Source organism: Catharus ustulatus, chromosome 29, assembly GCF_009819885.2.
Source record: "Catharus ustulatus isolate bCatUst1 chromosome 29, bCatUst1.pri.v2, whole genome shotgun sequence".
In the NCBI taxonomy this organism is placed as follows: Eukaryota; Metazoa; Chordata; class Aves; order Passeriformes; family Turdidae; genus Catharus; species Catharus ustulatus.
In genome coordinates, this window is record NC_046249.1 from 2,070,799 (window position 1) to 2,139,443 (window position 68,645).

General features: G+C 57.1%; 5 protein-coding genes across 7 annotated transcripts in view; 3 read left to right on the forward strand and 2 right to left on the reverse strand.

Moving 5' to 3' along the window:
- Nucleotides 1-11,134: 11,134 nt before the first annotated feature.
- TMEM221 (transmembrane protein 221) lies at nucleotides 11,135-15,881 on the forward strand. The gene is made up of 3 exons (XM_033082164.1): nucleotides 11,135-11,528; nucleotides 12,982-13,067; nucleotides 15,426-15,881. The coding sequence occupies exons 1-3, from the start codon at nucleotides 11,227-11,229 to the stop codon at nucleotides 15,749-15,751; spliced, it is 714 nt and encodes a 237-aa protein (XP_032938055.1). The 5' UTR covers nucleotides 11,135-11,226; the 3' UTR covers nucleotides 15,752-15,881.
- Nucleotides 15,882-18,455: 2,574 nt separating this feature from the next.
- BORCS8 (BLOC-1 related complex subunit 8) lies at nucleotides 18,456-25,111 on the reverse strand. The gene is made up of 5 exons (XM_033082171.2): nucleotides 25,037-25,111; nucleotides 23,974-24,086; nucleotides 22,141-22,205; nucleotides 19,723-19,830; nucleotides 18,456-18,535 (listed from the first exon to the last, which is right to left on the reverse strand). The coding sequence occupies exons 1-5, from the start codon at nucleotides 25,071-25,073 to the stop codon at nucleotides 18,493-18,495; spliced, it is 366 nt and encodes a 121-aa protein (XP_032938062.1). The 5' UTR covers nucleotides 25,074-25,111; the 3' UTR covers nucleotides 18,456-18,492.
- Nucleotides 25,112-25,416: 305 nt separating this feature from the next.
- On the forward strand, nucleotides 25,417-34,300 carry RFXANK (regulatory factor X associated ankyrin containing protein). 2 transcript variants are annotated; one of them, XM_033082168.2, is made up of 10 exons: nucleotides 25,417-25,607; nucleotides 26,825-26,987; nucleotides 27,113-27,172; nucleotides 28,360-28,440; nucleotides 30,254-30,319; nucleotides 30,573-30,673; nucleotides 31,702-31,827; nucleotides 32,536-32,602; nucleotides 33,422-33,502; nucleotides 34,117-34,300. In XM_033082168.2, exons 2-10 carry the CDS (start codon nucleotides 26,972-26,974, stop codon nucleotides 34,179-34,181), a joined length of 663 nt encoding a protein of 220 aa, XP_032938059.1. In that variant the 5' UTR covers nucleotides 25,417-25,607; nucleotides 26,825-26,971; the 3' UTR covers nucleotides 34,182-34,300. The 2 variants fall into 2 exon arrangements, with proteins under 2 accessions (XP_032938059.1, XP_032938058.1); XM_033082167.1 differs by lacking the exon at nucleotides 25,417-25,607 and having other exon boundaries at nucleotides 26,545-26,987.
- A 14-nt stretch (nucleotides 34,301-34,314) lies between these two features.
- LOC117008366 (nuclear receptor 2C2 associated protein) lies at nucleotides 34,315-39,685 on the reverse strand. The gene is made up of 6 exons (XM_033082170.2): nucleotides 39,643-39,685; nucleotides 38,800-38,842; nucleotides 37,693-37,783; nucleotides 37,507-37,612; nucleotides 35,413-35,480; nucleotides 34,315-35,300 (listed from the first exon to the last, which is right to left on the reverse strand). The coding sequence occupies exons 2-6, from the start codon at nucleotides 38,838-38,840 to the stop codon at nucleotides 35,184-35,186; spliced, it is 423 nt and encodes a 140-aa protein (XP_032938061.1). The 5' UTR covers nucleotides 38,841-38,842; nucleotides 39,643-39,685; the 3' UTR covers nucleotides 34,315-35,183.
- Nucleotides 39,686-48,750: 9,065 nt separating this feature from the next.
- NCAN (neurocan) overlaps nucleotides 48,751-68,645 on the forward strand; it is a 28,821-nt gene continuing 8,926 nt past the window's right edge. Inside the window, exons 1-8 of one of the 2 annotated variants that reach the window (XM_033082131.2) lie at nucleotides 48,751-48,916; nucleotides 59,943-60,022; nucleotides 61,449-61,850; nucleotides 63,396-63,570; nucleotides 63,682-63,809; nucleotides 66,122-66,415; nucleotides 66,581-67,381; nucleotides 67,468-68,457. In XM_033082131.2, coding sequence (XP_032938022.1) covers nucleotides 59,950-60,022; nucleotides 61,449-61,850; nucleotides 63,396-63,570; nucleotides 63,682-63,809; nucleotides 66,122-66,415; nucleotides 66,581-67,381; nucleotides 67,468-68,457 — 2,863 coding nt within the window. In that variant the 5' untranslated portion in view covers nucleotides 48,751-48,916; nucleotides 59,943-59,949. The remainder of the gene's footprint in view (nucleotides 48,917-59,942; nucleotides 60,023-61,448; nucleotides 61,851-63,395; nucleotides 63,571-63,681; nucleotides 63,810-66,121; nucleotides 66,416-66,580; nucleotides 67,382-67,467; nucleotides 68,458-68,645) is intronic. The other variant, XM_033082132.2, reaches the window with a different exon arrangement.

Sequence of the window (68,645 nt, forward strand, 5' to 3'; positions counted from 1 at the left end):
ATAGCGGGGCTCGGAGGGGTTTTTAGGACCTCCAAAATATCACCCGGCACCCGCAAAACCTCTCAGATTTTATAGCCGGGCTCGGAGGGGTTTTTAGGACCTCCAAAATATCACCCGGCACCCATAAAACCCTTCAGATTTTTATGGTCAGGCTCAGAAGGATTTTTGGGACCTCCAAAATATCACCCGGCACCCGCAAAACCCTTCAGATTTTATGGCCGGGCTCGGGGGGACACTGCCATCCCCGTTGTCACCTCGTTGTCACCTCGCTGTCGCTGTCACCCCGCGGGTGACACAGAGCGAAAGTCCCGATGGGCGGAGGTTTTTCGGTTCCAAAATGAGTGTGTGGAAGGAGGAAGGATTGAAAAAGCTCCCCCCAAAAAATGGATGAATGGACACGGGGACCCTCCCAGAGCTCGGTGGGTGCCACCTCCAGGGGAAGGGACTCGCGATTCCCGTGGGATTGGGCAGAATTGTGAATTAATTCGGGAAGTGATGCCCGGTTGGTGCTCTCAGAGCTGACCCCGGTGGTTTTGGGGCTGCCTGGTTCGCAGATCTGGTTTGTTCCTGATAATCCTGCTGGGATTTTTGGGAAGAGGAGGGAAATTCAAGGGGTTTAAAATCATCCAAATTCATCCCAAAATCATTTTGGGTGCTCCCACTGCAGCGTGTCAACCTTTCCAGCTCTCTCACATCCCTGTCCCCTTGAAACTCCCCAAAATTTCCCAAATTCACTTTTATTTTTGGGATGTCGTGGGCGCTCTGGGCTTGGAGGTGACCGGGAAATCCTGAACCAGACCTGAAATCTGCGCCCCCCTCCCTCCCTCCCGACCCCCAGATCTCCCCACACGTCACGCTGACGTGTCCAGCTGGCAGCGGGGACATGGAGCAGGGCCAGCACCGGGATGTCACCCACGCTCCTTTCCCAGCCCATGTCCCCAGGGGTGCCCAGGGGGGGTCCCCAGGGGGCACAGCCCTGGGTCCTGTCCCTGCTTTCCTGGGAATTCATTCCCTGGGAAACGCCAGAGCGGCAGTGCTGGGAAAGTTTCTGTCATTGAAAGAGAAAAAAGCCTGAGGATGGGGACAGGGACAGGGATGGGGACAGGGACAGGGACAGGGACAGGGACAGGGACAGGAATGGGGACAGGGACAGGGACACGCTGGCAGTGGGCAGAAGGATCTGGCAGAGGATCCACATCACCTTCCACGGGTGACAGAGGGACCCAGGTGCACTGGGACAGCCTGGAGATGTCACATGGAGGTGCCACCACCATGAAGATGTCTCCTGGACGTGCCACAACACTGGAGATGTCACCTAGAGGTGCCACCACCCTGGACATGCCACACAGACATGCCACCACCCTGGAAATGTCACATGGAGGTGCCACCACCCTGGATATGCCACCTGGAGGTTCCACCACCCTGGATATGTCACATGGAGGTGCCACCACCCTGGATATGCAACATGGAGGTGCCACCACCCTGGAGATGTCGCCTGGAGGTGCCACCACCTTGGACATGCCACATGGACGTGCCACCACCCTGAAGATGCCACACACAGATGCCACCACCCTGGAGATGCCACATACAGATGCCACCACCCTGGAGATGCCACATGGAGGTGCCACCACCATGAAGATGTCTCCTGGACGTGCCACCACCCTGGAAATGTCACCTGGAGGTGCCACCACCCTGGAGATGCCACATGGAGGTTCCACCACCCTGAAGATGCCACATGGAGGTGCCACCACCCTGAAGATGTCACCTGGAGGTGCCACCACCCTGGAGATGCCACATGGAGGTGCCACCACCCTGAAGATGTCACCTGGAGGTGCCACCACCCTGAAGATGTCGCACACAGATGCCACCACCCTGGAGATGCCACACACAGATGCCACCACCCTGGAGATGCCACATGGACATGGCACCACCCTGGAGATGTGACACACAGATGCCACCACCCTGAAGATGCCACCTGGAGGTGCCACCACCCTGGAGATGCCCCTGGCAGGGGCCGTGTCCCTGTCCTGTCCCCTCCTGGGAGCGGGAAGGAACCAGACTGCCACCAGCACGTGCCAGGAGCAGCCAGGCCGCTGCGCCACCCCAGCGAGGTGACAATGCCATCGGGGCTGGCTGTCACCGCTGTCACCACAACCACGTCGGGCCAGCAGCTCTCCGGTGCCGTGCCTCAGTTTCCCCCCAACCCCCAAAAATCCGCGGTGGCCCCGGGGGGTGGCGGGGAGGTGACGACGGGGCCGGGACAGGGCGGCTGCCACCCAGGCTGCACTTTTGGGTTAAAGCCGGGCGTTCCTCCCTGCGCAGACACGAGTAAAAATAACCGCCCCGAGCTCGGCGCAAACCACAGGCTTTTTATAGCCCGCCATCCCGAGACGGCGGGGCGGGGGCCGGGGCTCCGCCGTGCCCAGAGCAGCCCGCCGGGCGCCGGCCCGGCCGCACCGGCCCCTCCCCGGCCCGGCCCCGCTCCCCCTGCCCCGACGGAGCGTGCGGATGGAGCACAACGAGCGGACAGCGCTGGTTTTGTCCCCTTGTGCCCGGTGCCGGTGACACCGGAGCGCGGTCGCGTCCCGGGACCCGCCGCGCTCGCCGCGGGACACGCACCTGGACGGCGGCGCTTCCTCCTCCTCAGCTCGGCAGCGGATGGATGGAGCTGCAGCAGAGCCGGGGAGGTGCCGGGGGTGATCCCGGGGTTGATCCCGGTGCTGGTCCCGGTGCTGGACCCGGTGTCGGTGCCGGTCCCGTTCGTGTCCCCGCACCGCGCGCTGTCGCCGCCTGACCGAGCAGCGCCGGTTGCATTTGCATAACCCCGCCCATCCCGCCCGGAGATTTGCATACAGCAGCCGGGCTGCTCCACCAATGGCTGAATGCTGAGGTTATTTGCATAGCCACGCCCACGGCAGGGTGAGGGGCGGGGCGAAGGGAAAGGGGCGTGGCCGGGGCGGTTTCGGGGAACATTGGGGGTTTGGGGTCGGGTTTGGGGTCGGGTTTGGGGTTGGGTTTGGGGTCGGGTTTGGGGGGATTTTGGGGGGATTTGGGGAAATCGGGATGGGGGACATGCTGAAGGGATCTGGGGGAGGATTGGATGTGGCCAGGAAGGGCGTGGATGGGTTTGTGGGGGACAGGAATTGGGGTGAGGCTGGGGGGACCCGGGGGAATTGGGGTGGGGGATTTGGAGGGGATGAGATTGTGGGAATTTGGGGGCTGGAATTGGGGTGAGGGTGGGGAGACTGGGGGGCTGGGATGAGGGATTTGGAGGGGAGGACACAGAGGAGTTTGTGGGGATTCGGGGGCAGGAACTGGGGTGAGGTTGAGGGGCCAGGGAATTGGGGTGAGGGATTTGGAGGGGATGAGTTTGTGGGAATGTGGGGGCAGGAATTGGGGTGAGGATGAGGAGATTGGGGGGCTGGGAAGGGTGATTTGGAGGAGGGGATGTAGATGAGTTTGTGGGAATTTGAGGGCTGGAATAGGGGTGAGAATGGGGAGAATGTGGGGCTAGGATGAGGGATTTGGAGGGGAGGACACAGATGAGTTTGTGGGAATTTGGGGGATGGAATTGGGATGAGGCTGAGGGGCTCAGGGGAATTGGGGTGGGGGATTTGGAGGGGATGAGTTTGTGGGAATTTGGGGGCTGGAATAGGGGTGAGGATGGGGAGATTGGGGAGCTGGGATGGGGGATTTGGGGAGAAGGACCCAGATGAGTTTGTGGGAATTTAGGGGCAGGAATAGGGGTGAGGATGGGGGCCCAGGGGGAATTGGGGTGGGGGAATTGGAAGGGATGAGTTTGTGAAAATTTGGGTGCTGGAACAGGGGTGAATATGAGGAGATTGGGGGGCTGGGATGGGGGATTTGGGGAGAAGGACCCAGATGAGTTTGTGGGAATTTGGGGGGCCTGGAATTGGGGTGAGGATGGGGAGATTGGGGAGTTGGGATGGGGGATTTGGCAGGAGAGGACACAGATGGGTTTGTGGGAATGTGGGAGATGGAATTGGGATGAGGCTGGGGGCTCAGGGGAATTGGGGTGGGAGATTTGGAGGGGAGTTTGTAGGAATTTGGGGGCAGGAATAGGGGTGAGGATGAGGAGATTGGGGAGCTGGGATGGGGGATTTGGAGGGAAGGACACAGATGAGTTTGTGGGAATTTGGGGGGCTGGAATTGGGGTGAGGATGGGGAGAATGGGGGACTGGGATGGAGGATTTGGAGGAGGGGAGGACACAGAGGAGTTTGTAGGAATTTGGGGACAGGAATTGGGGTGAGGTTGAGGGGCCCGGGGGAATTGGGGATTTGGAGAGGAGTTTGTGGGAATTTGGGGGCTGGAATTGGGGTGAATACGATGAGATTGGGGGGCTGGGATGGGTGATTTGGAGGGGAGGACACAGATGAGTTTGTGGGAATTTGGGGGCAGGAATTTGGGTGAATATGATGAAATTGGGGGGCTGGGATGGGGGATTTGGAAGAAAGGACCCAGATGAGTTTGTGGGAATTTGGGGGCAGGAATTGGGGTGAGGTTGAGGGGCTCAGGGGAATTGGGCTGGAGATTGGGGGTTGGGATGGGGAATTTGGAGGGGAGGACACAGATGAGTTTGTGGGAATTTGGGGGCTGGAATTGGGGTGAGGATGAGGAGATTGGGGGGCTGGAATGGGGGATTTGGGGAGAAGGACCCAGATGAGTTTGTGGGACTTTGGGGGCTGGAATTGGGGTGAAGTTTTTGGGGTCCCGGATGATGCTGAGCCCTCACTCCGGGGTTCAGGCCGGGCTGAGATGGAGTTTTTGGGGCGCAGTTCCAGGACCAGGCTCTGGGTTTGGCTCATGCCAAATCCATTCCAGATCTCAGGGATCCCCCGAGCACCCCCAGCCCCTTCAGCCACAAGGTTTGGAGATGTGACCCCCGTGGTCCCCAATGTCACAAAACCCAACAAAACCCCCTCAGCTCCAAACTGGGACACCCAAGGCGCTCCTTTATTTTTAATTAATTTGATATTTTTATAAATGACTGCCCTGGAGTGGGGCTCTCTCCTCCTGTCCCCGTGTCCCCAACGGAGACACCGAGGGACCCCGACACCTCCGTGTCACCCTCAGTGTGACATTCCAAATGCCACCCGCTGTCCCCAGGAGGTGACACGAACCGGAGGGTGAGCAGCACGGAGCTGCTGGTTGTGAAGATGTCCCCAAAGTGACAAAAAGGGGACAGATGCTGCTGGTGACAGATCCTGGGGCTGAGAGCAGGGAGATGGAAATGGGAATTCCCGGTGGGAATGGGCGGGATGAGGGAGCAGAACCTGAGTTTGGGGGATGCTGTGACCCCAAAATCAGCGTGTCCCGTCCTGGGGTGATGGGGACAAACTGGGGTGACACCGGGGGGTGTCCTGAGGGGGGTCCTGACCCTTCTGTCCCCTCGGGATCCCATAGGGACCTCCCCAGGGGGAGCTGGTGCAATTCCCAAGGTCCGGTTCTGTGAGAGGAGATCCGGGGCAGCGGGTGGGAAAAGGGAATATCAGAGGATTTAGGGAATTTAGGGAATTTAGGGAAATATTCAGGGAATTTAGGGAATTATTCAGGGAATCCAGGGAATTCAGGGAATTTAGGGAATTTAGGGAAATCAGGGAATTCAAGAAATTCAGGGAATTCAGGGAATTTAGGGAATTCAGGGATTTCAGGAAATCCAGGGAATTCAGGGAATTCAGGAAATCCAGGGAATCCAGGGGATTCAGGAAATCCAGGGAATCCAGGGGATTCAGGGAATTCAGGGAATTTAGGGAATTCAGGAAATCCAGGGAATCCAGGGGATTCAGGAAATCCAGGGAATCCAGGGGATTCAGGGAATTCAGGGAATTCAGGGAAATTAGGGAAATATTGAGGGAATTCAGGGAATTTAGGGAATTGAGGGAATTCAGGGAATTCAGGGAATTGAGGGAATTTAGGGAATTATTCAGGCAATTCGGGGAATTCAGGAAATCCAGGGAATTCAGTAAATCCAGGGAATTTAGGGAATTGAGGGAATTCAGGGAATTCAGGGAATTGAGGGAATTTAGGGAATTATTCAGGCAATTCGGGGAATTCAGGAAATCCAGGGAATTCAGTAAATCCAGGGAATTTAGGGAATTATTCAGGGAATTCAGGGAATCCAGGGTATACAGGAAATTCAGGAAATCCAGGGAAATCAGGAAATTCAGGGAATTCAGGAAATTCAGGAAATTCAGAGAATTTAGGGAATTATTCAGGGAATTCAGGAAATTCAGGAAATTTAGGGAATTCAGGGAATATCAGGGAATTCAGGGAATTCAGGGAATTATTCAGGGAATTTAGGGAAATATTCAGGAGATTTAGGGAATTATTCAGGGAATTCAGGGAATTTAGGGAATTCAGGAAATTCGGGGAATTATTCAGGGAATTTAGGGAAATATTCAGGAAATTTAGGGAATAATTCAGGGAATTCAGGGAATTTAGGGAATTATTCAGGAAATTCAGAGAAATTAGGGAATTCAGGTCCTTGGACATCCTGGACATTCCCGGCTCCCAGCCCCAGAAATACTGGGAGGAAAATCTGGAGAAATTGGGAATTTCTGGCTGAGGCTCCCAGGCCGTGACAAATCCCCCAGGATGTGACAAATCCCCCAGGATGTGACAAATCCCCCAGGATGTCACATCTTCCTCAGAGCTGCTTTTAAAACCTGTGATTTATTGAGTGCAATTAGCAGCCTGTTAATTAACCCCGCTGTAATTTTAATTGATCCTGAGGAGGGGGAGAACAGAAGCTCTGTCACAATCTGAGGTGACACATCCAGGGACAGTTTGGGGACACCCGGGGTGGCTTTTTGGGTCCTGTCCTGTCCTTCCTCGGATTTCCTCGGGTCAGGGCCACTCCCAGCCCTGCCAAAAATGTCATTTTTGGGGACAGGAACCCCCTGGGTTGGGCCTTTCGAAGATTCAAAGCTTTGAGGTTTTTCCTGCCCCAAAATTCCGGGATTTTGGGGAGTTTGAGGCGCTGCACCCCAAGTGACATCGGTGGCTGGACACGGGGAGGGGACAGAGGTGTTGTCACCAGGATTTTGGGGACATTAGGCCGAGTCCCAGGGACTGCCATCCCCCTTCTCCCTCCTTCCAAAAATGCTGGAAAGGAGCCTGGAGCCAAATTCCTGCTGCTGCCAAGGCCAACACGGCGGGGATTGAAAATAACCCCGAGAGTCCCGCGGTGCCAGCGGGAACCACCCACGCGGGACGGGAGGGGACAGGAGGGGACAGGGAGGGGACAGGAGGGGACAGAAAGGGACAGGAAGGGACAGGGAGGGACAGGGAGGGGACAGGGAGGGACAGGGAGGGGACAGGAGGGGACAGGGAGGGACAGGAGGGGACAGGGAGGGACAGGAGGGGACAGGGAGGGACAGAAATGGACAGGGAGGGACAGGGAGGGACAGGGAGGGACAGGAGGGGACAGGGAGGGGACAAGGAGGGACAGGAGGGGACAGAAAGGGACAGGAGGGGACAGGGAGGGACAGGAGGGGACAGAAAGGGACAGGAGGGGACAGGGAGGGACAGGAGGGGACAGGGAGGGACAGGGAGGGACAGGGAGGGAGAGGGAGGGACAGAGGGGACAGGAGGGGACAGGAGGGGAGAGAAAGGGACAGAAAGGGACAGGGAGGGAGAGGGAGGGACAGAAAGGGACAGGGAGGGACAGAAAGGGACAGGAGGGGACAGGAGGGGACAGGGAGGGACAGGGAGGGACAGGAGGGGACAGGAGGGGACAGGGAGGGGACAGGAGGGGATAGGAGGGGACAGGAGGGGACAGGGAGGGACAGGAGGGGACAGGAGGGGACAGGGAGGGGACAGGAGGGGACAGGGAGGGACAGGAGGGGACAGGGAGGGACAGAAAGGGACAGGGAGGGACAGGGAGGGGACAACAAGGGACAGAAAGGGACAGGAGGGGACAGGGAGGGACAGGGAGGGACAGGGAGGGACAGGAAGGGACAGGGAGGGGACAGGAGGGGACAGGGAGGGACAGGAGGGGACAGGGAGGGACAGAAAGGGACAGGGAGGGACAGGAGGGGACAGGGAGGGGACAAGGAGGGACAGGGAGGGACAGGGAGGGACAGGGAGGGACAGGGAGGGACAGGAGGGGACAGAAAGGGACAGGAGGGGACAGGGAGGGACAGGAGGGGACAGGAGGGGACAGGGAGGGACAGGGAGGGACAGGAGGGGACAGAAAGGGGACAGGGAGGGACAGGGAAGGGACAGGGAAGGGACAGGGAGGGACAGGAGGGGACAGGAGGGGACAGGGAGGGGACAGGGAGGGACAGAAAGGGACAGGGAGGGACAGGAGGGGACAGGAGGGGACAGGGAGGGACAGAAAAGGGACAGAAAGGGACAGGGAGGGACAGGAGGGGACAGGGAGGGACAGAAAGGGACAGGAGGGGACAGAAAGGGACAGGGAGGGACAGGAGGGGACAGGGAGGTACAGGGAGGGACAGGGAGGGACAGGGAGGGACAGGAGGGGACAGGGAGGGACAGGAGGGGACAGGGAGGGACAGGAGGGGACAGGGAGGGACAGGGAGGGACAGAAAGGGACAGGGAGGGACAGGGAGGGACAGGAGGGGACAGGAGGGGACAGGGAGGGGACAGGGAGGGACAGGGAGGGGACAGGAGGGGACAGGGAGGGACAGGGAGGGACAGGAGGGGACAGGAGGGGACAGGGAGGGACAGGGAGGGACAGGAGGGGACAGGAGGGGACAGGGAGCGACAGGAAGGGACAGGGAGGGACAGGAGGGGACAGGGAGGGGACAAGGAGGGCATGGGGGGGGACAGGAGAGGACAGGGAGGGGACAGGAGGGGACAGAAAGGGACAGGAGGGGACAGAAAGGGACAGGGAGGGACAGGAGGGGACAGGGAGGGGACAGGGAGGGACAGGAGGGGACAGTGAGGGACAGAAAGGGACAGGGAGGGGCAGGAAGGGACAGGGAGGGACAGGAGGGACAGGGAGGGGACAGGAGGGGACAGGGAGGGACAGGAGGGGACAGGAGGGGACAGGAGGGGACAGGGAGGGACAGGAGGGGACAGGAGGGGACAGGGAGGGGACAGGAGGGGACAGGGAGGGACAGGAGGGGACAGAAAGGGACAGGGAGGGACAGAAAGGGACAGGGAGGGACAGGAGGGGACGGGGGGGACAGGAGGGACAGGGAGGGGACAGAAAGGGACAGGGAGGGGACAGAAAGGGACAGGGAGGGACAGGAAGGGACAGGGAGGGGACAAGGAGGGACAGGGAGGGACAGGAGGGGACAGGGAGGGACAGGAGGGGACAGGGAGGGGACAGGGAGGGGACAGGGAGGGACAGGAGGGGACAGGGAGGGACAGGGAAGGACAGGAAGGGACAGAAAGGGACAGAAAGGGACAGGGAGGGAGAGGGAGGGACAGAGAGGGGACAGGGAGGGACAGAAAGGGACAGGAAGGGACAGGGAGGGACAGGAGGGGACAGGAGAGGACAAGGAGGGACAGGGAGGGACAGCCAGCGCTGCTCCTCCTGCAGACACCAGAATGGAGCTGGCTGCGTGGCACCCGGGTCCCCAATGTCCCCAATGTCCCCAATGTCCCCAATGTCCCCAATGTCCCCGGTGTCCCCAATGTCCCCAATGTCCCCGGTGTCCCCTGCTGTCCCCTTGTCCCATCTCCGGGCCAATTCCTGTGCCAGGAATCTTTCCCAAGCCGCCAGGTGAATCTGGGCTGGATTTTCCCGTGTTGATTCCGCTGGAAAGCTCCGCGATTCCCAGGAGCAGGCGCTGCCGGGGCAGCTCCCGAAGGAAAAGGCGATTCCGCTTCCCAGGATATTTCTGGGACATGGGAAACTCGCGGGGGTCCCAGGGGCCGAGGGACTGGGAACGTTTCGAGAATTCCCTGAGGGGCTGGAGGGGAAAATCCCGGAGCAGGCGGAGCCAAAGTCGCCTCTCCCGGGGGAATCCGGGACCGGGGAATCGCCGCTTCCCGGGATATTCCCAGCGGAGGGAAAGGCGGGGCTGGGAACGGGGGAGGGCGGCTCGGTGTCCGTCTGTCCGTCTGTCCGTCTGTCCGTGCTCAGTCCCCACCCCCGGGAGGCTCCCGGGGCCCCACCGGGGGCGGGCACGGAGGGAGGGCACGGCGGGGCGGAGGCGCTCCCGCTCCCGGTTCCCATTCCCCGTTCCCGGTTCCCGGTTCACATTCCCAGCTCCCAGTTCCCATTTCCAATTCCCGGTTCCCATTTCCCATTCCCCGTTACCGGTTCTCGGTTCTCATCCCCTGTTCCCGGTCCCCATTTCCCATTCCCGGTTCTCATTCCCCGTTCCCGGTTCCCATTCCCAGCTCCCAGTTCCCATTCCCCGTTCCTGGCTCCCATTCCCGGTTCCCATTTCTTATTCTCGGTTCCCATCCCCAGTTCCCGGTTCCCATTCCCGGTTCTCGGTTCCTTTTCCCTGTTCCCATTTCCCATTCCCCGTTCCCGGTTCCCGGTTCTCGGTTCCCATTCCCGGTTCCCATTCCCCGTTCCCGGTTCCCATTCCCGGTTCTTGGTTCCTATTCCCAGTTCCCGGTTACCGGTTTCAAGTCCGAACTTCTGCAGCGGCGGCACCGAGAAGTCGGGGGAGCGCACGCACCTTCGGCACCTCCCGGTTCCCCCGGTTCCCGGTTGTCCCGGTTCCCCTTTGTCCCGATTCCCATTCCCGGTGCCAGTTCCCGATTCCCGGTTGTCCCGATTCCCAATTCCCGGGTCCCGGTTGTCCCGATTCCCATTCCCGGTGCCAGTTCCCGATTCCCGGCTTTCCCCGTCCCCAGTTCCCAGTTGTCCCCATTCCCGGTTCCCGTTTGTCCCGATTCCCATTCCTGGTTCCCGGTTGTCCCCGTTCCCGTTTGTCCCGATTCCCATTCCCGGTTCCCGGTTGTCCCCGTTCCCGGTTCCCGGTTGTCCCGATTCCCATTCCCGGTGCCAGTTCCCAGTTCCCGGTTGTCCCCGTTCCCGGTTGTCCCCGTTCCCAGTTCCCGATTCCCATTCCCGGTTCCCGGTTGTCCCCGTTCCCGGTTGTCCCGATTGCCAGTTCCCGGTTGTCCCGGTTCTCGTTTGTCCCGATTCCCAGTTCCCGATTGTCCCGACTCCCATTCCCGGTTCCCGGTTGTCCCGACTCCCATTCCCGGTGCCAGTTCCCGGTTCCCGGTTGTCCCGGTTCCCGGTTCCCGGTGCCGGTGCCGGTCCCGCCATGCCCTCCGCGTATCCACAGCGAGCCCTGACGGTTCTGCTGCTCTTCGGGACCTTGTCCGCTGCCGTGGCCCTGCTCTGCTCCAACCTCATCTTCCAGCTGCCGTCGGGCCGGGCCGCTCCCGGTGTCGGTGCCGCTCCCGGTGCCGGTGCCGGTCTCGGGGCGCTCCCGGAGCCGGTGGCCGCCGCTCTGGTGCCGGTACCGGCCGTGCTGGCCGCGCTCTGCCTGGTGATCAACGTGAGCTGCTTCTTGCTGTGCCTCCTCCACGGCTACTTCAGCACCGAGCTGTGCCGGGGACAGCGGTGAGAGCGGCGGGGACACCGGGGAGAGGGGACAGAGGGGACAGCGGTGAGAGCGGCGGGGACACCGGGGAACGGGGACAGAGGGGACAGAGGGGACAGAGGGGACAGAGGGGACAGCGGTGAGAGCGGCGGGGACACCGGGGAGTGGGGACAGAGGGGACAGCGGTGAGAGCCGCGGGGACACCGGGGCTGGAGGGGTCAGGAGAGGAGGGGATGCTCGGAGGGGTCCGGGGGAACCGGGGCTGTCACCCCGAATTGTCGCTGTCACCCCGAGTTGTTGCTGTCACCCCGAATTGGAGGTGTCACTCCGAATTGGAGGTGTCACCCCAAACTGGGGCTGTCACCCGGAATTGACGCTGTCACCCCAAACTGGCAGTGTCACCCCAAACTAACGATGTCACCCCTAATTGGCACTGTCATCCCAAGTTGCCGCTGTCACCCCAATTAACGCTGTCACCCCAATTTGTCCATGTCACCCCTAATTAACGCTGTCACTCCTAATTGACGATGTCACCCCGAATTTTTGCTGTCACCCCTAATTGGCGATGTCACCCCAATTAACGTTGTCACCCTGAATTGTCGCTGTCACCCCGAATTGTCACTGTCACCCTGAATTGTCGTTGTCACTCCGAATTGTCGTTGTCACCCCCGCTCCAAACAAATCCCGGCGTTTTCCTGGGTTTGGATGTTTTGAGTTTCTCAGCTCCAGGTTTTTCCTGGATTTGGAACAGGACCAGGATCAGTTTTGAGTTCCTCAGCTCCAAATTTTTTCCCTGAGCTTGGAGCAGGAGCTGGAGCCTGCCCAGCGCTGTTTTCCCAGCAGGAGCCTTTCCAGAGGCTCAGAATTCCCTGAATTCCCTGCAGGAGCCTTTCCAGAGGCTCAGAGTTCCCTGAATTCCCTGCAGGAACATTTCCAGAGGCTCAGAATTCCCTGAATTCCCTGCAGGAGCCATTCCAGAGGCTCAGAATTCCCTGAATTCCCCGAATTCCCTGCAGGAGCCTTTCCAGAGGCTCAGAACTCCCCGAATTCCCTGAATTCCCTGAATTCGCCATTCCAGAGGTTCAGATCTCCCTGAATTCCCGAATCCCCTGAATTCCCTGAATTCCCTGAATTCCCTGCAGTTGCCATTCCAGAGGCTCAGAATTCCCTGATTTCCCTGAATTCTCTGCAGGAGCATTTCCAGAGGTTCAGAATTCCCTGAATTCCCTGCAGTTGCCATTCCAGAGGCTCAGATCCCTCTGAATTCCCTGAATTCCCTGAATGAGCCATTCCAGAGGTTCAGATCTCCCTGAATTCCCGAATTCCCTGATTTCCCTGAATTCCCTGAATTCCCTGCCGTTGCCATTCCAGAGGTTCAGATCTCTCTGAATTCCCTGAATTCCCTGATTTCCCTGCAGTTGCCATTCCAGAGGCTCAGAATTCCCTCAATTCCCTGAGTTCCCTCTCTCCCAGGGCGGGCTGGTTCCTCCTGCACAGCCGCAGTGTCCGGCACGTGGCCCTCGGCCTCTTCTGCTGCGGCCTCTGCCTCTACCTCACAGGCGAGTGCTCCACAATTCCCAGTGCTCCACAATTCCCAGTGCTCCACAATTCCCAGTGCTCCACAATTCCCAGTATTCCTGGTATTCCCAGTGCTCCACAATTCCCAGTGTTCCCAGTGTTCCCAGTGCTCCCAGTCCAGCCCTGGGTTGGCTTCTGCTCCAGCACTGGGTTCGGTTCACAAACGGCTTCACCTCAACTATTCCATAAATTTGTGAATCCATTCCCAAACCATTCCCTAAATTCCCAACTCCTCCCTTTTCCAGCCCAAACCATTCCATGATTTTGTGAAACCAACCCCAACCATTCCATAAATTTGTTAATCCATCCCCAAACCATTCCCCAAATTCCCAACTCCTCCCTTTTCCACCCCTAAAAATTCCCTAAATTCCCAACTCCCTCCCTTTTCCACCTCCAACCATCCCATAAATTTATGAATCCATCCCCAACCATTCCCTAAATTCCCAAAACTCCTCCCTTTTCCAACCCCAACTACTCCATAAATTTATGAATCCCAACCCCAACCATTTCCTAAATTTCCAAATCCCTCCCTTTTCCAATTTCAACCACTCCCCTTTTTTTTCAACCACTCCCCTTTTCCAATCTCAACCACTCCATAAATTTATGAATCCATCCCCAACCATTCAAAAAATTCCCAACTCCTCCCTTTTCCATCCCCAACCATCCCATAAATTTGTGAATCCATCTCCAACCATTCCGTAATTCGTGAATCCATCCCCAAACCATTCCCTAAATCCACAACTCCCTTCCTTTTCCAACCCCAACCATCCCATAAATTTGTGAATCCATCCCCAACCACTCCATAAATTTATGAATCCATCCCCAACCATTCCCTAAATTCCCAAAACTCCTCCCTTTTCCAACCCCAACTACTCCATAAATTTATGAATCCATCCCCAACCATTCAAAAAATTCCCAACTCCTCCCTTTTCCATCCCCAACCATCCCATAAATTTGTGAATCCATCTCCAACCATTCCGTAATTCGTGAATCCATCCCCAAACCATTCCCTAAATCCACAACTCCCTTCCTTTTCCAACCCCAACCATCCCATAAATTTGTGAATCCATCCCCAACCACTCCATAAATTTATGAATCCATCCCCAACCATTCCCTAAATTCCCAAAACTCCTCCCTTTTCCAACCCCAACTACTCCATAAATTTATGAATCCATCCCCAACCATTCAAAAAATTCCCAACTCCTCCCTTTTCCATCCCCAACCATCCCACAGATTTATGAATCCATCCCCAACCATTCCATGAATTTGTGAATCCATCCCCAACCATTCCCTAAATTCCCAAATCCCTCCCTTTTCCATCCCCAACCACTCCATAAATTTATGAATCCATCCCCAACCACTCCATAAATTTGTGAATCCATTCCCTAAATTCCCAAACCTCCTCCCTTTTCCAACCCCAACCATTCAATAAATTTGTGAATCCATCCCCAACCACTCCATAAATTTGTGAATCCATCCCCAACCATTCCCTAAATTTGCAAATCCCTCCCTTTCCAATCTCAACCACTCAATTTGTGAATCCATCCCCAACCATTTCCTAAATTCCCAACTCCTTCCCTTTTCCATCCCCAACCATTCCATTCATTTACGAATCCATCCCCAACCATCCCATAAATTTGTGAATCCATTTCCCAAATTCCCAAAACTCCTCCCTTTTCCAACCCCAACCATCCCAAAATTTGTGAATCCACCCCCAACCATTCCATAAATTTATGAATCCATCCCCAACCATTCCATAAATCTGTGAATCCATCTCCAAACATTCAAAAAATTCCCAACTCCTCCCTTTTCCATCCCCAACCATTCCATAATTTTATTAATCCATCCCCAACCATTCCCTAAATTCCCAACTCCCTCCCTTTTCCATCTCCAACCATCCCATAAATTTGTGAATCCACCCCCAACCACTCCATAAATTTATGAATCCATCCCCAACCATTCCCTAAATTCACAAATCCCTCCCTTTTCTAATTTCAACAATTCAACAAATTTGTAAATCCACCTCCAACCATTCCCTAAATCCAAAAATCCCTCCCTTCTCCACCCCCAACCATCCCATAAATTTATGAATCCACCCCCAACCATTCCCTAAATTTATTAATCCATTCCCAGCCATTCCCTAAATTCCCAACTCCTCCCTTTTCCAACCCCAACCACTCCATAAATTTGTGAATCCATCCCCAACCACTCCATAAATTTGTGAATCCAACCCCAAACCATTCCCTAAATTCCCAACTCCTCCCTTTTCCACCCCCAACTATTCCATAAATTTATGAATCCATCCCCAAATTCCCAAATCTCCTCCTTTCCCTGGGCAGCTCTGGCCCTTTTCTCGCTGCTGCAGTTCGAGCCCGAGGCCGGGATCTCCAGCGCCTGCATCCTGATCTCCGCCGTGCTCCTGCTGCTCCTCTCCGTGCTCCACGCGCTGCTCCGCGCTTCCCAAATCCCCAAAATCCCCAAAATCCCCCAAATTCCCCTCCCTGAGCCTCCCCCAGCCCGGCACCACAACGGTTCTGCTCCTCCTCGGTCCCACCCTGAAATCCATCGGGAATTTTCCTTCCCCTTTTTCCTGGAGCAAAAATCCCGGCGGGGTTCGGGCTCCAGCGGCAGCCAGGAATTGTCCCGGGAATTGTCTCTGGTGTGAGATTGTCCAGATCAGGGATTTGGGATTTGCAACTCTGGGTTTTGGGATTTGGGGTTTTGGAGCTCTGGGATTTGGGATTTTGGAGCTCTGGGATATCAGCATTTGCAGCTCTGGGAGTTCGGGATTTGCAGCTCTGAGATTTAGGATTTGGGGTTTCCAGCTCTGGGATTTGGGGTTTTCCAGCTCTGGGATTTTGAGATTTGGAGCTCTGGGATTTGGGGTTTTTCAGCTCTGGGATTTTGGGATTTGCAGTTCTGGGATTTTGGGATTTGCAGCTCTTGGATTTATGATTTGGGGTTTCCAGCTCTGGGATTTGGGGTTTTCCATATCTGGGATTTCGGATTTTGGAGCTCTGGGATTTTGGATTTGCAGCTCTGGAGTTCGGGATTTGCAGCTCTGGGATTTGGTGTTTTCCAGCTCTGGGATTTTGGGATTTGCAGCTCTGGGATTTGGGATTTGGTGTTTTCCAGCTCTGGGATTTTGAGATTTGGAGCTCTGGGATTTGGGGTTTTCCGTATCTGGGATTTGGGATTTTGTAACTCTGGGATATCAGCATTTGCAACTCTGGGATTTTGGGATTTGCAGCTCTTGGATTTGGGATTTGGTGTTTTCCAGCTCTGGGATTTTGGAATTTTCCAGCTCTGGGATTTTGGGATTTGTAGCTCTGGGATTTTGGAATTTTCCAGCTCTGGGATTTGGGGTTTTGCAGCTCTGGGATTTGCACAAATCCCAGCTGGGCTCGGGCTCCAGCAGCAGCCTGAGCTGGGCTCACAGGAGTCAGGAATTGTTTCGGGAATTGTCCCAGGAATTGTCCCGGGAATGTCGTGACTTTTCCCAGGAATTGTCTCTGGTGTGAGATTGTCCAGATCAGGGATTTGGGGTTTGGGATTTGCAGCTTTGGGATTTTGGGATTTGGGATTTTGGAGCCCTGGGATTTGGGGTTTTCCATATCTGGGATTTGGGGTTTGGGATTTGCAGCTCTGGGATTTTGAGATTTGGGGTTTTGGAGCCCTGGGATTTGGGGCTTTCCATATCTGGGATTTGGGGTTTGGGATTTGCAGCTCTGGGATTTTGGGATTTGGGGTTTTGGAGCTCTGGGATTTTGGGATTTTCCAGCTCTGGGATTTTGGAATTTGGGATTTGGAGCTCTGGGATTTGGGGTTTTCCATATCTGGGATTTGGGGTTTTGGAGCTCTGGGATTTTGGATTTGCAGCTCTGGAGTTCGGGATTTGCAGCTCTGGGATTTGGTGTTTTCCAGTTCTGGGATTTTGGGATTTCCAGCTCTGGGATTTGGGGTTTTCCAGGTCTGGGATTTGGGGTTTTGGAGCTCTGGGATTTGCAGCTCTGGGATTTTGGGATTAGGAGCTCTGGGATTTGGGGTTTTCCATATCTGGGATTTGGGGTTTTGGAGCTCTGGGATTTCGGATTTGGGAGCTCTGGGATTTGGGATTTGCAGCTCTGGGATTTTGGGGTTTTCCAGCTCTGGGATTTTGGGGTTTTCCAGCTCTGGGATTTTGGGGTTTTCCAGCTCTGGGATTTTGGGGTTTGGGGTTTTCCAGCTCTGGGATTTTGGGATTAGGAGCTCTGGGATTTGGGGTTTTCCATATCTGGGATTTGGGGTTTTGGAGCTCTGGGATATCAGGATTTGCAGCTCTTGGATTTGGGATTTTCCAGGTCTGGGAGTTTGGTTTTTCCAGCTCTGGGATTTCGGATTTTCCAGATCTGGGATTTGGGAGTTGTTGTTTTTCAGCTCTGGGATTTTGGGATTTGGGATTTTCCAGCTCTTTGATTTGGGGTTTTGGAGCTCTGGGATTTGGGATTTTCCAGATCTGGAATTTGGGAATTTGGAGCTCTGGAACTTGGGGTTTTCCAGCTCTGGGATTTGGGGTTTTCCACCTCTGGGATTTTGGAATTTGGAGTTCTGGGATTTTTGCATTTGGGGTTTTCCAGCTGTGGGATTTCAGGATTTTCCAGCTCCAGATTTGGGGTGGGATTGGGCACATTTGGGGTGTCCCTGCCATTATCCCAAAGCCACCTCTCATCCCAACCCCAATTCCCTGGAATTTGAGCTCAGCTCTGCTCCATCCCTGTAAAAACCAGGAGAGATCCACACCAAAATTCTGATTTTTTTCCAAGAGTGGGACAAAGAAAGGGAAAAAAAAAGAAAAAAAAAGGAAAAAAAAACCTTTTTATTTTGTAGGATTTGAAGGAATTCTTTTTCTCCCTTGGAACCCTAAAATTCCATTTTATTTTGCTCCATGCCCTTGGAAACACTGAAACAACAAAAAAAAAAAAAAAAAAAAGAGTTCTAAATTCCCATGGTGACAAGTTTAAAAGATTTAAAAGGATTTTTTTTTGTTTTTATTTTCCTTTTATTCTTGTCCTCATTAAAAGCAAATCCAGCAATTCCTTGGCACCAGCTGGAAAAATTTCTCCTTGGAGAATTCCTCCTCAACAAAAGCTCACATTCCAATTTTTTTTTTTTTTTTTAACACAAAATTCCCAAAGCAAGAACTCATGTGGGGTTTTTTTTGTGGAAAAATTAAAAAAAAATGGAATAAAAATTAAGAATGATAAATAAAACTTGGTTTTTTCATGGAAAAAAAAGTCTCAAAAAACAGAATTTGGGATTTTTTAGATTTTTTTTTTTCTGGGAATTCAGGGGTTTTTTCTACCTGTGCAGTCCTAGAGGATTTTTTTTCCCATTTTTTCCTGAGGTTGGGAAATTCAGGATGGAAAATCAGGAAGTTCCTGGAGGATTCTTGGGTTGGGGAGTGATGGTGCTGTGGGAAAAAAAAAAAAAAAAAGAGGGAAAAGTTAAATTGAGCAGGTTGGAAATGGGGGGAATTTGGGGTTTTGAAGATTGGAAAATGGTCAAAAAAATCTCCCCTCAAAAATCAAAATAAATCTTAAAAGATGCATCAAAAATTTAAAAATAATTCCCCCTTCAAAAATCAAAATAAATCCCCAAAAATTTAAAAATAAATCCTAAAAAATCCCCACTCAAAAATCAAAATAAATCCTAAAAGATGCCTCAAAAATTTAAAAAGAAATCCTCCTTAAAAAATGAAAATAAACCCTAAAAAATGCCTCACCAATTTAAAAATAAATCCCCCAAAAATTTCTCCTCAAAAATCAAAATAAATCCTAAAAAATGCCTCAAAAATTTTAAAATAAATCTCCTCTCAAAAATCAAAATAAATCCTAAAAAAAGCCTCAAAAATTTAAAAATAAATCCCCCAAAAATCCCCCCTCAAAAATCAAAATAAATCCTAAAAAATGCCTCAAAAATTTAAAAATAAATCCTAAAAACAATTAAAACAAATCCCAAAAAGTCCCTCAATTTTTTTAAAAAAATCCCCCCTAAAAAAAGAAAATCCTAAAATATCCCTCAAAAAAATCCCCAAAATCCCCAAATCCAAACAAAAACAATCTCCAAAAAAATCAAAATACTCCAAAATAAACCCCCCAAAATTTTCCCTAAATTAAAACAAAAATAAGCCAAAAATATATATTTGAAAAAATTAAGAATGTTTAAAAATCCTTAAAAAACAAAAACCAAAATAAAAATAAAAATAAATAAATTTTTAAAAATTAGTTTAAATTTTTTTTTAAATCCCCAAAATGTTCCCATCTTGCTGGGCTGTTTTTTTTTTTTCCAGAATTTGGGATTTTCCTCCCCCTTTTCCCAAAAAATTCCACCAAGAAATTTCAGGAGCTGCTTTTTATCATCATCAAAATTTTATTTTTTCCTTTAATTTCTTGCCTCAATTCCTAAAGAATTCCCAAAAAATTTGGGATCAGAGCTCCTCTCTTTAACACAACCAAAAATTCCAAAAAAATTCAATTTATTCCCACTTTTCCCTAACAAACAATGTTATTTTCTCCCTAAAAAATTGGGAAAAATTTGGAATATTGTCCTGGATCATCCTGGAATTTTTTTTTTTTTCCAGGATTTTTATTTTTTTACCTTCTGCCCTGGCTGGAATTGAGCTGCTCCTTCATGGCTATGGAATTTTTCAGGAGGTTGTCAATGCTCTTGAAGTAAACACTGCTGTCAGTCATGTTCTTGATGGCACTGGAAAAGGGAGAAAAGTGAGGAAAAATGGGAAATTTGGAGGTGGAATTCCCAAATTTGGGTTGTTTCCATTTTAATCTGAGGAAATCTGAAGTTTGAGGTGGTTTATGGGGTGGGAAGTTGGGGAAAAATAAAAATAGAAATAAAAATAGAAATAAAAATATAAAATAAAAAATAATAAAAAATAAAAATAAAAGAAATAAAAAATAAGAATAAAAAATAAAAATAAAAAATAAAAATAAAAATAAAAAATAAAAATATAAAATAAAATAAAATAAAATAAAATAAAATAAATAAATAAAAATAAAAATAAGAATAAAAATAAAAATAAAAATAATAACATTCAAGGTTTGAAATTGCTGCTGAGCTTCCCAAATTTCAGTTTTTCCCAGGAATTTCACCCTCAAAATAAAAATCCCAAATTCCAATTATTCCCATCCTCATTCCCTGAATCCTGGTGTATTTTCCAGCCTGGAATTTAAGGAATTTTATCCTCAAAATGTTCAAAATTCACCCCAAATCCCAACTCATTCCCAGAATCCTGCTGTGATTTCCTGCCCAAAATTCCAGGAATTCCATCCTCAAAGTGAAAATCTCAAATTCCACTTATTCCCATCCTCATTCCCAGGATCCTGCTGTGATTTCTAGCTCAGAATTCCAGGAATTCCACCCTCAAAGTGAAAATCCCAAATCCCAGTTATTCCCATCCTCACTCCCTGAATCCTGGTGTATTTTCCAGCCTGGAATTTAAGGAATTTTATCCTCAAAGTGTTCAAAATTCACCCCAAATCCCAACTCATTCCCTGTGTTTTCTTGCCCAGAATTCCAGGAATTCCACCCTCAAAGTAAAAATCCCAAATTCCAATTATTCCCATCCTCATTCCAGGAATTCCATTCTCAAAGTCCCAAATTCCATCCTCATTCCCTGGATCCTGCTGTGTTTTTCAGCCTGGAATTTCAGGAATTCCATTCTCAAAGTAAAAATCCAAAATTCCAATTATTCCCATCCTCATTCCTTGAATCCTGGTGTATTTTCCAGCCTGGAATTTCAGGAATTTCACCCTCAAAGTGAAAATCTCAAATTCCAGCTCTTCCCATCCTCATTCCCTGAATCCTGGTGTATTTTCCAGCCTGGAATTTAAGGAATTTTATCCACAAAATGTTCAAAATTCACCCCAAATCCCAACTCATTCCCAGGATCCTGCTGTGATTTCCAGCCCAGAATTTCAGGCATTCCACCCTCAAAGTGAAAATCCCAATTTCCAATTATTCCCATCCTCATTCCAGGAATTCCATTCTCAGAGTCCCAAATTCCATCCTCATTCCCTGGATCCTGCTGTGTTTTTCAGCCCAGAATTCCAGGAATTTCACCCTCAAAGTAAAAATCCCAAATTCCAGTTATTCTCATTTTCATTCCCTGAATCCTGGTGTATTTTCCAGCCTGGAATTTAAGGAATTTCACCCTCAAAATATTCAAAGCTCATCCCAAATCCCAACTCATTCCCAGGATCCTGCTGTGATTTCCAGCTCAGAATTCCAGGAATTCCATCCTCAAATCAAAATCCCAAACTCCAGTTATTCCCATCCTCATTCCAGGAATTCCATTCTCAAAGTCCCAAATTCCATCCTCATTCCCAGGATCCTGCTGTGATTTGAAGCCCAGAATTCCAGGAATTCCATTCTCAAATGAAAATCCCAAATCCCAGCTCTTCCCATCCTCATTCCCTGAATCCTGGTATATTTTCCAGCCTGGAATTCCAGGAATTTCACCCTCAAAGTGTTCAAAATTCACCCCAAATCCCAACTCATTCCCTGGATCCTTCTGTGATGTCCAGCCCAGAATTCCAGGAATTCCACCCTCAATGTGAAAATCCCAAATCCCAGTTATTCCCATTCTCAATCCTTGAATCCTGGTGTATTTTCCAGCCTGGAATTTAAGGAATTTTATCCCCAAAGTGTTCAAAATTCACCCCAAATCCCAAGTCAATCCCAGGATTCTGCTGTGATTTCCAGCCTGGAATTCCAGGAATTCCACCCTCCAAGTGAAAATCCCAAATTCCAATAATTCCCATCCTCATTCCCTGGATCCTGGTATATTTTCCAGCCTGGAATTTAAGGAATTTTATCCACAAAATGTTCAAAATTCACCCCAAATCCCAAACCATTCCCTGGATCCTGCTGTGATTTCCAGCCTGGAATTTCAGGAATTCCACCCTCAAAGTGAAAATCCCAAATCCCAATAATTCCCATCCTCATTCCCTGAATCCTGCTGTATTTTCCAGCCCAGAATTGCAGGAATAATTGCAGTACCTGCAGGCATACTCCACGGTGTAAATGGCTCCCTGGCTCTGCTCCTCCCAGCTCTGCATGTCTGACTGGGAAGGGAAAAAAAACATGGATTAGACAGGATCTGAACTGGGATTGGGGAATTGGGAATGAAAAAAACATGGATTAGACAGGATCTAAACTGGGATTGGGGAATTGGGAAGGAATTCCTGGCTGGGATGGAATTCCCAGAGCAGCTGGGGCTGCCCCTGGAACCCTGGAATGTGCAAGGAAAGTGGGAAAAGGGAAATTCCAGGGAAATCTCAGGTGCTAAAGGAGTTCCAGGAGAGCTGGAGAGGATTTGGGATAATGGATGGGAATTCCAGGACACAGGGAATGGATTTGGGATGGGAATCTGGGTGGGATTTTGGGAAGGAATTCCTGCCTGGGAGGATTCAAGGCCAGGCTGGAGAAGGATCCAGAAAAACCTTGGAGTTGATTCCAGATCCTGAAGTGACTCCAAGAAACCTGGAGACAGATTTGGGATAAGGGATGGGAATTCCAGGATATGGGGAATGGATTTAAACTGGAAAAATGGAATTTGGGAGGGATTTTGGGAAGGAATTCCTGCCTGGGAGGATTCAAGGCCAGGCTGGAGAAGGGAAATTCCAGAAAAAACTTGGAGCTGCTTGCAGAGCCTAAAAGGATTTTGGGATAAAGGATTTGGGATAAAGGATGGGAATTTCAGGATATGGGGAATGGATTTAAACTGCAAAAAGGGATTTTGGGAAGGGATTCCTGGTTGGGCTGGAATTCCCAGAGCAGCTGTGGCTGCCTCTGGATCCCTGGAATGTCCAAGGAAAGTGGGAGAAGGGTCCAGGAAAACCTAAGAGCTGCTTCCAGTCCCAAAAAGGATTTTGGGATAAAGGATTTGGGATAAAGGATGGGAATTTCAGGATATGGGGAATGGATTTAAACTGGGAAAAGGGAATTTGGGAGGGATTTTGGGAAGGAATTCCTGGCTGGGCTGGAATTTCCAGAGCAGCTGTGGCTGGGATGATCCTGGGGCTGCAGGGGCTGGAATTGTGGGGCTGGAATTGTGGGGCTGGAATTGTGGGGCTGCAGGGGCTGGAATTGTGGGGCTGGAATTGTGAGGTTCCAGGGGCTGGAACTGTGGGGCTGCAGGGGCTGGAATTGTGGGGCTGGAATTGTGGGGCTGCAGGGGCTGGAATTGTGGGGCTGGAATTGTGGGGCTGGGATTGGGGGGCTGGAATTGGGGGGCTGGGATTGGGGGGCTGGGATTGTGGGGTTCCAGGGGCTGGAATTGTGGGGCTGGAATTGTGGGGTTCCAAGGGCTGGAATTGTGGGGCTGAAGGGGCTGGAATTGTGGGGCTGGAATTGTGGGGCTGGAATTGTGGGGCTGCAGGGGCTGGAATTGTGGGGCTGCAGGGGTTGGAATTGTGGGGCTGGGATTGTGGGGCTGCAGGGGCTGGAATTGTGGGGCTGGAATTGTGGGGCTGCAGGGGCTGGAATTGTGGGGCTGGGATTGTGGGGCTGGAATTGTGGGGCTGGAATTGTGGGGCTGCAGGGGCTGGAATTGTGGGGCTGCAGATGCTGGAATAGTGGGGTTCCAGGGGCTGGAATTGTGGGGTTGCAGGGGTTGGAATTGTGGGGCTGCAGGGGTTGGGATTGTGGGGCTGGAACTGTGGGGCTGGAATTGTGGGGCTGGAACTGTGGGGTTCCAAGGGCTGGAATTGTGGGGTTGGAATTGTGGGGCTGCAGGGGCTGGAATTGTGGGGTTCCAGGGGCTGGGATTGTGGGGCTGGAACTGTGGGGTTCCAGGGGCTGGGATTGTGGGGCTGCAGGGTTTGGGCTCACCTTGTGCTGGGCCAGCTCGGGCAGGGAGCGGCGCACGTGCTCCTGCAGCCGGAACAGCGCCACCGAGGGCTCGTTGGCCAGCACGTACAGGCTCTCTGTGAATTTATCTGTGACTGCAGGGGGAAAATGGGAATTAAATCCATGGAAATCACTGAAATCCATGGGATTATATCCATGGAAATCCAGGGAAGAGCCCAGGAATCCACAGGGATCTGTGGATGTGCTCATGGTCAGCACGTACAGGCTCTCTGTGAACTTGTCTGTCACTGCAGGGGAAAAATGGGAATTAAATCCATAGAAATCAGGGAAATCCACGGGAGGTATCTCCACAGAAATCCATGGAATTCTACCGAAAAATCTCCACAGAAATCCAAACAAACCTATGGAAATATCTCCACAGAGATCCACATAAATCCATAGAAATATCTCCACAGAAATCCATGGAAATACCTCCAATAGAAATCTATAGAAATATCTCCATAGAAATCCATGGAAATCCATAGAAATATCTCCATGGAAATCCATGGAAATACCTCCAATAGAAATCTATAGAAATATCTCCATAGAAATCCATGGAAATCCATAGAAATATCTCCATGGAAATCCATTGAAATCCATACAAATCCATAGAAATCCATAGAAATATCTACATAGAAATCCACAGAAAACCACAGAAGTATCTCCATGGAAATCCATGGAAGCGTCTCCATGGAAATCCACGGAAACATCTCCACGGAAATCAATGGAACTGTTTCCACAAAAATCCATGGAGATCCACAAAAATCCATGGAGATCCACAGAAACACCTCCACAGAAAACCACGGAAATATCTCCGTGGAAATCCACAGAAATGTGCAGAAATATCTCCACAGAATCCCACGGAAAAACCCCCAGAGCCTCTTCCCAACAACAGCACGGCCGGGAATCCAAACACAAATCGCCACGGCGGAGCCTCTCACAGCCCATCCCCGTGATCACCGGGCCCCTCCATTCCCGGTCCCTCCATTCCCGGTCCCACCTTTCCCGGTCCCACCTTTCCCGGTCCCTCCATTCCCGGTCCCACCTTTCTTCACCTTCAGCTGCATCTCCGGTTCCTCCATCCCTCCCGCCGCCACTTCCGCTTCTGCTTCCGCTTCTGCTTCCGCTTCCGCCGCGCCGCCGGAAGTCAGCCCGGAAACCCGCGCAGAGAAAACAGCCCCGGCTGGAAACGCGGCCGCGGTGTTACCGTTCCGCTTAATTTAGTTCCCCCCCAAAGTCACCATTGTCACCCGTGGGACACTCGGTGGCTCCCGGTTTGTCACCTGAGGGGACAATCGGTGGCTCCTGGTTTGTCACCCGTGAGGACACTTGGTAGCTCCCGGTTTGGCAGTTCCCGCCCGCTCCCGCTACTCTGAGAGGGCTCTGTGGGTGTCGCAGCCTTTTCCTCCCCCCACAGTGTCCCTTCAGTGTCCCCGCGGTGTCCCCAGAGTGTCCCCAAGGCCAGGCGGTCCCGCTGCCCCACGGTCACCCCCGGGCCGGCCCTTGTGTGGCTTTAAAGCCGCCCTCGGAGGGGAGCTGGGGCAGGGCCGGGCCCCCGAACCCCCCCCGGGCCGCAGGAACGGGAAGTGAGGGGCGGCAGCGGCGGGGAGGCCGCGGTGAGACCGGGATGGGACCGGGAACCGGGATGGGGATCGGGAACGGGGATGGGATCGGGAACCGGGATGGGATCGGGAACCGGGATGGGATCGGGAAAGGGGACCGGGATGGGATCGGGGACCGGGATGGGATCGGGAACGGGGACCGGGATGGGATCGGGGACCGGATCGGGGAGAGGGATCGGGATGGGATCGGGAAAGGGGACCGGGATGGGATCGGGGACCGGATCGGGGAGAGGGATCGGGATGGGATCGGGAACCGGGATGGGATCGGGAACGGGGACCGGGATGGGATCGGGAACCGGGATGGGATCGGGAACGGGGATGGGATCGGGAACGGGGATCGGGAACGGGGAGAGGGACCGGGATATGGGAGAGGGACCGGGATCGGGATATGGGAGAGGGACCGGGATCGGGATAAGGGAGAGGAACCGGGATGGGGATCGGGGACCAGGATCGGGATCGGGAACGGGGAATGGAATCGGGAACGGGGACCGGGGACGGGATCGGGAACGGGGAGAGGGACCGGGATTGGGGAGAGGAACCGGGGACGAGATCGGGATCGGGAACGGGACCAGGGACCGGGTATGGGATCGGGGAGAGGGACCGGGATCAGGGAGAGGAACCGGGGACGGGATCGGGGAGAGAAATCGGGGAGAGGGACCGGGATGGGGATCGGGGACCGGGGACTGGGGATGGGATCGGGATCGGGGAGGGGGACCAGGGATGGGGAACGGGAGAGGAACCGGGATCGGGGAAAGGGACCGGGGATAGGATCGGGAACAGGGAGAAGGACCGGGCATGGGATCGGGAATGGGGATGGGATCGGGGAGAGGGACCGGGATCGGGATAAGGGATCGAGGGGAGGGATCGGGAGCGGGAGCGAGGACGGGATCGGGGAGCAGGGAGAGTGGGACCGGGAATAGTGAATGGCGAGAGGGATCCCAGGAATAGGATGACGAGAATAAAGGGAATCTCAGGAATAAGGATGGGGAGGGAAGGGGGAGATCCCAAAAATTGGGATGAGGAGAATAAAGGGGATTTCAGGAATAAGGATGGGGAGGGAAAGGAGGGATCCCAAGAATTGGGATGAGAAGAACAATGGGGACCCCAGGAACAGGAACAGGGATGGGGAGGGCAAAGGCGACCCCAAACCCCACTGCAGTTTTGGGGGGTCACAAACCCCACATTTCCCTGTTTCCCCCTGTTCCCTGCAGTCAGAGGTGTTGGAGATCCCCCCTGGAGCACAGGACACCCCCAGAACTGGGTGAAAAAAGAGGAAAAAGAGTGAAAAAGCAGCAGAGGAGCTGGCGGCCACGGGGGACAGTGGGGTCCCCTCAACGTGTCCCCAACAGCAGCGGGACATGGAGAGCGGGGATGGTGAGTTGGGAATTCCAGGATCCTTTGGGATCATGTGGAATATCCTGAGCTGGACAGGGATCATCCAGCCCAGGACACCCCAAAATTCCCCCCCTGGGTGACCCTGAAGTTCCTGGGGGTTGCAGGTGGAGCCGAGGCCCTGCGGAATTCCGCGGATCCGCAGAGCAGCAGCGAGCCCCTGGATGGTGAGTGTGGCACAGAGGGGAAAATTCCTGGCATCCCTCATCCCAAAAAATCAAAATAAAACCCTCAAGTGTGGAAAATCCCATCCCAATCCCAATCCCAAAGTTTGGTGCTGGCTCCTCCTGCCAGCCCTGAGAGGTCGCTGCAGTTCCACGCTGGAATTGGAGGTGGGAATCTCGTTTTTTCCCTGGATTTTTCCCAATAAAACCCATGGAAATTTTTTATTTTTGAGATTGCCAAATTTGTAGAGAATAAAACCTAAATTCACTGATAGTTAATCCAAATTCACAGAGAATAAATAGAGAATTTAGAGAGATTTATAGAGAATTTATACAGATTTATAGAGAATTACCCCAAATTCACAGAGAATAAATGCAGATTTATAGAGAATTCACAGAGAATAAATGCAGATTTATAGAGAATTACCCCAAATTCACAGAGAATAAATGCAGATTTATAGAGAATTACCCCAAATTCACAGAGAATAAATGCAGATTTATAGAGAATTCACAGAGAATAAATGCAGATTTATAGAGAATTACCCCAAATTCACAGAGAATAAATGCAGATTTATAGAGAATTACCCCAAATTCACAGAGAATAAATGCAGATTTATAGAGAATTACACCAAATTCACAGAGAATAAATGCAGATTTATAGAGAATTACCTCAAATTCACAGAGAATAAATGCAGATTTATAGAGAATTACACTAAAATCACAGAGAATAAATGCAGATTTATAGAGAATTACCCCAAATTCACAGAGAATAAACACAGATTTATAGAGAATTACCCCAAATTCACAGAGAATAAATGCAGGTTTATAGAGAATTACCCCAAATTCACAGAGAATAAATGCAGATTTATAGAGAATTATACCAAAATCACAGAGAATAAATGCAGATTTATAGAGAATTACCCCAAATTCACAGAGAATAAATGCAGATTTATAGAGAATTACCCCAAATTCACAGAGAATAAATGCAGATTTATAGAGAATTACCCCAAATTCACAGAGAATAAATGCAGATTTATAGAGAATTACCCCAAATTCACAGAGAATAAGCACAAATTAATTGAGAATAAACCCTAAATGAAGATAATAAACCCAAATTAATTGAGAATAACCCCAAATTAATAGAGAATAACCCCAAACCCCAGAGATCCCAGCCCCCTGTTCCATTTCAGGTTTTCCCCTGAAGCATTCCAACACCCTGACCAACAGGCAGCGAGGCAATGAGGTGTCAGCACTGCCAGCCACCCTGGACAGTGAGTGCCACCAGTGTCCCCAGGGGCAGGGGGGACAGCCCAGGGGGTGTGGGGACACCCAGGGGACATGGGGACAGCCCAGGGGACATGGGGACACCCCAGGGGACAGGGGGACATCCCAGGGGCAGGGGGGACACCCCAGGGGACATGGGGAAACCCAGGGGATGTGAGGACACCCCAGGGGAAAAGGCTGGGAACAGCCCAGGGGACAGGGGGACAGCTCAGGGGACAGGGAAACAGCCCAGGGACATGGGGACACCCCAGGAGATGTGGGGAGACCCCAAGGGACAGAGGTGGGGACACCCCAGGGGACATGGGGACATCCAGGGGATGTGGAGACAGCAGGGGAAGGGGTTTGGGTCACCCCAGGGACATGGGGACAGCCCAGGGGACATGGGGACACCCCAGGGGACAGGGGGACAGCCCAGGGGATGTGGAGACAGCAGGGGAAGGGGTTTGGGTCACCCCAGGGGACAGGGGGACACCCCAGGGGACAGGACTGGGGACAGCCCAGGGGACAGGGGGACAGCCCAGGGACATGGGGACACCCCAGGGGACATGGGGACACCCAGGGGATGTGGGGAAACCCTAGGGGACAGGGGGGACAGCCCAGGGGACAGGGGGGACAGCCCAGGAGACATGAGGACATCAGGGGACATGGGGACAGGGCTGGGGATGTGGGGACACCCCAGGGGACAGGGCTGGGGCCACCCCAGGGGACATGGGGACACCCCAGGGGACAGGGCTGGGAACAGCCCAGGGGACATGGGGACACCCAGGGGATGTGGAGACAGCAGGGGAAGGGGTTTGGGTCATCCCAGGGGACAGAGGGACACCCCAGGGGACAGGGGGACACCCCAGGGGACAGGGCTGGGGACACCCCAGGAGATGTGGGGACATCCCAGGGGACAGGGAGGACACCTCAGGGGACAAGGGGACAGCCCAGGAGACATGGGGACAGCCCAGGGGATGTGGGGACACCCCAGGGGACAGGGCTGGGGACAGCCCAGGGGATGTGGGGACACCCCAGGGGACAGAGGTGGGGACACCCCAGGGGACAGGGGGACATCCAGGGGATGTGGAGACAGCAGGGGAGAGGGTTGGGGACACCCCAGGGGACAGGGGGACACCCCAGGGGACAGGACTGGGGACACCCCAGGAGATGTGGGGACACCCCAGGGGACAGAGGGACACCCAGGGGATGTGGGGACACCCCAGGGGACAGTGGGGACAGCTCAGGGAACATGAGGACATCAGGGGACATGGGGACAGGGCTGGGGATGTGGGGACACCCCAGGGGACAGAGCTGGGGCCACCTCAGGGGACATGGGGACACCCCAGGGGACAGGGCTGGGAACAGCCCAGGGGACATGGGGACATCCAGGGGATGTGGAGGCAGCAGGGGAAGGGGTTGGAGTCACACCAGGGGACAGGGGGACACCCCAGGGGACAGGGGGACACCCCAGGATTTTGGGGACAGCTCCCACCCCCTTAAATTTTCAGGGAATTGTTTTTCCCTGATGGATTTGTCTCTTCCAACACTGCCCAAGGGGACATGGGGACATCAGAGGAGGGGCTGGGGCCACCCTGGGATTTTGGGGACATCAGAGGAGGGGGCTGTGATCACTCTGGGGTTTTGGGGACATCAAGGGAGGGGGTTGGAGCCACCCTGGGATTTTGGGGACAGCAGGGGAAGGAGTTGGGGTCACCCTAGGGGACATGAGGGTTGGGGTCACTCCAGGATTTTGGGGACAGCTGCCATCCCCCAAAATTTGCAGGGAATTGTTTTCCCTGATGGATTTGTCTCTCCCAGCCCTGTCCATCCACCAGCTGGCTGCCCAGGGCGAGCTCATCCAGCTGAAGGAGCACCTGAGGAAAGGTTGGTGTCCCCTGGCCCTGCCAGCTCGTTTGGTGTCCCCTGGCCCTGCCAGCTCCCCTCTGGTGACATCAAACCCTTGGTTTAGTTTTCACTCAGCCATAAAACCGCTGGAATTGGGGTTTTTTGGGGGGAGATTTTTCTGGAAAAATCCTCAAAACCCGTGAATTCCAACCATCCATGAGGTGGTTTTACTGGTTTAACTGGTTTAACTGGTTTAACTGGGGGCTCACCCTGCTGTTGTCACCTCCCCCAGGTGAGAATTTGGTGAACAAACCTGATGAGAGAGGCTTCACCCCCCTGATCTGGGCTGCAGCTTTCGGGGAGATCGAGACCGTCCGGCACCTCCTGGAGTGGGTGAGCCTGGCACTGCCCCAGCTTAATCCTTGGCTTAATCCTGGGCCTGGCTTAAACCTGGGGTCTGGTTTAAACCTGGACTCTGGTTTAAACCTGGACTCTGGTTTAATTCTGGGGTCTGGTTTAAACCTGGGGTCTGGTTTAATTCTGGTATCTGGCTTAATCCTAGGATCTGTCTTAATTCTGGGATCTGTTTTAAACCTGGACTCTGGTTTAATCCTGGGGTCTATCTTAATCCTGGGGTCTGTTTTAACCCTGGGATCTGTCTTTAATCCTGGAATCTGCCTCTAATCCTGGGATCTGTCTTAATTCTGGGGTCTGTCTTAATCCTGGGATCTGCCTCTAGCCCTAGGGTCTGTTTCTCTAATCCTGGGATCTCCCTTTTTTCTTCTGGGATTTCCCTCTTTTATTCCAGGGTCTCTGTCTTTTATCCTGGGATCTCCCTCTGCCATCCTGGGATTTTCCTTTTTTATCCTGGGATTTCCCACTTTTTAATCCTGGGATCTCCCTCTTTCATCCTAGGGTTTCCCTTTTTTTATTCTGGGATCTCCCTCTGTTTTTAATCCTAGGATTTGCCTTTTTTTATGTCCTGGGATTTCCCACTGGTTTTAAATCCTGGAATTTCCTGTCTCTCATGTCCCTGCTGTCCCCTCTGTCCCTGCTGTCCCCAGGGCAGTGGGCAGTGTCACCAGGCTGTCCCTGCTGTCCCTGCTGTCCCCAGGGCAGTGGGAAGGTGGCAGTGGGCAGTGTCACCAGGCTGTCCCCTCTGTCCCCAGGGCAGTGGGCAGTGCCACCAGGCTGTCCCTCTGTCTCCAGGGCAGTGGGCAGTGTCACCAGGCTGTCCCTGCTGTCCCCAGGACAGTGGGCAGTGTCACCAGGCTGTCCCTCTGTCCCCAGGGCAGTGGGCAGTGTCACCAGGCTGTCCCTGCTGTCCCTCTGTCCCCAGGGCAGTGGGCAGTGTCACCAGGCTGTCCCCTCTGTCCCCAGGGCAGTGGGCAGTGTCACCAGGCTGTCCCCTCTGTCCCCAGGGCGCCGATCCCCACGCGCTGGCCAAGGAGAGGGAGAGCGCGCTGGCCCTGGCCAGCATGGGTGGCTACACCGACATTGTCACCATGCTGCTGGACAGGGACGTGGACATCAACACCTACGACTGGGTGAGTGCCACCTGCAGGCCGGGGGACAGAGGGGACAGAGGGGACATGAGAGACTTGAGGGACAGAGGGGACAGTGGGGACAGCAGGGACAGAGGGGACAGAGGGGGCAGCAGCAGAAACCTCCCCAGTGCAACCAGCATGGCCAGGGAATCCCAGTCTGGAATTCCCAGTCTGGAATTCCCAGTCTGGAACTGGGAGAGGCTGGAATGGGATGCCAGTGAGTCCCAGTTTGGAACTCAGAGAGTTTGGTATGGGATCCCAGTCTGGAACTGGGAGAGGCTGGAATGAGATCCCAGTCTGGAAGTGGGAGAGGCTGGAATGGGATCCCAATGAGAACCAGTCTAGAGCTGGAATGGGATCCCAGTGAGTCCCAGTCTGGAATTTGGAGAGTTTGGTATGGGATCCCAGTCTGGAGCTGGGAGAGGCTGGAATGGGATCCCAGTGAGTCCCAGTTTGGAACTCAGAGAGTTTGGTATGGGATCCCAGTCGAACTGGGAGAGGCTGGAATGGGATCCCAGTCTGGAGCTGGGAGAGGCTGGAATGGGATCCCAGCCCAGATCTGGCACAGGGTCATAGGGGTAATCCCAGGAAGCTCCTGATGGATCCCAGGGAGAAGCAGGAGCTGTGTGAGCTCAATAATACTCATTAATACTCATTAATACTCACTAACACTCATTAATACTCATTAATGACTCTCCCTCCCCACAGAATGGGGGCACCCCCTTGCTCTACGCCGTGCGCGGGAACCACGTCAAGTGTGTGGAGGCCCTGCTGGGTAAGGTCCAAATCCACCTTGAATGTGTGGAAGGCCCAAATCCACATCAAGTGTGTGGAGGCCTTGCTGGGTAAGGCCCAAATCCACACAAATCCACATCAAGTGTGTGGAAGGCCCAAATCCACCTCAAGTGTGTGGAGGCCTTGCTGGGTAAGGCCCAAATCCACCTCAAGTGTATGGAGGCCTTGCTGGTTAAAGCCCAATCCCACGTCAAGTGTGTGGAGGCCCTGCCAGGTCAGGCCCAAATCCTCCTCAAGTGTGTGGAGGCCCTGCTAGGTCAGGCCCAATCCATGTCAAATGTGTGGAGGTCCTGCTAAGTCAGGCCCAAATCCACCTCAAGTGTGTGGAAGGCCCAAATCCACATCAAATGTGTGTAGGCCTTGCTGGGTAAAGCCCAAATCCACCTCAAGTGTGTGGAGGCCACTTCTGGGTAAGGCCCAAATCCATGTCAAATGTGTGGAGGCCCTGCTAAGTCAGGCCCAAATCCGCCCCAAGTGTGTGGAAGGCCCAAATCCACCTTGAGCGTATAGAGGCCCTGCTGGGTCAGGCCCAAATCCACCTTAAGCGTGTGGAGGCCCTACTGGATAAGGCCCAAATCCACTTGAGTGTGTGAAGGCCTTGCTGGGTAAGGCCCAAATCCACTCGAGTGTGTGAAGGCCTTGCTGGGTAAGGCCCTGAGGCCCTGCTGGTTAAGGCCCAAATCCTGCTCCAACTGGGTGATCCCAGCTCCCTTAAAACTGGGGAGGGGTCCTGGGGGGCTGGGGGCAGATTTTGGGGTGCCATTTTCCCCTGTTCACCCCCACTTTGGTGCCCCCACAGCTGGCGGCGCTGACCTGACGGAGGAGGCGGATTCGGGGTACACCCCCATGGACCTGGCCGTGGCCTTGGGGCACAAGAAAGGCAAGTGTGGCTCTCAGAAATGGGGGTTTGCCTCAGAAAGTGGAGTTTTTACCACAGAAAATGGGGGGTTTACCTCAGAAAAATCAAGATTTTTATATCAGAAAATGGGGGGTTTCACCTCAGAAAATGGGGGTTTTCACCTCAGAAAATGGGGGTTTTCACCTCAGAAAATGGGGGTTTTTCCTCAGAAAATGTTTTTTTTTCAATCTCAGAAAATGAAGGTTTTACCTCAGAAAATGGGAGTTTACCTCAGAAAGTGGAGTTTTTACATCAGAAAATGGGTGGTTTACCTCAGAAAATGTTTTTTTTTTAAGATCAGAAAATGGCAGGGTTTACCTAAGAAAATGGGGTTTTTTATGTCAGAAAATGGGGGGTTTCACCTCAGAAAATGGGGGTTTTTATTTCAGAAAACAGGGGTTTTCATCTCAGAAAACAGGGGGTTCCACCTCAGAAAATGGGGGGCTTTAACCTCAGAAAATGTTTTTTTTTTAAATATCAGAAAATGGTGGTTTTACCTCAGAAAATGGGGGTTTTTCACCACAGAAAATGGGGGTTTTTCACCTCAGAAAATGTTTTTTTCACCTCAGAAATTTTTTTTTTATTCCCTCCCTCAGTCCAACAGGTGATCGAGAACCACATCCTGAAGCTGTTCCAGAACAAAAAGAAGAAAAAGAAATGAAGGAGCAGGTGTGGAGAAATCCAGGAATTTCCTAAAATCCAGGGACCTCAATTCCAGCCCTGGCTGGGCTCTGCTGCTTCGTGTTTTCTGTTGGAATTAAACTCTTAATTGCAATTAAATGTGGAGCCCTGTCTGCTTCCTCAGCCCATCCCAATCCAAATTTTTGGGCAGACTGGGTGAAAATTTGCCCCTCAGCATTCTGGAATTTTAGAATTTGCTCCTCAGAATTTTGGAATTTGCCCCTCAGAATTTTAGAATTTGTCCCTCAGCATTCTGAAATTTTGGAATTTGCCCCTCAGAATTTTGGAATTTGCCCCTTGGCATTCTGGAATTTTGGAATTTGCCCCTCAGAATTTTGGAATTTGCCCCTGAGCATTCTGGAATTTTGGAATTTGCCCCTCAGCATTCTAGAATTTTGGAATTTGCCCCTCAGAATTTTGGAATTTGCCCCTCAGAATTTTAGAATTTGTCCCTCAGCATTCTGAAATTTTGGAATTTGCCCTTCAGAATTTTAGAATTTGCCCCTTGGCATTCTGGAATTTTGGAATTTGCCCCTCAGAATTTTGGAATTTGCCCCTCAGAATTTTAGAATTTGTCCCTCAGCATTCTGAAATTTTGGAATTTGCCCCTCAGAATTTTAGAATTTGCCCCTCAGCATTCTGGAATTTTAGAATTTGCCCCTCAGCATTCTAGAATTTCAGAATTTCCCCCTCAGCATTTTGGAATTTGCCCCTCAGCATTCTGGAATTTTGGAATTTGCCCCTCAGCATTCTGGAATTTTGGAATTTGCCCTTCAGCATTCTGGAATTTGCCCCACAGCATTCTGGAATTCTGGAATTTGCCCCTCAGAATTTTGGAATTTGCCCCTCAGCATTCTGGAATTTTGGAATTTGCCCTTCAGCATTCTAGAATTTTGCCACCACACCTTCCCATGTCACCTCAGGGGACAGGGATCCCCCTCAGGGGGGTTTTCAGAGCCCCCCAAAATTGGGGACAGCCCCTCTAGAGCCTCTCCCCCAGCACCCCCAGGTGATAAATCACAATCCTCCCAAAAAAATCCGTGCTGCTCCCAAAGGTGATCTTCAGCTTATCCAGCACAGTCTCCTCCACCTGGAACCTGTGCAGGATTCCCAGTCAAGGAATAACTGAGCAGAAAAAATTCCCAAATAAAAAAAAAATCCCCCAATTCTGCATCTCCCCCTCCTCAAATCATCATCCTGGGAAAGGATATTTGCATGGCATGGTTGTCCTGGGGGTACAGCTCCGAGATTTTCACCAGTTCCTCACCTGTTCTGCAGCCTGGGGAGGGGAGGGGGGAGGCTCAGGTGATCCCAGGAGCCTCCAGGGGCTGTCCCAAAATTTTCCTTGATGGGAACCAGCACCCAGAGGCTCCCAGCTCCTCTCCCAAAATTTTTGCCTGGCTCCCCCCAGCACCCAGAGAATTCCAGCTCGTTTTTATTCACCCTCAGAGCTGCTCCTGAAGCCCTCCTGGGGTTTGGGAATGGCTGATAAATCACTCTGAGCATCCCTCTGCAGGTAAACTGAGGCAAACCCTACACAAACTCTACACCAACCCTACAATCCTCACCTTCTCTCTGCCACCGTGTAGGACCCCACAAACCCTACACCAACCCTACAATCCTCCCTCTAGCACCCTACAGGATCCAGGTGTGAGTAAACTGAGGCAAACCCTACACAAACTCTACACCAACCCTCAAACCCTCCACAAACCCTACAATCCTCACCCTCCCTCTGCCACCCTGCAGGACCCCACAAACCCAACACAAATCCTACACAAACCCAACACTAACCCTTCACCAACCCTACACAAACTCTACACAAACTCTACAATCCTCACCCACCCACCCTGCAGGATCCAGGTGTGAGTAAACTGAGGCAAACCCTACACCCACCCTACACCAACCCTACAATCCTCACCCTCCTTCTGCCACCATGCAGGACCCCACAAACCCTACACCCACCCTACACAAACCCTACACCAACTCTACACCCACTCTACACCAACCCTACAATCCTCACCCTCCAGCGTGCAGGATCCATGTGTGAGTAAACTGAGGCAAACCCTACATAAACTCTACACAAACCCTACACCAACCCTACAATCCTCACCCTCCCTCTGCCACCCTGCAGGACCCCACAAACCCTACACCAACCCTACACAAACCCTACACCCACCCTACACCAACCCTACACCAACTCTCCAGTCCTCACCCTCCCTCTGCCACCCTGCAGGACCCCACGAACCCTACACCAATCCTACACCAACCCTATACCAACCCAACACAAACTCTTCAATCCTCACCCTCCTACCCTGCAGGATCCAAGTGTGAGTAAACTGAGGCAAACCCTACATAAACTCTACATAAACCCTATACAAACCCTACACAAACCCTGTACCAACCCTACATAAACCCTACACAAACCCTACACCAACCCTACAATCCTCCCTCTAGCTCCCTACAGGATCCAGGTGTGGGTAAACTGAGGCAAACCCTACACAAACTCTACACAAACCCTACATTCCTCACCCTCCCTCCCTGTAGGATCCAGGTATGAGTAAACTGAGGCAAACCCTACACAAACCCTACAATCCTCACCCTCCTTCTGTCACCCTGCAGGACCCCACAAACCCTACACCAACCCTACACCCACCCTACACCCACCCTACACCAACCCAACACAAACCCTACACCCACCCTACACAAACCCTACACCCACCCTACACCAACCCTACAATCCTCATCCTCCCTCTGCCACCCTGCAGGACCCCACAAACCCTACACAAACCCTACTCCTACCCTACACCAACCCTACACCAACCCTACACAAACTCTACAATCCTCACCCTCCAGCGTGCAGGATCCAGGTGTGAGTAAACTGAGGCAGGGCCCCACAAACCCTACACCAACACTACACCAACCCTACACCAACCCTACAATCCTCACCCTTCTTCTGCCACCCTGCAGGACCCCACAAACCCTACACAAACCCCACACAAACCCTACACCCACCCTACACCAACCCTACAATCCTCACCTTCTCTCTGCCACCGTGTAGGACCCCACAAACCCTACACCAACCCAACACCAACCCTACACAAACCCTACACCACCCCTCCAGTCCTCACCCTCCAGTGTGCAGGATCCAGGTGTGAGTAAACTGAGGCAGGACCCCACAAACCCTACACCAACACTACACCAACCCTACAATCCTCACACTCCCTCTGCCACCCTGCAGGACCCCACAAACCCTACACCAACCCTACACCAACCCTACACCCACCCTACACCCCCCCAGTCCTCACCCTCCAGCGTGCAGAGCCGGCTGGAAAATCCCCCCTGGAACTGGATGTGGAGCTCTGAGACCTTGACAGGACGGGGGAAATCCAGGGTGACCCACTGGGATGTGCCCTGGGTGGGGACAGCAGTGTCACAGGGGGCACAGGGAGGGGGTGGCACAGCTGCTGTGTCCCCTGGCCGTGTCCCCACACCTGGTCTGAGTTCCAGCAGGTCTCCTCGCTGCCATCGAACAGGTGCTGCTTCCCAAAATGCTTCACGTCCCGGTTCAGCACGGAGCTCACCCTGCAGGGACAGGGCCACCACCCCTGGGGACATCAGGGATGGGCAGGGGACAGTGCCATCACCCCTGGGACATCAGGGCCTGGCAGGGGACAGTGCCACTGCTCCTGGGGACATCAGGGATGGGCAGGGGACAGTGCCACCAATCCCTGGGGACATCAGGGACTGACAGGGGGAACATCAGGGACTGACAGGGGACAGTGCCACCACCCCCTGGGGACATCAGGGACTGCCAGGGGACAGTGCCACCAACCCCTGGGGACATCAGGGACAACCAGGGGACAGTGCCACCACCCCTGGGGACATCAGGGATGGGCAGGGGACAGTGCCACCACCCCCTGGGGACATCAGGGACTGCCAGGGGACAGTGCCACCGCTCCTGGGAACATCAGGGACTGTCAAGGGACAGTGCCACTGCTCCTGGGGACATCAGGGACTGCCAGGGGACAGGGGGAACATCAGGGACTGCCAGGGGACAGTGCCACCACCCCTGGGACATCAGGGATGGGCAGGGGACAGTGCCACTGCTCCTGGGGACATCAGGGCCTGGCAGGGGACAGGACCACCACCCCTGGGGACATCAGGGACTGACAGGGGACAGTGCCACCACCCACTGGGGACATCAGGGATGGGCAGGGGACAGTGCCACCAACCCCTGGGGACATCAGGGATGGGCAGGGGACAGTGCCACTGCTCCTGGGGACATCAGGGACTGACAGGGGACAGTGCCACCACCCCTGGGGACATCAGGGACTGCCAGGGGACAGTGTCACTGCTCCTGGGGACATCAGGGACTGCCAGGGGACAGTGTCACTGCTCCTGGGGACATCAGGGACTGCCAGGGGGAACATCAGGGACCACCAGGGGACAGGGCCACCACCCCCTGGGACATCAGGGATGGGCAGGGGACAGTGTCACTGCTCCTGGGGACATCAGGGACTGACAGGGGACAGTGCCACTGCTCCTGGGGACATCAGGGCGTGGCAGGGGACAGCTGTGACACGTGTGGCCGCACTCACCGCGTGGCCGTCTGGGCGCACACCAGGGGCTCCGGGGGCATCGCTGCTGGGGAGAGAGCCGGTCAGGGAGGGACAGGGGGGACACCAAACAACAGACAGGGATGGGGACACCGAAACAGGGATGGGGACACCGAAACAGGGATGGGGACACAAAACAGGGATGGGGACACCGAAACAGGGATGGGGACACCCAACACAGGGATGGGGACACAAAACAGGGGTGGGGACACCCAAACAACAAACAGGGATGGGGACACCAAAAAACATCGATGGGACACCGAAACAGGGATGGGGACACCCAAACGACAAACAGGGATGGGGACACCCAAAGCAGCACAGGGGACCCGAGGACAGTACTGGGGACACCTGAGCGGGAATGGGGACCCCTGGGCCACACGGGGGACCCTCGAGCAGCATTGGAGACCCCCGGGCAGCACTGGGGACACGTGGGCAGCATTTGGGACCCTTGGACACCCCTGGGGACCCTCGAGCAGCATTTGGGGACACTCGGACACCCTTGGGGACCCTGGGACATCCCTGGGCACCATCAGACAGCACCGGGGACCCCCCGAGAAGCACCGGTGACACCCGGACAGCCCTGGTGACACCTGGACACCCCTGGGGTCCCCTCGAGCAGCACTGGGGACCCTCGGACAGCACCGGTGACACCTGGACAGCTTGGGGACCCTCGGACACCCCTGGGCACCACCGGACAGCACCGGTGACACCCGGACGGCCCTGGGGACCCTCGGACAGCCCTGGGGACCCCTGGCCAGCACCGGGTACCCCCGGGATCCGCTCCCCAGCCCGGTCCCGCTCCCCCCGGGGCCGCCCCGCACTCACCGCCCGCCGCAGGAAGAGGCGGAGCCGCCGCCCCGCTCCCGGTGTCCGGTACCGCCCTCGGCACCGCGGGGCTCCGGGACGGCGGCTCCGTGTCCCCGCTGTGCCACCCGCGACCCCGCCGTGTCCCCAACCCCCTCCCACCGTGTTCATCCCCCTGTAAAAGCCTCGCTCCCGGTGCCGGTCCCGGTCCCGGTGCCCGCGTGTCCTTGGGAACGGGGGGATCCCCCCCCTCATTTCCCGGTTCTGGGGGGGCGCGGGGACCTTGGGGACCTTCCCGGGGCAGCTCTGCAGGTGACACTGGGGGAGAGGGAGAGGGAGAGGGAGAGGGAGAGGGAGAGGGAGAGGGAGAGGGAGAGGGAGAGGGAGAGATCCCCGCATTCATGAATCCCTGAATCCCCGCATGTCCCTGCGTCCCTAAAACTCTGAATTCCTGAATCCCGGCATTCCTGAGTCCCTGCAGCCCTGCATATCCCTGCGCTCCTGAATTCCTGCATCCCTGCATCTCTGCATTCCTGCATATACCGGCAGCATCCCTGAATCCCTGAATTCCTGAATCCCGGCATTCCTGAATTCCTGGACCCCTGAATCCCTACATCCCTGAATTCCAGCATCCCTGAATCCCAGCATCACTGAATTCCTGAATCCCTGCATCCCCACACATCCCTGCATCCCTGAATCGCTGAATTCTTGCATCCCTGAATTCCTGCATCCCTGCATCCTCACACGTGCCTGCAAATCTCTGCAGATCGCTACACATCCCTGAATCCCTGCAAATCCCAGGATCCTTCCACAGCCCAGCAGTGCTGCTCCTCCCAGCTCGTCCCTGCATTCCTGCTCATTCCTACATCCCTGCATCCCTGCATTCCTACATCCCTGAATCCCTGCATCCCTGCATTCCTGCTCATCCCTGCATCCCCGCGTTCCTGCATTCCTGCTCATTCCTGCATTCCTGAATCCTTCTATCCCTGCATTCCTGCTCATCCCTGCATCCCTGCATTCCCGATTCTCTCCATCCCCGCACCTCCCTGCTCACCCTGTGTCCTTTTTCAATCCTGCATCCCCGCTCATGCCTGCATCCCTCTTTATCCCAATGTCCCTGCATGGCTCAGCATCCCTGAATCCCTGCTCATCCTTGAGTCCCTGCTCATCCCAACATCCCTGCATCCCTGCTCATCCTGAATCCCTGAATCCCTGCTCACCCCTGAATCCCTGAATCCCTGTTCACCCCAACATCCCTGAATCCCTGCTCACCCCTGAATCCCTGCTCACCCCTGAGTCCCTGTTCACCCCAATATCCCTGCTCATCCCAACATCCCTGAATTCCTGCCCATCCCTGAATCCCTGAATCCCTGCTCATCTCTGAATCCCTGAATCCCTGCTCATCCCTGAATCCCTGAATCCCTGCTCATCTCTGAATCCCAGCTCTCCCCAACATCCCTGAATCCCAGCTCACCACTGAATCCCTGCTCACCCCAACATCCCAGCTCATCCCTGAATCCCTGCTCATCCCTGAATCCCTGAATCCCTGTTCACCCCAATATCCTTGCTCACCCCAACATCCCTGAATCCCTGCTCACCCCTGAATCCCAGCTCATCCCAACACTCCTGCTCATCCCTGAATCCCTGCTCATCCCAACATCCCTGAATCCCTGCTCATCCTGAATCCCAGCTCATCCCAGCTCACCCCAACATCCCTGAATCCCTGCTCATCCCTGAATTCCTACTCACCCCAACATCCCTGCTCATCCCTGAATCCCTGCCCATCCCAACATTTCTGAATTCCTGCTCATCCCTGAATCCCAGCTCACCCCAACATCCCTGAATCCCTGCTCATCCCAGCTCATCCCAACACCCTTGCTCACCCCAATATCCCTGCTCATCCCTGAATCCCCGCTCATCCCAGCTAACCCCAACATCCCTGAATCCCTGCTCATCCCTGAATCCCTACTCATCCTTGAATCCCTGCTCATCCCTGAATCCCAGCTCACCCCAACATCCCTGAATCCCCACTCATTCCAGCTCACCCCAACATCCCTGCTCATCCCTGAATCCCCGCTCATCCCAACACCCCTGCCCCCCCCTGAATCCCTGCTCATCCCTGAGTCCCTGCTCATCCCAACACCCCTGCCCACCCCTGAATCCCTGCTCATCCCCGAATCCCCGCTCATCCCCGCTCATCCCGACACCCCTGCCCACCCCTGAATCCCTGCTCATCCCCGAATCCCCGCTCATCCCCGCTCATCCCGACACCCCTGCCCACGGCATCCCCCGGCTCCGCAGCCCCGCAGCGCTCCCGGTGCCGGGTGAGTCACGGCGGCCGCGCCGAGGCCGCCTCAGCTCAGTCAGCGGCAAAAATAAACCGGGAGAAAGCTGCGGAGCCACCGCCCCCTCCTTGTCCCCATCCCTGTCCCCATCCCTGTCCCCATCCCTGTCCCCTTTCCTGTCCCCTTTCCTGTCCCCATCACCGCCCCGGGGCTCGCTCCCGGCTGGGACGCGCTGCCGCCCGCACACACATGTCGCACTCGTGTCACACGCATGTCACACTCATGTCACACGCCTGTGCGCACACCCGCGGCGACACGCGACACAGCAGCACACGCGTGACCGGCTCTGCTTTCCTCCCCCTCCTTCCCCCGCCGAGTTTCGCCTGAGAAATTGGGTCAAAAACCGCAGGAGCCTCGTTTGCCCCCGGGCTAATTGCGCGTCTGGGGACAGAGCTGCCACTTCTGCCACCGCCGTGCGCGTCACCTCCCGGCAGCGTCCCCTCCTCATCCCAGTGACCCCCCAGTGCTGGGAATGAGGGATCCCAGTGACCCTCCAGTGCTGGGAATGGGGGATCCCAGTGACCCCCCAGTGCTGGGAATGAGGGATCCCATTGCTGGGAATGAGGGATCCCAGTACTGGGAATGGGGGATCCCAGTGATCCCAGACCCTCCTGTGATGGGAATGGGGGATCCCAGTGACCCCCAGTGCTGGGAATGGGGGATCCCAGTGACCCCAGACCCTCCAGTGCTGGGAATGGGGGATCCCAGACCTTCCAGTGCTGGGAATGGGGGATCCCAGTGACCCCCCAGTGCTGGGAATGGGGGATCCCAGTGACCCCCCAGTGCTGGGAATGGGGGATCCCAGTGACCCCAGACCCCCCAGTGCTGGGAATGGGGGATCCCAGTGACCCCAGACCCTCCAGTACTGGGAATGTGGGATCCCAGTGACCCCTCAGTACTGGGAATGGGGGATCCCAGTGAGCCTCCCAGTGCTGGGAATGGGGATCCCAGTGACCCCCCAGTGCTGGGAATGGGGGATCCCAGACCTTCCAGTGCTGGGAATGGGGGATCCCAGTGACCCCAGACCCTCCAGTACTGGGAATGGGGGATCCCAGTGACCCTCCAGTGCTGGGAACAAGGGATCCCAGTGACCCCCAGTACTGGGAATGAGGGATCCCAGTGACCCCCCAGTACTGGGAACGGGGGATCCCAGTGAGCCTCCCAGTGCTGGGAATGGGGATCCCAGTGACCCCCCAGTGCTGGGAATGGGGGATCCCAGTGACCCCCCAGTGCTGGGAATGGGGGATCCCAGTGAGCCTCCCAGTGCTGGGAATGGGGGATCCCAGTGACCCCCCAGTGCTGGGAATGGGGGATCCCAGTGATCCCAGTGACCCCCAAGTACTGGGAATGAGGGATCCCAGTCATACCAGTGCTGGGAATGGGGGATCCCAGTGATCCCAGACCCTCCTGTGATGGGAATGGGGGATCCCAGTGACCCCCCTGTACTGGGAACGGGGGATCCCAGTGACCCCAGACCTTCCAGGGCTGGGAATGGGGGATCCCAGTGACTCCCCCAGTACTGGTAATGAGGGATCCCAGTGATCCCAGACCCTCCAGTGTTGGGAACGGGGGATCCCAGTGACCCCAGACCCCCCAGTACTGGGAACGAGGGATCCCAGTGATCCCAGTGTTGGGAATGGGGGATCCCAGTGACCCCCCAGTGCTGGGAATGAGGGATCCCAGTGATCCCAGTGTTGGGAATGGGGATCCCAGTGATCCCCCAGTGCTGGGAATGAGGGATCCCAGTGATACCAGACCCTCCAGTGTTCGGAATGGGGGATCCCATTGAACCCCCAGTGTTGGGAATGAGGGATCCCAGTGACCCCAGACCCCCCAGTACTGGGTACAAGGGATCCCAGTGACCCTCCAGGGCTGGGAATGGGGAGGATCCTCCAGAGGATCCCTGACCCCTCTGTTCAATGGAAACCAGGAGGATCCCAGTGACCCCAGACCCCTCTGTTCGATGGGAACCAGGGATCCCAGTGATTCCAGACCCTCCAGTGCTGGGAACAGGGGATTCCAGTGACCCCAGACCCTTCTGTTCACTGGGAACCGGGACGATCCCAGTGACCCCAGCCCCCTGTGCTCACTGGGAACCGAAGATCCCGGTGACCCCCGACCCTCCAGCGCTGCAGAACCGAGAAGCAACCCCCCATCCCGGGGATCTTCGGCCTCAACACCTTCCTCGCTGTCGAGGAACGCGGCGCTGCCGGGGCCGTGCCATGCCGTGCCGTGCCGTGCCGTGCCGTGCCGTGCCGCGCCCCGGGGATCGTTTCCATCCCATCCAGGAGCTGATGGCCAGGCCGGTGCCAGCTCGGGCACGGCTCCAGGACATGGCTCAGGCACGGCACGGCACGGCTCGGGCACGGCTCCAGGACCCCCCACTCGCCCCGGGGCGCAGGAAGCGAAGGCACTCGGTGCCTTTTGTGGTGCGGGCTCTGCCGAGCATCCCCGGCCGGCGCTTCCGAAGAAAGAGCGGGTGTTGTCCCCTCCGTCATTAATTCCTTGTGCCGATTGATTTCCACTTCCGTGTAAAGCCCCCGGGGATGGCCGGGGGGATGCGGAATTCAGGGCTCTGCCTGTTCTCCGCGCCTTTATTATTGATCAAAATTCCCCCCCGCGGGGGTTGAGGAAGGGTTTGGCACAGCCAGATGTCGTTTGTCATCCACGCCAAGTGACAATGTGGTGGCATCTCGGAGCTGGGAAGGAGCGGGGCAGGGTGGCCGTGGGTACATCCCGTGGAAAGGGGATGGATAAATGATATAATTGTCATTAATTTATTATAAGGATGGCTTTAAACCACAAAGGAGTGATGGCACCGGGGTTGCTGCAGTGTCCCCAGCAGTGTCCCCAAGCCTGACTCGTGTCGCAGCGGTGTGAGCAGGTGTGAGGGTGGCATGTGTCGGTAATGAGCTTGGCTTTGCTGACGGGAGATGCTGCTCGGTGTCCCCGCACGGGACAATTAACACCCTGCCTAATGAGCCAGCGCGGCGTCCTGCCAGCCCTGCTGCTGCTGCCGGGCCCGGTGTCCCCCGTGCCAGCCCAAAATCACTCACAGGGGTGAGCTGGTGGCGTGGCCACCGCGGGGATGGCCAGTGTCCCCTCCCGTGTCCCTCCCGCGTCCCCTCCCGTGTCCCCTCCCGTGTCCCAGGTGCGGGGTGGCCGCTGCCCGAGGGGAAGGAGCGGGTCCGGCTGCAGGGAGGGGGAAGGGAAGGAGGCAGTTTCCATGGAAACCGCAAATAAAATCAATTCACTCTGCCCGTGGCTTCGGGGGGAAGTTGGGCTCGGCCAGGGCAGCACGGGGGACACTGCAGCCCCTTCTGTGCCCTCCGCGAGGGGACAGGGACAGCACCGAGGAGGTTCCCCTGTCCCCTCCACATCCCTGCCCAACTCCAGCTCCGCCAGGACGGGCACAGCCGCTTCTCCCCATCCGCGCATCCTCCTGTCCGTCCGTCCGTCCGTCCGTCCGTCCGTCCGCCTGTCCCCGTGCCGGTGCCCCGAGCGCTGGCCCCAGCTGCGGTGGCAGAGGCCTCGTTAATGAGCTGCAATCCTGATGAATGTGGCAGCTCTCCTGGAACGGGCTTCATCAGCCGCCGGCGGAGCTGAGCGGAATAACAAACGGCTCGGTGGGGCTCGGGATGGGGACCCCCCGAGCATCCCGCGGGGACACCGGGGAGCTCCCGGTCCCCTCCCTGCCCACGAGGTTCCACTCCCGGCGCCACCACCCCGAAATGAGCAGCTCGGCCTCGCCACCCGCCCGGTTTGGTTCTGTCCCGTGGCCACCACAGAGCGTCCCCATGGGTGTCCCCACAGCTGTCCCCACGCCTCGGGCTGGCCGTGTCACCCTTTATTGTGATGGCAGCAAGACCTGGCTGGGACCTACCAAACTCATGTCACCTGGTTCGTGTCCCCTCCGCTGTCCCCGTGTTTGTTTGGGGACAAACCAGCAGTGGGGACCCCCCCAGCCCCAGCCCGGAGGTGCAGGGGGGTCCCCGAGGGTGGCAGCGGGAGCCCCTCGGCGCTGTCACCGCACCCCAACCGCCCGCGGCCGCTCCCCATGTCCCTGTCACAACAAAGGAAAACATCTCTGGATGGAAACTGCGGGAGGGTCGTCACGGCAACACTGCTGCTGCAGGATTTCACCAGAATCCCGGCGTTGGGGCTCAAAAAGACGCGCAGTGCCCGCTCTGCCCTGCGCAGACACCGCCGCGGATCCTACAGGGGTTGGGGAGCGAGGGATGGGGTGACCCCAACCTCACTGTCCCCAGGGTCACCCCAACCTCGCTGTCCTCGGTCACCCCAACCTCGCTGTCCTCGGTCACCCCAACCTCGCTGTCCCGGTGCCACCCCAACCTCTCTGTCCCGGGTTCCATCCCAACCTCGCTGTCCCAAGGCCACCCCAACCTCGCTGTCCCCGGGTTCCATCCCAACCTCACTGTCCTCGGGACCACCCCAACCTCACTGTCCCGGTGTCACCCCAACCTCGCTGTCTTGGGTTCCATCCCAACGTCTCTGTCCCGGGGTCACCCCAACTTCACCGTCCTTGGGGTGACACCAACCTCGCTGTCCTCGGTGTCACCCCAATTCACTGTCCCCAGGGTCACCCCAGCTTCGCTGTCCCGGGTCACCCCAACCTCGCTGTCCTGGGGGTCACCCCAACCTCGCTGTCCCGGTGCCATCGCTGTCCCGGCTTCCATCCCAACCTCACTGTCCCCGGGGTCACCCCAATTCACTGTCCCAGGGTCACCCCAACCTCGCTGTCCTTGGGGTGACACCAACCTCGCTGTTCGGGGTCATCCCAACCTTGCTGTCCTCGGGTTCCACCCCAACCTCGCTGTCCCGGAGCCACCCCAACCTCGCTGTCCTCGGTGTCACCCCAACCTCGCTGTCCCAGTGCCATCGCTGTCCCAAGGCCACCCCAACCTCGCTGTCCTCGGTGTCACCCCAACCTCGCTGTTGCAGGGGCCACCCCAACCTCGCTGTCCCGGTGGTGTCACGGCTGTGGGGACACGGTGACAGCCTGGAGGGAGCAGCTCGGGGCTGACCCCACCCTGGCGACACTGTGACAGCGCTCGGTGCCAGTGCTGACTCTGCCACCCGAGCTCGGCTGGGCCTTGGCAGGATGTTGGGCTCCCATGAAGTCACCTCCCAGCTGCGGGGGGGACACTGGGACGCCAAACTGGTGCCAGTTGGAGGAGCTGGTCCCCAGCGCGTGTCCCAGCAGCTGCCGGAGAGGGGGGAGAGGTGTCGGTGTCACCCCGGTCCCCGAGCCGGGCTGGCGGGTGGCTGCTGTGACATCCATCCGCACTTGAAACGAGGGCTCGGCTCAGTCACTGCCAGCACCTTCCTCTGTCGCAAAACCGGCCGGTGACACATCCCGGGTGTCCCCTGAAGTCCCCACTCCCCCAAATTTGAGTCCCTGAAAGGCTCCGGGGTCCTTTCGAGGGTCGGGGTCAGGCAGGGAGAGGCTGTGGCGGAGTTTTTTGGGATGGGTGACACGTTCGAGGCGCTGGGGTGACCCCACATTCCCGCTGGGAATTCCCACGTGGATCCCGCCACCTTTCCAGGTGAAATTCAGGAAGATGAGGAGCGGGAGGAAGGATTTGGGGGGCTGCGGGTGCAGGACCCATCCCGAGGGTGCCCAGGTGAGGATTTCAGAACCAAGCTCACCTCTCCAAGCAGGAACCACACCCTCCTTCCAAAAACCCCAAAACCAAACCCCAAAAACCCCAAAAACCATCCTGGGATGAGCTCTCAAAATCAGGACGGGACATCTGTAGGGTGTCAGCATCCTCTCAAATCAAATCAAATCAAATCAAATCAAATCAAATCGAACCAAATCCCCTACGACCCTCTCCCTAATTCCCCCTGCGACCCCCGTCCCTGTCCCCCAGGCTCGGGCACCTCCACGGGGCCGGGCCCGCCAGCTGCAGCCACATAAAGAAGGGGAACAGAGGAGCTCTGTGCGCCGGCAACGCCGGGATTGTGGCGGAGCAGGGGGGGCTCACAAAAGGCAGGAAACGCCACGAAAAGTCTGGCACAATGGAGTCGGAAATGAGAACTTTGCTCTCGGGTTTCCACGGATCCATCCTATGGGAGAAATGGGGAGGGGGGCGAGTCTCGTTTTTTGGTGCCAAGCCGTGGGAGACAGGCTGGTATTCTTCGGTCACCCATCCCCCCAAAAAAAACCCACCCCCCAAATAACTCAGTGATTTTACCCCCCTTTTTTGGGGGTCGTGTCTGGTAGAGCAAATCTTTGGAGAGGCTCACCCGTTTTTTTGTGGGGGTTTGGGGGATTTTTGAAATCTTTATCCACCCACAGCAACTTCCAGCCCCCACCCCATTCCGGCCCCGTACTGGGGGGGCTGGGGGATGCTGGGCGGCATAAAGGGAATTTTGGGGTGTGGAGGGGCTGGGATATGAAAACACCCCCCAAAAAAAAATCCTTTTGTGTGCCCCCCTCCCTTTCCCCATCACAGCGACCCCACCCCCTATTCCATGCACCCCAAATCTCTCTCAGAGACCCCTCCTCATTACAGGGGGTGCAAGAGGCCACCCCGCTCGATGGGGAGGGGGCGTCCCTGATTTTTTTTTTTTTTTTTTTTTTTTGAGGGGGGGGTTAGCCCGGGTTTGGGGGGGGGGGGCGGCGCATGCGCGGCCACCCCTCGCCCTGCGCCGGGCAGCGCGGAGCGGGCGCGGATTCTCCGCCGCTGCGGGCAGGTGCGGGCGGGCGGCACCGGCAGCACCGGAGGGGGGTGAGGAGGGGGCCGCGCCCGCCGCCAGCCGCGATTGGCCCGGCCCGGCCCGGCTCGGCCCCCTCCGGGGGAAGGGAGGGGGGGTCCGGCCCGCTGCCCCCCTCTCCGAGCCCCGTTCTTAAGCTCCCGGTGCCGGCGGGGGTGCTCGGATCTACCGGCGGCGATGAGTCCCGGCCAGCCCTGAGCGCGGACCAGGTAGGTGCGGAATCGGTACCGGTACGGGCACCGGAATCAACACCGGCAGCAGAACCGGCACCGGCAGCGCCCCCGCTGCGGGGCCGCCGTGGGGATGGGGACATCGGCACGGCTGCGGTGGGGACAGCGACAGTGACACCGGTACCGGCACCGGTACGGGGAGAGAGAGCTGGATCCGGGCTGGGGACAGGGGGATGGGGACAGCGACACTGACACCGGTACCGGGTTGGGGACAGGGGGATGGGGATGGGGACAGCGACACTGACACCGGTACCGGCACCGGGTTGGGGACAGAGGGAGGGGGACACTGACACCGGTACCGGTACCGGGCTGGGGACAGGGGGATGGGGACAGCGACACTGACACCGGTACCGGTACCGGGCTGGGGACAGGGGGATGGGGACAGCGACACTGACACCGGTACCGGCACCGGTACGGGGAGAGAGAACTGGATCCGGGCTGGGGACAGGGGGATGGGGACAGTGACAATGACAGCGGTACCGGTACCGGGAGAGGACTGGATCCGGGCTGGGGATGGGGACACTGACATCGGTACCGGACTGGGGACAGGGGGATGGGGACAGCGACACTGACACCGGTACCGGGTTGGGGACAGGGGGATGGGGACAGCGACACTGGCATCGGTACCGGTACCGGGCTGGGGACAGGGGGATGGGGACACTGACACCGGTACCGGTACCGAGCTGGGGACAGCGACACTGACACCGGTACCGGGCTGGGGACAGGGGATGGGGACAGCGACACTGACACCGACACCGGTACCGGGCTGGATCCGAGCTGCGGGGGCTGCAGGAATGCGGGGCCCGGTGGTGGCGGTGGGGACGGTGACACCGGCGCTGGCACCGCTGCGGGGACGGGGATGGGGGCGGTGACACCGGCAGCGACACCGGCGCCAGCACGGCAGGAACGGGATGGATCCAGGCTGGGGAATGCGGGGATGGGGGGGCTCGGTGGCGGGGATGGGGACGGTGACACCGGGGATGGTGACAGTGACACCGGGGATGGCGGCGGTGACACCGGAGCGGGACAGATCCGGGCTGGGGACGCGGTGGGGAAGGGGACACTCGGTGTGGGGGTGACACTGGGGGTGCCCCAGGTGAGGGATGGTGGCCCTGGCGTGGAGGACACGCTGGGGACACTGAGGGGACACGGAGCTGTCAGGGATGGGCTGGAGGGGACACTGCGGGGATCGGGGGCACTGGGACAGCCGGACAATGGGGGCGTGGCCACCGGCGCTGTGGGGACACCACGACAGGGCGACACTGTGAGGACCGGAGCTCTCAAGGGTTGGGGACACCGAGAGGGGACAGACACGCGTGGGGACAGCGCGACACCGTGCCCTGATCCCCCCCCGGGAGCTGGCAGCGAGCAGAGGTGGCGAGGGGTGGCAGGACAGCAGCGGGTGCCACCAAGGTGCCACCAAGGTGCGCCCAGCTCCGTGCTGGTGACACTGGTGGCTCCGTGGCGGGTCGGGAGTCGGGAATGTCGCCATCCCGGGGTGGCCCTGGCTACCAGGGGGTTGGCAGAGCGCGGGGCACTCGGTGCCATGGCCACGATGTCCCCAGCTTGGGGACACAGCTGGAGAAGCCGGGATGGGTGGATGGATGTGGCACCCCAAAATCGGTGTCACAGCGGTGCCAGCGGTCTGGATCCGTGCCAGGCCCTCGGGTCCCCTCCCGGTTTTGGTCACCGGTGTCACTCCCAGCGTGTGGCCGAGGGCTCGGAGCGATGCTGAGGTGGCTTCAGAGCTCCCGCGGCGCTCCGGGCTTTGATGGGAGAGGCAGAAAACGGGGCAAAAAGAGAATAAATAAAATTTTTTTAAATAAAAAAAAAAAAAAAAAGAGGAGCAAATTCTAAAATAAAGGCTGCAGACTGTCTGCCTAATAAAAATCACACCCGGCAAAGGGCCCATATTGGACGGGATCACAGTTTGCCGAGGTGCTAATTTATTCCGGCAGGCTCCAAGGGGGGAGCGGGGAGCATCACGTTGCCTGTGAGATGTGACGGCAGCGAGGTTTGCAGAATTCCTTTGTTGTGGGCAGAGAGGAGGGGACGCCGAGCCGGCCCCGCCACCGGGCTCCTGTCGCGGCCTCGCAGCCCCCGGGGGACACCCCCGGCTCGGGGACACCCCCGGCTCGGACACCCCCGCTCCCCGCTGGGAGGGAGGTGGGTGCTGGGGGTGTGGGGAGGGGGCTCAGGGGTGCTCGGGGTTGGGGGTTTGGGGGGTGCAGGAGCAGCCCCTCAGGGAGTGGGGTGGGCACCGCGATGTCGCGTTTGTGTTGGTGGCACCGCGGGGACAGCGGAGGTCACGGGGGGGTGGGGTGTGAGTGGGGACAGCTGGTGGCACCCCCAGGAGCGGGGGGGACCCCCAAAGTCCCGCTGCGTGCGGGATGCCCGGGTGGGTGGGCAGTGCCCCCCCCCCTCAGTGCTGCCACCCCAGCGCTGTCCCAAATGTCCCCTCCGCTCCGTGAGGACCCCGCTGTCACCCCCCACACCCCCTCCCAGCCCAGCCGAGGCTCGGGGCAGGGTGGGGGGACAGCTGACCCCCAAACTGACCGGGTGGTCCCGGCGGCCTGGGTGGAATTAAGCTCGGTTTCAGCTCAAGCTAATCATCAACCCCGGCTTTGCATATTCATGAGCAGGATGAATTATTCATGAGGTGACAGCGAGTGACAGATGTGAAAATGTTCGCCCGCCTTTGCTGGGGGGGTTTGGGGGGGCGTTTTGCACCGGTGTTATTTTAAATTTCTCTCGTCTGCCGTTCCCCCCCCCCCGGTTGGGCTGGGACAGCGAGGGGACAGGGACACGCTCCTTGTCCCCGAGGGGACAGAGCCACGTGGGCTTGGGGACGTCACGGTGACACCGCCCTGACTGCGGGGAGAGACCCCGCTGTGAAATCCGGGCCTTGGTGGCCGTGGTGGCCCGGCCACCTCTGTGACCTCGACACCCCTGTGCCACCCCTGTGCCACCCCTGTGCCACCTCTGTGCCACCCCTGTGCCACCCCTGTGCCACCCCCTCGCCTCGCTGTCACCGCCGGGCGCTGCGTGGTGACACCGCATTCCCTGGGAATCCCGGCTGGATCCTGCCTGGGGATTCAGGATCGATCCCGAGTGGATCTGGGTGACACTGAGGTGGTGCGATGTGCCCGTGCCATCCCAGATTCCCTTAATCCCGGCTGGATCCTGCCTTGGATCCAGGATCCATTCAGAACCGATCCTGGTGGCACTTTAAGATCTCAATGTACCCGTGCCACTCCAGATTCTCTCAATCTCGGCTGGATCCTGCCTGGGGATCCGGGATCCATCCTGAACCGATTCCAGTGGCACTGCAAGGTCGGGATGTGCCCGTGCCATCCCAGATTCCCTTAATCCCTGCTGGATCCTGCCCGGAATCCATCCAGGGCCAATCCTGGTGGCACCACAGGGTCTCGATGTGCCTGTGCCATCCCAGATTCCCTTAATCCCAGCTGGATCCTACCTGTGATCCATCCAAAACCGATCCCAGTGACACTGCGGTGTCACGATGTGTCCGTGCCATCCCAGACTGCCTCAGTCCCTGCTGGATCCTGCCTGGGATCTGGGATCCATCCAGAACGGATCCAGGTGGCACCTCAGGGTCTCAATGTGCTCGTGTCACCCTAAGGTGCCTCAATCCTGACTGGATCGTGCCTGGGATCCATCCCGAACTGATCCCAGTGACACCGCGGTGTTGCGATGTGCCCGTGCCATCCCAGACTGCCTCAATCCCGGCTGGATCCTGCCCGGGATCCTGGATCCATCCAGAACCGATCCTGGTGGCACCACAGGAACGGGATGTGCCCGTGCCACCCCAGATTCCCTTAATCCCTGCTGGATCCTGCCTGGGATCCATCCCGAACTGATCCCAGTGCCACCTCAGGGTCTCAATGTTCCCTCAATCCCTGCAGGGCTGAGTTGTGCATTCATGGATGAGGATGAGGAGGGAACCGTTCGGTCCCGGGGACCCTGCCCGGCTGTGGGGACCTTGCTTGGGGACACCACGCGAGGGGCTGGCACTTCCCGTGCCGCTTTTCCTGCCCCTGGGAGAAACTTTTTACTGGCTCAGCGTTTTCCCGAGGGTGCGGTGAGGGGCAGAGAGCACGGACCGAGGTGGGGACAGCAGCAGGGCCATAGGGATGTGTCCCCTGTGTGTGCCAAGGGCAGCGGTGACAGCCGGGTGGCCCCAGAGGAGCAGAGCTGTGTCCTGTCCCTGCTGCGGGGACACTTTGGGGACAGCTGAGCTCTCCCAGGTGCTGCCGGCCCGGCCTTTCCCGATTTTCCAAAGCAAATCCTGCAGGAATGTTGATACCAGGGAAAAAACCCGAACCCCGAACCCCCAGCAGCACCCAGGGGTGGCATCAGGGACCCCCCATCCCATCCCCACCCACCCCTCAAACCCCGGCTCGGGAAGAAAAAACCCAAAGAACAACTTTTGTGTTGAACGTTTAAGGAAATCGCGGCTGTTTGCTCAGCGAGGAGCCGGCTCTGAGTAAATACCCCGAGCAGGATTTCTGCTCCCTGGAGGATTTGTACTCGTTGTGTTCGCTGCCACCAGCCCGGGGTGGCAGCCCTGAGTTGTCACCGGGCCTGGGAGGAGGAGGATGGAGAAGGGGAGGATTCCAGGAGGGTGGCAGGGAGCGGGGTCCCATCGCTGTTGTCCCCCCCAAATCTCTTTGCTTGCCTTTGGATGGAAAAAAATCGCCTGGAAACTGCAGCGGGGACAAAAAGAAGAGTGGGAATGGCAAAAAAAATCTTTCAAAAAGTGGGAAAAACAAACAGGATGATCTGGAGGCTTGGGGGGTGTGAGCACAGCCGGGGACACTCTTGTCCCCTGGTGCTGGGGGTCCTGGATGTCCCCATCCCACACTTGTTGTCACCATCCTGTCCCCACTGTCACCATCCCATCACTACTGTCCCCATCCCCACTGTTCCCATATTGTCCCCACTGTCCCCATCCCACACTCATTGTCCCCATCCTGTCCTCACTGTCCCCATCCCATCCCATCCCATCCCATCCCACACCCACTGTCCCCTTCCCATCCCCACTGTCTCCATTCTGTCCCCTTCCTGTCCCCACTGTCCCCACCCTTTCCCCACTGTCCCCATCCCATTCCCACTGTCCCCATCTTGTTCCCACTGTCCCCACTCCATCCCCACTGTCCCCATCCCATCCCTATTGTCCCCATCCTGTCCCCACTGTCCCCACTGTCCCCATCTTGTTCTCACTGTCCCCATCCTGTCCCCACTGTCCCCACCCCATCCCTACTGTCTCCATCCCCTCCTACTGTCCCCTTCCCCACTGTCCCCATCCCGTCCCCACTGTCCCCATCCCACACCCACTGTCCCCTTCCCCATTCTGTCCCCATCCCATCCCTACCGTCCCCATCCTGTCCCCACTGTCCCCATCCCATTCCCACTGTCCTCATCCCATCCCAACTGTCCCCACCCTGTCCCCACTGTCCCCATGCCCACTGTCCCCATCCTGTCCCCGTCCCCACTGTCCCCATCTTGTTCCCACTGTCCCCACCCCATCCCCACTGTCCTCATCCCATCTCATCCTCACTGTCCCCATCCTGTCCCCCATCCTGTCCCCACTGTCCCCATCCTGTCCCCACTGTCCCCATCCTGTCCCCATCCCCACTGTCCCCATCCCATCCCCACTGTCCCTTTCCCCACTGTCCCCACCCCATTCTCACTGTCCCCACCCCGTCCCCACTGTCCCCATTCTGTCCCCATCCCATCCCCACTGTCCCCATCCTGTCCCCACCGCCACCATCCCATCCCCACCAAGCTCACGGCGCTGTTTTTTATCCTGGGGGAGCTGCTGGACACCCAAAACCAAAATTAACATTTCGGGCCGGAACCTCCCGAGCCCAAAAGCGCCCAAGAATTTCTAATTTTTCCCCCTGCAGCGAGAAAAAAAAAAAAAAAAAGAAAAAAAAAAGAGAAAAAGTTTGGTGCTGGCCTGGAGGAATTTCCTTCCCGGATGAAGGAGCCGCCCTGGGGCAGCCCCGGGACTGTTTTGGGATTTTCCAACTCTCGGGAGATTGGCGCGTCCCGCTGCCCATTCCTGCCCCCGGGAATCTCTGGGGTCACCTCCCTGTCCCCTCCCTGCTGCTGGCTCTGGGGACAGAGCGCCCCGCGGAGCTACCAAGGCTTTTTTCTTGAGAAGAAATCCCATAAAAAGCGATTTTGCGTCCCCTAAAAAGTCCCTTTGCCAGCTCGGAACACGGGGGGTCTCCTTTTTTCTCGCCATTTCGCTCTTTTTTTTCTATTTTCGTCCCATAAAAGCACAGAAAGGACAGAAGGAGGCAGCGAGGGCTGGAAAATGGAGCAGCAGGGGTGGGGGTGAGGCTGACACTCGGTTTGGGGGGGTCCTGGTGTCCCCCAAAGGATCAGTGGGGTCCCCAAATCTCTGTCCGGGATGGGAAAATCAGGGAACAGAGAATTCCGGGATGGATGCACAGGGGGGACTCGGGGTTTGGTGCAAGATCCTGGTGAAATTTTGGGATTTGGGGATGTTGGTGGGGTCCCTGCTGCCTCTGCTCGGCCAGTCTGGCACCCAGGGCTGGGTGATGGGGACAGGAATGGCTGATGGGGACAGGAATGGGGTGATGGTGACAGGAATTGGGTGATGGTGACAGGAACGGGGTGATGGTGACAGGAACGGGATGATGATGATGGTGACAGGAACTGGGTGATGGTGACAGGAATTGGGTGATGGGGACAGGAACGGGGTGATGGTGACAGGAATTGGGTGATGGTGACAGGAACTGGGTGATGGTGACAGGAACGGGGTGATGGGGACAGGAATTGGGTGATGGTGACAGGAACAGGGTGACGGTGACAGGAACGGGGTGATGGGGACAGGAACTGGGTGATGGGGACAGGAACAGGGTGATGGGGACAGGAATGGGGTGATGGTGACAGGAATTGGGTGATGGGGACAGGAATGGGGTGATGGTGACAGGAACTGGGTGATGGTGACAGGAACTGGGTGATGGTGACAGGAATTGGGTGATGGTGACAGGAATGGGGTGATGGGGACAGGAACTGGGTGATGGTGACAGGAATGGGGTGATGGTGACAGGAATGGGATGATGATGGTGACAGGAATGGGGTGATGGTGACAGGAATGGGGTGATGGGGACACGAACGGGGTGATGGTGACAGGAATTGGGTGATGGGGACAGGAACTGGGTGATGGTGACAGGAATGGGGTGATGGGGACAGGAATTGGGTGATGATGGTGGGCACTGGGTGATGTTTGTGGTGGGCACTGGGTGATGATTTTGGGCACTGGATGATGATTTTGGACACTGGATGATGGTGACAGGAACTGGGTGATGATTTTGGGCACTGGGTGATGAAGGTGGGCACTGGGTGACAATTTTGGGCACTGAGTGATGGTTGTGTCCATTCTGGGTGATGATTTTGGGCACTGAGTGATGATTTTGGGCACTGGGTGATGGTGACAGGAACTGGGTGATGATTTTGGCACTGGAAGATGGTGACACGAACTGGGTGATGATTTTGAGCACTGGGTGATGATTTTGGGCACTGAGTGATGATTGTGTCCATTCTGGATGATCATTTTAGGCACTGGCTGATGGTGACAGGAACTGGATGATGGTTGTGGTGGGCACTGGGTGATGATTTTGGGCACTGGATGATGATTTTGGGCACTGGGTGTCAATTTTGGGCACTGAGTGACGGTTGTGTCCATTCTGGGTGACGATTTTGGGCACTGGGTGATGGTGACTGGAACTGGGTGATGGTGACAGGAATTGGGTGATGGGGACAGGAACGAGGTGATGGTGACCGGAACGGGGTGATGGGGACAGGAACTGGGTGATGGGGACAGGAATTGGGTGATGGGGACAGGAACTGGGTGATGGGGACAGGAATGGGGTGATGGTGACAGGAACTGGGTGATGGTGACAGGAATGGGGTGATGGTGACAGGAACTGGGTGATGGTGACAGGAACTGGGTGATGGGGACAGGAATTGGGTGATGGGGACAGGAACTGGGTGATGGGGACAAGAACAGGGTGATGGGGACAGGAACTGGGTAATGGTGACAGGAACGGGGTGATGGGGACAGGAATGGGGTGATGGGGACAGGAACTGGGTGATGGTGACAGGAATGGGGTAATGATGGTGGGCACTGGGTGATGTTTGTGGTGGGCACTGGGTGATGATTTTGGGCACTGGATGATGATTTTGGACACTGGATGATGGTGACAGGAACTGGGTAATGATGGTGGGCACTGGGTGGTGTTTGTGGTGGGCACTGGGTGACAATTTTGGGCACTGAGTGACGGTTGTGTCCATTCTGGGTGATGATTTTGGGCACTGGGTGATGGTGACAGGAACTGGGTGATGGTGACAGGAACGGGGTGATGGTGACAGGAACTGGGTGATGGTGACAGGAACTGGGTGATGGGGACAGGAATTGGGTGATGGGGACAGGAACTGGGTGATGGTGACAGGAACTGGGTGGTGGGGACAGGAACTGGGTGATGGTGACAGGAACTGGGTGATGGTGACAGGAATGGGGTAATGGTGACAGGAACTGTGTGATGGGGACAGGAATTGGGTGATGGTGACAGGAACTGGGTGATGGTGACAGGAATTGGGTGATGGTGACAGGAACGGGGTGATGGTGACAGGAATTGGGTGATGGTGACAGGAATGGGGTGATGGTGACAGGAACGGGGTGATGGTGACAGGAACTGGGTGATGGGGACAGGAACGGGGTGATGGTGACAGGAACAGGGTGATGGGGACAGGAACGGGGTGATGGTGACAGGAACAGGGTGATGGTGACAGGAACTGGAAGATGGTGACAGGAATGGGGTGATGGTGACAGGAACTGGAAGATGGTGACAGGAATGGGGTGATGGTGACAGGAACTGGATGATGATGATGGTGACAGGAACTGGGTGATGGTGACAGGAATTGGGTGATGATGGTGACAGGAATGGGGTGATGGGGACAGGAACGGGGTGATGGGGACAGGAACTGGGTGATGGTGACAGGAACTGGGTGATGATGGTGACAGGAACGGGGTGATGATGGTGATAGGAACGGGGTGATGGTGACAGGAATGGGGTGATGGTGACAGGAATTGGGTGATGGGGACAGGAATGGGGTGATGGTGACAGGAACTGGGTGATGATGGTGACAGGAACTGGGTGATGGGGACAGGAATTGAGTGATGGTGACAGGAACGGGGTGATGGTGACAGGAATGGGGTGATGGTGACAGGAACGGGGTGATGGTGACAGGAATTGGGTGATGGTGACAGGAACTGGGTGATGGTGACAGGAACTGGGTGATGGGGACAGGAACTGGGTGATGGGGACAGGAACTGGGTGATGGGGACAGGAATGGGGTGATGGGGACAGGAATTGGGTGATGGTGACAGGAATGGGGTGATGGGGACAGGAATTGGGTGATGGGGACAGGAATGGGGTGATGGGGACAGGAATGGGGTGATGGGGACAGGAATGGGGTGATGGGGACAGGAACGGGGTGATGGGGACAGGAATGGGGTGATGGGGACAGGAATTGGGTGATGGGGACAGGAATTGGGTGATGGTGACAGGAATTGGGTGATGGTGATGGGCTCTGAGTGATGGTGACAGGAACAGGGTGATGGTGACGGGAATGGGGTGATGGTGACAGGAACGGGGTGATGGTGACAGGAATGGGGTGATGGTGACAGGAACGGGGTGATGAAGGTGGTGGGAACTGGGTGATGATGGTGATAGGAACTGGGTGACAGTGGTGGGCACTGGGTGACAATTTTGGGCACTGAGTGATGGTGACAGGAACTGAGTGATGGTGACAGGAACTGGTTGATGATTTTGGGCACTGAGTGATGGTTGTGTCCATTCTGGGTGATGATTTTGGGCACTGACTGATGGTGACAGGAACTGGTGATGATTTTGGGCACTGGGTGACTTTTGTGGTGAGCACTGGGTGATATGACGGCGGGCACTGGATGATGACTTTGGGCACTGGATGATGGTTGTGTCCATTCTGGGTGATGGTGGTGACAGGAACTGGGTGACGGTGGTGGGCACTGGGTGACAATTTTGGGCACTGAGTGATGGTTGTGTCCATTCTGGGTGATGATTTTGGGCACTGAGTGATGGTGACAGGAACTGGCTCATAATTTTGGGCACTGGCTGATGGTTGTGGTGGGCACTGGGTGGTGATTTTTGGGCACTGGGTGATGGTGACGAACTGGGTGATGATTTTGGGCACTGGGTGATGTTTGTGGTGGGCACTGGGTGACAATTTTGGGCACTGGCTGATGGTTGTGTCCATTCTGGATGATGATTTTGGGCACTGGGTGATGGTGACGAACTGGGTGATGATTTTGGGCACTGGCTGATGGTTGTGGCGGGCACTGGGTGGTGATTTTGGGCACTGGGTGATGGTGACAGGAACTGGATGATGAAGATGACAAGAACTGGGTGATGAAGGTGGTGGGAGCTGGGTGATGGTGACAGGAATTTGGTGATGGTGACAGGAACTGGGTGATGATTTTGGGCACTGAGTGATGATGATGGTGGGCACTGGGTGATGTTTGTGGGCACTGGGTGATGATTTTAGGCACTGGTTGATGGTTGTGGTGGGCAGTGGGTGATGATTTTGGGCACTGGGTGATGGTGACAGGAACTGGGTGATGATTTTGGGCACTGGGTGATGGTTGTGTCCGTTCTGGGTGATGATTTTGGGCACTGGTTGATAGTTGTGGTGGGCACTGGGTGATAATTTTGGGGGGAGATGGGGACGTGGGGGACATGGGGACATGAGGGAGATGCCACCCTCGGGGATGTCACACCAAGGGAGCCACTCCCTCACCCCGGTACCATCCCGGAGCGCCCCCTGCCCTCCCTGGGCTATCGGGGCAGGTCCCGCTCGCCCCGCGGCGATTCCCGGCCCCAGGGCGAGCCCCGCGCTGTCCCCGCAGGTCAAGGATGGTCCATGTGATGGGGGATGCCGCCTGCCGCCTCCTGCTCGGCCTCTCCCTCCTCCCCATCGCCCTCCTGGGTAAGTGCTGCGGTTAATTAGAGGGCGAGCAGGGATAAATAATGAACCCAGAAATCGGGACGGGCAATAAAACCCGGGCAGGGATTAGCGAGAGAGAAACCCCCCCAAGGTCACGGTGTCCCCCTCCCTCTCTCCATCCCGGCGAGACCTTAAATCCTTAATCCCGCTGGAGACCCCTCCCCACGGCCCCGCTGAGCCCCCCCGGGGGGATTTGTGGTGGCTCTGAGCTGTGTCCCCTCCTGTCCCTCACCCAGCCCGGATCGCTCCCCGTGTCCCAGTGAGGAGGGGGAGGGTGAGGGTGGGGGAGGAAGGTCCCGGGTGGGGGAGGAAGGTCCCGGGTGGGGGAGGAAGGTCCCGAGGGGGGATTAGTGACCCCCAGCTGGTCCCTGACCCCACTGGGGGGTCCACGGCGGGTCCGAGACGCGGGGGATTTGAGAGGCTGGGACGGGATTAGTGCGGGAGGAGGAGGAGGAGGAGGAGGAGGAGGAGGAGGGATGAGGGATGGTGGCCACAGTCCTGCCCCGGTGGCCACGGTCCTGTCACGCTTTGTCCCAGCACTGGGGTGGCTTTTCAGTGCCACCAAGGTTGGGTGGCGTCTTTCCGAGCGATCCCCCCTGCGGGCAAGGACGGGCCGTGCTGGTGTCCCCGTGTGGCACCCACGGGTGCAGAGCAGTGGCCACAGCCTGGGGACATCCCGGAGGGGGCGCTGGGCTCGCTCCGAGTGGGGGGTTCAGCCCCAGAGGGGTCAGGGTCGGGCTGCAGTCACTCGATTTATCCCAATAATTCATCCCTGTTCCTGCTTTTTTTGGGGCGAACGGAGCCCCCCAAACTCTGCCATGCCCTCAGCCCACCCTGACTGTGCCCACAAACCCCGTGGCCACTCTCCTTCAGGCTCTCAGGACGAGGGGAAGGTGATCCACATCCCCAGGGTGCAGCCACTCGATTTATCCAAATCCCTCATCCCTGTTCCTGATTTTCCTGGGGCGCACGGAGCCCCCCCAAACCCTTCCATGCCCCCAAACCTGCTTGGTTGTCCCCACAAACCCCGTGGCCACTCTCCTGCAGGCTCGCAGGACGAGGGGAAGGTGATCCACATCACCAGGGTGCAGCCACTCGATTTATCCAAATCCCTCATCCATGTTCCTGATTTTCCTGGGGGGCTCAGGGCTGCCCAGAACAGAACCCCCCAAACCCTTCCATGTCCCCAAACCTGCCTGACTGTCCCCACAACCCCCCCCAAACCCTGCCATGCCCTCAGCCCACTCTGGCTGTGCCCACAAGTCTCGTGGTAACCCAACCACTCGATTTATCCAAATCTCTCATCCCTGTTCCTGCTTTTCCTGGGGGGAACGGAGCCCCCCAAACCCTGCCATGCCCCCAAACCTGTTTGACTGTCCCCACAACCCCCGTGGCCGCTCTCCCGCAGGCTCGCAGGACGAGGGGAAGGTGATCCACATCACCAGGGTGCAGCACCAGGCGGTGCGGGTGGCGCTGGGCGAGCCCGCGACCCTGCCCTGCCTCTTCCTCCTGCACCCCTCGGCCTCGCTGGGTCCCAACGAGCCCCCGGAGCCCCCGCGGATCAAATGGAGCAAAGTGCGCTCTGCCAGCGGCCAGAGGGAGGACGTGCCCATCCTGGTGGCCAAGGACAACGCGGTGAAGGTGGTCAAAGCCTACGAGGGGCGAGTGTGGCTACCGGGCTACCCCCGGGACCGCTCCAATGCCACCCTGCAGCTGCGGGCGGCCCGGGCCAGCGACGCGGGGCTCTACCGCTGCGAGGTGGTGGCGGGTATTGATGATGAGCAGGATCTGCTGCCGCTGGAGGTGACGGGTGAGCCGGGCACGGAGGGGACACGGCGGGGACACGGCGGGGACACGGTCAGGGGGGAGATGGGGGAGTGAGGGTGGCTGCTGGGGGTGTGGTGAAATGGGAGAGTAGGGCGTTGAAGGAGAGCTGTGTGCCACATGAGGGCTGTGTACCCCATATGTTCCCTGTACTGCATTTATTCCTTGTACCCAAATTATGTCCCTGTACCCCAATTATTCCCTGTACCCCAATTATTCCCTACACCTCGTGAGAGCTGTGAGCTCCAAATGTGACCTGTGCACCCCATTTGTGCCCTGTACCCCATTTATTCCCTGCACTCCATTCATTCCCTGTACCCCAATTATTCCCTGTACCTCAATTATTCCCTACACCTCGTGAGAGCTGTGCACCCCATTTGTTCCCTGAACCGCATTTGTGCCCTGCACCTCATTTATTCCCTGCACCCCAATTATTCCCTGTATCCCATTTGTTCCCTGTATCCCATTTATTCCCTGTACCCCATTTATTCCCTGTTCCCCAATTATGCCCTGCACCCCAATTATTCCCTACCCCTCGTGAGAGCTGTGCACCCCACATGTGAGCTGTGCACCCCATTTGTGCCCTGTACTCCATATAAGCCGTGAACCCCACATGAGAGCTGTGCACCCCGTTTGTTCCCTGTACTGCATTTATTCTTTGTACCCCCAATTATTCCCTGTACCTCAATTATTCCCTGTACCCCAATTATTCCCTGCACCCTATTTATTCCCTGTTCCCCAATTATTCCCTACACCTCGTGAGAACCCCACATGTGATCTGTGCACCCCATTTATCCCCTGTACCCCATTTGTGCCCTGCACCCCATTTATTCCCTGTTCCCCAATTATTCCCTGTACCCCCAATTATTCCCAGTAACCCAATTATTCCCTACACCTCGTGAGAGCTGTGAGCTCCAGATGTGAGCTGTGCACCCTGTTTGTGCCCTGTACCCAATATAAGCCGTGAGCCCCACATGAGAACTGAGCCAATGCTTAACCCCCGTGCTAATTCTGCACCCCGTGCCAATCCTGCACCCGTGCTAATTCTGCACCCCCTGCACCTCGTGCCAATCCTGAGCCCGTGCTAATCCTGAACCCCGTGCCAATCCTGACATCCCATGACAATTCTGCACCCCATGGACACAGTGCCAGCCCTGCATCCCCCACAAATTCTGCACCCCGTGCCAGTTCTGCACCCCGTGCTAATTCTACACCACGTGCCCATCCTGAACCCGTGCTATTTCTGCACCCCGTGCCAGTCGTGCTCCCCACAAACCCTGTGGACTCTGCAAGCTGCATGAGTCCTAAATCCCGTGCCAACCCTAAATCCCGTGCCAGCCCTACACCCCGTACCAGCCCTAAATCCGTGCCAGCCCTAAATCCTGTGCCAACCCTAAATCCCGTGCCAACCCTAAATCCCGTGCCAGCCCTACATCCCGTGCCAGCCCTAAATCCCGTGCCAACCCTACACCCCACAGACCCCTCCCCAGCCGTGCCCGCGGTGCCACCTCCCCTCTCGTGTGCCCCCCAGGCGTTGTGTTCCATTACCGACCCGCGGGCCAGCGCTACGCCCTGAGCTTCCCCGCCGCTCGCCGCGCCTGTCGCGACAACTCCGCCGACATCGCCTCCCCCCAGCACCTCCAGGCCGCCTTCGAGGATGGCTACGACAACTGCGACGCGGGCTGGCTGAGCGACCAGAGCGTGCGGTGAGCGAGCGGGGCGAGTCAACCCCGCTTTGGGCAACCCCCGGGCAACCCCCGGGCAACCCCGGAATCCCCCGGAGCGCAGCCCAGCGCCCACCGTGCCCCTCCCGGCAGGTACCCCATCACCCTGTCCCGGCCCGGCTGCTACGGAGACCGGAACAGCCTCCCCGGCGTGCGCAGCTACGGGCGCAGGGAGCCCCACGAGCTCTACGATGTCTACTGCTACTCCCGGGAGCTGCGAGGTGAGGGCTGAGCGCGGGGAGGGTGCCCTGGGTGGCTCTTTGTGGTTGTGGTGTGGCCACGAGCACGGCTGTGTGCCCAGGGGTGGCTCCTTGTGACATTGGCATGGCCACGAGCACGGCTGTGTGCCCAAGGATGTCCCTTTGTGGCCATGGTGTGGCCACGAGCACGGCTGTGTGCCCAGGGGTGGTCCTTTTTGGTCGTGGTGTAGCAAAGATGAGTGCCCAAGGATGTCCCTCAGTGTGGCTAGTGGCACGGTTGGGTGCCCAGGGATGTCTCTCCGTGGTTGTGGCACGGCTGGGTGCCCTTTGTGCCCATGGCATGGCTAGGAGCACGGATGAGTGTCCACGGTGGGTCTTTGTGCATTTGGCATGGTCACGAGCATGGCTGTGTGCCCAGGGATGTCCCTTTGTGACCATGACATGGCCACGAGCACAGTTGGGTGCCCAGGGGTGGCCCTTTGTGCTCATGGTGTGGCCAGTAACAAAGATGAGTGCCCAAGGATGTTCCTCAGTGTGGCTAGTGGCACGGTTGGGTGCCCAGGGAGGTCTCTCCGTGGTTGTGGCACGGCTGGGTGCCCTTTGTGCCCATGGCATGGCCAGGAGCATGAATGAGTGCCCAGGGGTGGCTCTTTGTGACATTGGCGTGGCCACGAGCACAACTGTGTGCCCACGGATGTCCCTTTGTGGCCATGGTGTGGCCAGGAGCAAAGATGAGTGCCCAGGGGTGGCTTTCCACGGTTGTGACATGTCTGGGTGCCCAGGGATGTCCCTTTGTGGCCATGACATGACCACGAGCACAGTTGGGTGCCCAGGGGTGGCCCTTTGTGGCCATGACATGGACAGGAGCAAAGATGAGTGCCCAGGAATGTCCCACCATGGGTGTGGCACGGCTGGGTGCCCAGGGGTGGCTCTTTGTGGTCGTGGTGTGGCCAGTAACAAAGATGAGTGCCCAAGGATGTCCCTCAGTGTGACTAGTGGCACAGCGAGGTGCTCAGGGATGTCTCTCCGTGGCTGCATGTGGCACAACTGGGTGCTCTTTGTGCCCATGGCATGGCCACGAGCACGGCTGGGTGCCCAGGGATGTCCCTTTGTGGCCATGGTGTGGCCAGGAGCAAAGATGAGTGCCCAGGGGTGGCTCTTTGCGCCCTTGGCATGGCCACAATCTCGGACGAGTGCCCAGGGATGTCCCACCATGACTGAGGCATGGTTGGGTGCCCGAGGTGGCTCTTTGTGCCCATATCATGGCCAGGAGCATGGCTAGGTGCCCAGGGATGTCTCTCCACGGCTGTGACATGTCTGAGTGCCCAGGGATGTCCCTTTGTGGTCATGTCACAGCCAGGAGCACAGATGGGTGACCAGGGGTGGCTCTTTGTACCCATGTCATGGCCAGGAACATGGCTAGGTGCCCAGGGATGTGGTGCCCAGGGATGTGGTGCCCAGGGATGTCCCTCCGTGTCTATGGCTGGGTGCCCAAATGTCCCTCCGTGGTCACAGTGTGGCTGGGTGCCCAGGGATGTCCCTTTGTGCCCATGGCATGGCCAGGAGCACAGATGGGTGCCCAGGGGTGGCTCTCCACGGCTGTGACATGTCTGGGTGCCCGGGAATGTCCCTTTGTGGCCATGGCGTGGCCAGGAGCACAGATGGGTACCCATAGATGTTTCTCCGTGGCCATGGCATGGCTGGGTGCCCAGGGCTGTCCTTCACCATCCATGCCATGTCTGAGTGCCCACGATGTCCTTCACTGGCCATGCCATGGCTGAGTGCCCAGGGCTGTCCCTCCCTGGCCATGGTTGGGTGCCCAGGGCTGTCCTTCACTGGCCATGCCATGGCTGAGTGCCCAGGGCTGTCCCTCCCTGGCCATGGTTGGGTGCCCAGGGCTTTCCTTCACTGGCCATGTCACGTCTGGGTGCCCACAATGTCCCTCCCTGGCCATGTTTAGGTGCCCAGAGCTGTCCTTCACTGGCCATGCCATGTTTAGGTGCCACCAGTGTCCCTCCCTGGCCATGTCTGGGTGCCCAGGGCTTTCCTTCACTGGCCATGCCATGTTTAGGTGCCCACAACGTCCCTCTCTGGCCATGTCTGGGTGCCCAGGGCTGTCCTTCACTGGCCATACCGTGTTTAGGTGCCCACAGTGTCCCTCCCTGGCCATGTTTAGGTGCCCACAATGTCCCTCCCTGGCCACGTATCCGTCTCTCCCCCTCCAGCCACACTCCGGCTACGGGGTGCGTCCCACACGAGGCGACACCAACACCCCCAAAGCCACCTCCCCACTCCCTGCCACCGCGTCCCCAACCCCTCCCGTGTCCCCACAGGCACCGTGTTCTACGCCACAGCTCCGGGCCGCTTCACCTGGCAGGGAGCCCGCAGGCACTGCCGGAGCCGCGGGGCAGCTCTGGCCACCACGGGCCAGCTGTACCTGGCGTGGCGAGAGGGGCTGGACCAGTGCGACCCGGGCTGGCTGGCCGATGGCAGCGTGCGCTACCCCATCCGCCAGCCCCGCAGGAAATGCGGGGGAGATTCCTCGGGGGTGCGGACCCTCTACCAGTTCCCAAATCGCACCGGTTTCCCCCCCGCCGCCTCCAAATTCGACGCTTATTGCTATAAAGGTGAGGGGGATCCTTCCTCCCGCTCCTCCCTTCCCTCGGGGAGCGGTGGATGAATATTTAATGGGGAATTAATGAGATAAATGAGGGGAGAGGCGCTGGGAGGGAGCTCGGTGAGGGGAGGGGGATGCGGTGCTTGGTGTTGTCACACCCTCGGTGTCCCCACAGCGGCGGGGCACAGCGACACGGAGGAGCAGAGCGACACGGTGACACACGACCCGCCGAGCAGCGACAACGTGCTGGTGGAGCACAGCGAGGAGCTGGGCACATCGGGGGACACCCGCGACATCCCCCGCGACACCTACGACCTCCTGCCACCTCCGGGAGCCGCGGGGCTGGGCGAGGATGAGGACGAGCAGCTGCGGCCAGTGGGTGACAGCACGGTGGCACAGCGAGGTGACCTCCCGAGCACCACCCTGGCATCGGTACCGGCGGCTCCAGAGCTGGGCACGGGCGCTGCGACATCCGTGCCACCCACCGAGGCCACCTCGCTGGTGTGGCCTCACCACGAGTTGATTCTCAACGCGGTGGATGAAGCTCCGGAGAGCTCCCGGCGGGATCCTCCCAGCGCCAGCCCGGCACAAGGAGACCCTCAGGGACCCCCTGCCACCCTCCTGTCGCCTTCCCAGAGCCCAGCCCTGCAGAGCAGCACCGGCTCGTCCTTGGGGACGGTCCCCAGCGCCACCCCGGAGACCCCCAGCGCCACCCCGGGTGTCCCGAGGAGGAGCTACCCCGGCTTGAACGGGCGTTACTTCCAGCTCCAGCGGCACAGCCGCGACCCCGTGGTGGCAGCTGGGGACACCGCGGTGGCAGCGGTCGTTGTCACCCAGGCTCCCGTGCTGGCGCAGGAGGTGAAGGGAGCCGCAGCCAACGCCGTGGAGCTGTGGGACTTCCCCCGAAGCGGCAGCGAGAGCCCCCGGGAGGGTCCCCTGGTGTCCCCCGAGGCACTGGAGGAGGACACGAACCCCGGTAAGTGACACCAGCCCCGGTAAGTGACACCAGGGACCCAGAGCTGTCACCTCTCGGTGACCCCACGGCGCTGCCATCTCTTGCAGAGCTCAGGGTCACGGCCCCTGATCCCCCGAAGGATTTGGGGACCTCCACAGGGATCCCCCCGGTGCCATCCCCGTCCCCCGCCACTCCCCGCGACGCTCGGGGACACCGCGACATCACCGCGAGTGCCACTCCCAGCGCCCGCGGGGACTCCCCGGTGCCACCCGCTGATGCCACCGAGGATTTCTCCGGGGACACCCCCTGGCAGGAGCGCTCCGTGCCCCCTCTGCCCCCGCTGCCCCCGGCCCCGCTGGTGGCCGAGGGTCCCGAGGTGTCCCCGCAGCCCCGCGGGGACGGCGGGGACGGCAGCGGAGCGCCAGGGGACGGAGCGCTGGAGAGGCAGAGGAAGGCGGTGACATTCCTGGAGCCCGAAGGTCCCTCCGAGGGACACCCGGCCACCCCCGGCAGCACCCAGGGGGCTCCTCCCGGGCCCCGCTCCAGCCCCGCGGTGCCCCAAGGTGGGGCCGAGCCCAGGGAGGAGCAGCCGGAGGAATCCAGGGTTGTTGGGGATGGCGCAGCCGAGCCCAGCAGCGAAGTAACCGCGTCACCCCCGGTCTGGGATGTCCCCTCAGCGTCCCCTTCAGCCACCGAGGTGGTGCTGTGGGCCAGCACCGAGCGGCCGGCGGAGGTGGCGGTGCTGGAGCCGCTGGTTGAGGAGGGGTCCACAAGTTTCACTCCCCCAGACCCACAACCCACCCAGCGCTCCGAGCCGGGGGGGACCGAGCAGCTCTTGTTGTCCCCACCGGGTCCCCGGCAGCCCCCCGCCACCCCCGGCTCCCCAAACACCCCCGGACACGAGGATGCGACACCAACCCCCGGAGAGGAGGACGCCTCGGGGGAGGTCAGGAGGGAAGAGCCCGCGGGGACAGAACCCCCAAGGCCCGCAGAGCTGGGGGGCGCGGGGGGGTCCCCGGTGCTGGATGCGGACAGCGGCAGCGGGGAGGAGCCGGCGCTGGAGCTGCTGGCCTGGGTGGGCAACGCCAGCGGGCTCGGTGAGCGGGGGACAGCGGGGCTGGTGGCCGCGGGGGACAGCGGGGCTGGTGGCCACGGGGCGAGCGGGAGGGGCTGAGGGGGTGGTTTGGGCGAGGTGGCTCCGTTTGGCCAAATTTCGTGGTTGGGATGGGGCGGGAAATGGTGTGAGAATGGTGCGGGGATGGTGAGGGGATGGGGAGGGGAGGGG

Bases quoted from the DNA above. Each gene is read 5' to 3' on its own strand.
- TMEM221 (XM_033082164.1), top strand. From the start codon at position 11,227: ATGCCCTCCGCGTATCCACAGCGAGCCCTGACGGTTCTGCTGCTCTTC. The intron at 11,529-12,981 runs GTGAGAGCGGCG...CCTCTCTCCCAG, and splicing joins GAGCTGTGCCGGGGACAGCG to GGCGGGCTGGTTCCTCCTGC. The intron at 13,068-15,425 runs GCGAGTGCTCCA...TTCCCTGGGCAG, and splicing joins CCTCTGCCTCTACCTCACAG to CTCTGGCCCTTTTCTCGCTG.
- BORCS8 (XM_033082171.2), bottom strand. From the start codon at position 25,073: ATGGAGGAACCGGAGATGCAGCTGAAGGTGAAGAAAG. The intron at 19,831-22,140 runs GTACTGCAATTA...TCCCTTTTCCAG, and splicing joins ACCGTGGAGTATGCCTGCAG to TGCCATCAAGAACATGACTG. The intron at 18,536-19,722 runs GTAAAAAAATAA...TTTTTCCCACAG, and splicing joins AATTCCAGCCAGGGCAGAAG to CACCATCACTCCCCAACCCA.
- RFXANK (XM_033082168.2), top strand. The intron at 31,828-32,535 runs GTGAGTGCCACC...CCCTCCCCACAG, and splicing joins ACATCAACACCTACGACTGG to AATGGGGGCACCCCCTTGCT. The intron at 33,503-34,116 runs GCAAGTGTGGCT...TCCCTCCCTCAG, and splicing joins GGCCTTGGGGCACAAGAAAG to TCCAACAGGTGATCGAGAAC.
- LOC117008366 (XM_033082170.2), bottom strand. From the start codon at position 38,840: ATGCCCCCGGAGCCCCTGGTGTGCGCCCAGACGGCCACGCG. The intron at 37,784-38,799 runs GTGAGTGCGGCC...CTGTCCCTGCAG, and splicing joins TGCGCCCAGACGGCCACGCG to GGTGAGCTCCGTGCTGAACC. The intron at 35,301-35,412 runs ATATCCTTTCCC...GGAATCCTGCAC, and splicing joins AGGACAACCATGCCATGCAA to AGGTTCCAGGTGGAGGAGAC.